Below are 60,045 nucleotides of genomic sequence, written 5' to 3'. Positions count from 1 at the left end.
ATATCATTCAAAATCAACTGTTCTTCAGCCTTAGCTAAAAATCTACAACAACATCATATGGATGGATACCCTTGCAGAAATGTCTGCCTTGTTCTGGTGTAAATCAGTTGCAATATTAGTTATGTATTAGTCTGGGCCAATATGTATAGCTCTTCTGTGTTCCCAATGCTTTTAGAATGATGCATGGATGGGGATGGGGCTCAGTGGTAGAGCACATGCTTAGCATGCAGAACATCCCAAGTGTAGTCTTTTGGCATCCCCAGGTACAGCTGGAAAAAATTCTGCCTGAAACTCTGGCCTGGAGAGCTGCTGCCAGTCAGTGTTGATAATATTGGGCTAGATAGGCCAATGGTCTGACTCTGAATTAGGCAGCTTCCGATGTTCCATGTTCTTTCCCAGTCCTGCCCCTTGGTGGCCCTGAACTCTTAAGGAACAATATTACTGTAAGGAACAACATTGTCAAGTATATCCCAGTATTCCATGAGTAAACCAGTCGAGTTAGGAATCTGGCTGATATTGTGTGCCAAATTTGCATGACTAAATCTGACAGTGATAGCTGCCTAGCAGCCCTCCCTAATGATGCAAAAATGTAGCATCTTGTCTGTTCATAACGCTTAACACATTGGACCTTGTGCTAGTTATCTTTAGCGCTTATTTTCCAATGAATGCAACAACCCAAGGAAGCATGATTGCTGTCTGATTTCTGAATCATGGAATGTGGTCTGAGGACACATCATCATCATCATCATCATCAATCTCTTTTCTCATGGTGCTTTTTTCTAGACAGACATGATGGGCTTTGCCAAGTGATGCTGTCTTTTACTGATTCAGGAATTTCCTTACAATTGAGCATGTTTTAAGTATGACTGCTTTCTGGATGTTTGTGTGGATGTGTTTTGGTAGTCCCAGTTTCTGAAGGTTTTCTGTATAGTTTTTTGATGTGATGCCAGTGACTGATGTGACTAACGAAACAATTGTGACCTTTTCTTGTTGCCATAGTTCTTTAACTTCCATGGCCAGTGGTGTATATTTTTCTCTATTATTATTATTATTATTATTATTATTATTATTATTATTATTTTCAATTTATATCCCACCTATATACAAAATACTCTATGCTTGAGAAGATCTATGGCTGGCACATGGGAAAGAACTCAGATATAATGGCCTTATAATAAAATAAATATAATAGCATGAGTCTAATCTGTAAAAATGTGAGGAACCCTTTAGAAGCAGGCATGTGACGTAAGGCTCAGGTTGAAAAGGGAGAGCAGCAAGCAGCACGGTGGAGAATGGTTTAGACAACCAGATGCTAGTCTACACTATCTTGTTGGAATTGGTTGTGAGAGCTCAGTGTACAATCAAAACATTTCAAAGCTGCATTGAGGCAGCTATTGGAACTATATGCTGTTCCAGTCTATGATTAATTGTTCTGCCTTGCACAGCAATGAACACTCAATCAGTACTTTAATGCATGCTAAGGGGGGAGGGAGGGAAATACTAGCCACCCTACAGCACAGTAGGCAATGTCTGGCATTGACACCCTGATTCTGTTCAATAGCAGCCGTAATGCAAAAAATAATAATAATAATGGCTAGGTTGCCACAGCTAAATCCTGTATCTGGTAAGTGGGCCACAGACCCATCCAGTTTTGTCCAACATGCCAAACAGTCTCACTTCCATTCCCAGCTACCAGAGCAGGGTTGTGCTACCAATTCAGCCCCACTAGATCCCATGCAGTGGAATTATTTCCAGTCCTACATTCTCTAGTACCACCTGAGGGCCCTCGCACATCAATGCTGTGCAGCACCTATGGCACAGAGGAAATTCCTCCCTGGTGCAACAGTTCTAAAGGGTGCTTTTGTGGGTTTTAGAGTACATGGACACGGCTATGCACCATCCATGCAGTGGATCATTTCTGAATGGAAAGGTACATGTTCACAAGCCTGCTAGAAATTGCAGCTTTCCTGCCCCCTAGTGCCTACTCTGCAAGAGTGGGCTATGAATAATAGGGCTCAGTGAAGAGAGCAAGCCATCTGTGCTGCTTGACTGCACTCATTATTACTTCACAGGACTCCGCTCTGGCATGGAAAACAGGAACAGGTCTGTACTCATGAGCCAAAACAATCATGACATGGGAGTTCTGTGATCAGATCCTCCATCTGTAAAACAACAACTCCAAAACAGGCACTGGTGTGTTTGTGTGTGTGTCCAATTTTGATTAACCAGTACACTACATTGGAGAGCCACTATGGTGTAGGAGTAAGTGTGTTAGACTGGGGTTGGGGAGACATAGGTTCAAGTCCCGTCCTGACCAGGACGCTGACTGGGTGTCTTTGGGCCAGGCACTGATTCTCAGCTTTACCTTCTTACAGAGTTGTTGTGAGGGTAAAATGGAGAGGAGGATCATGCACGCCATCTTGGGCTCCTTGGAATAAAGATGGGATATAAATGTAAATGTAACCAATAATATTAGCCCATCTAAAGAAAAAAGCCAATCATAATATAGATACTTGTACTCCACTGCCCCCAGCAGAGCTAATAATTACTCAAGGGACTGAGTAATTTTGATCAAGGAAAGCATAAGAACGTAAGAAGAACCATGCTTGATCGGAGGAAGGGGGCCACACAGTGGCCAACCAGTTGCCCACGGGGAACCCCTGAGTAGAACATGACTGCAAAGGCACCCTCCCGCCCATGTTCCCCAGCAGCTGGTATACATGGGCATACTGCCCCTGATACTGAAGCTTGCAGGTAGCCATCAGGGCTAGTAGCTATTGATAGCCTTCTCCTAGCATGCAGGAAATGGCATGCCAGGTGGTAAGACCACTGCACCTGTCAAAAGTGGAGCCACCAGCACCACCACGGCTGCTTTTTAGTTTGAAAGGAGTCCGGAGATCCCATGATCAAGTCTGTGAAGTGTTTCGGAATGAAACAGCAATGATTTGTAGCTCAGCTTAGGCTTTGCTTATACAAGACATAATAAGCTATATTCGTAAACAGACTTGTTTGAAAGTAAGCCCTATCGAGGGCAAATAGGGCCTGGGTAAGCCGGGAAGCATGTTTACAGTACTAGTCCACAAACAAAAAATTGCATGCCTGCCAACCCATACACATACACATAAATCATTGTGGCATATCAGTGGCATAAAGGGTGGGGGAGTTAGAAACAGCTTTCTTCTAATTTACAAAAATGTCCTTCATTGCTTGCCTGTAGCAAATGCTAACACAAACAATGTAGCAAGTAGGAATTCACATGCTTGATGCAACCAGGTAGCACTTTCTTATTTATTTATTAAAACATTTGTATCCCGCCCTATATCACGGGGATCTCAGGGTGGCATACAGATGAAATCAGGGATGGGGGGAGGATCACAGACTTACCTGCATCTGTGACCCCCCAGCATCCAAACAGCAGCATGACGTCCCAGAAGCAAAGAGGGACGTTTCGGACACCTTTTTTTTTTAACAGGGGAAACGGAACGCAATTGCGCTCCACCCAAAAGTAAGTTTTAAAAAAAGCAATGAACTCACTTTCACCCCCAACCACTATGGGCACAGAGCCTCCCCGTATAGCTCTGTGCCTGTTTTCAAAGCCCCGCTACTCGCGAGGAGGAAAGGAAGAGGCAGGAGTGGCGGCCACACTGCCTGCAACCCGCAAGATGCTCCCGGGACCATGGAAAACATCAGGTACTCCGCGGTACCCAATATCCCGTGGAAAGCCCATCGTGGTCCCTGCTTGCCCCCAGGATTCACTGTGCGTCATATGGACACACAGGGACACACATGAGACCAGCCCGGATTTAATGGCTGGTGTAGACATGCCCAATGATTGTACTACCACAAAATGTAGCGATGGCCACCAACTTAGATGACTTTAAAAGGGGATTAGACAAACCCATGAAGGATAAAGCTATCAATGGCTACTAGTCATGAAGGTTGTTTAAAACCTCCAATATCCGAGGCAGAATGGCTGTGTATGCCGATTGTGGGAGAACGCAAGCAAGACGGGGCTGTTACACTCTTGTCCCATCTGCTTGGCCACTGTGGGAACAGAATGCTGCGCTAAATAGGACTTTAGTATGATTCAGGATGGCTCATCTTATTACATAACCAGCTTGATGTTTTTGTAGGAGCTGAGATCCTTACAGTGATCTTTTGCATCATTAGATCAGAGTGTTCTAAATACAGCCAATTCAAAGAGAGATACATTTTTGCGTGTCCTACCAAATTTCAAAAATCTCTGTATAGGTATGGAGTTTTCTGAAATAATACCTTTGGAAAAAAGTAAATAGATAATCTTGGCTTCCCTGAGGGTTAAATATGGTTTTAAAAACCTGTGCTTAATATATTTGCTGTCCAATGTACTGGCACATGCCCTGAAGCATTTTTCATCTCCTTGTGCTTTAATTGTTGTTTATTCGTTCAGTCGTTTCTGACTCTTCATGACTTCATGGACCAGCCCACGCCAGAGCTTTCTGTTGGCTGTCACCACCCCTAGCTCCCCCAAGGTCAAGTCTGTCACCTCCAGAATATCATCCATCCATCTTGCCCTTGGTCGGCCCCTCTTCCTTTTGCCTTCCACTTTCCCTAGCATCAGCCTCTTCTCCAGGGTATCCTGTCTTCTCATTATGTGGCCAAAGTACTTCAGTTTTGCCTTTAATACCATTCCCTCAAGTGAGCAGTCTGGCTTTATTTCCTGGAGTATGGACTGGTTTGATCTTCTTGCAGTCCACGGCACTCTCAGAATTTTCCTCCAACACCACAGTTCAAAAGCATCTATCTTCCTTCGCTCAGCTTTCCTTATGGTCCAGCTCTCGCAGCCATAGGTTACTACGGGGAATACCATTGCTTTAACTATGCGGACCTTTGTTGTCAGTGTGGTGTCTCTGCTCTTAACTATTTTATCAAGATTTGGCATTGCTCTCCTCCCAAGAAGTAAACGTCTTCTGATTTCCTGGCTGCAGTCAGCGTCTGCAGTAATCTTTGTGCCCAGAAATACAAAGTCTGTCACTGCCTCCACATTTTCTCCCTCTATTTGCCAGTTATCAATCAAGCTGGTTGCCATAATCTTGGTTTTTTTGAGGTTTAACTGCAACCCAGCTTTTGCACTTTCTTCTTTCACCTTTGTCATAAGGCTTTAATAGTAGATGTTATATGGCTGCATCCTGGCAAGGAGTTGAAGCAAGTGGATTAAATGGTGCAGTAATATAGCCTTTTATATACAAAGTGCCAAGATTCGCTCAGGTTTGTATTTAAGGCACCTTGATACCATTTCACAAACTCTACATAAACCTCTCCTGGACCTGTTTACTGAGGCCTAGCAGCTGTATAACTGTAGTCATTCAGATCGCCACCAGAAAACTTGCTGTATTTTTGGAAAGAACGGGAGGCGGGCCTTAGATACGGCAAACAGCCTCAGTAAAACAAACTCTACAGACAGAAAGGTACAGCAAAAGTAAATGGCCAGAATTCAAAGAGTGTTTGACATGCTTTCAGACATCACAAACTTCAATCCTGTTGATTTGGATTTTACTATGAGGCAACTAATGTTTGTTACCTTGGTGCCAATGATGGTTACCTTTCTTTTTCCCCACATGCAAATGAGCACCTTTTGCTTCTCTCCTGCTTGCTGCTCTCCTGCGGGTGCACTCTTCCAACATTTCTTTCCACATGTACGTATAGATGCACACTTATGGCCATTCTAGTCGGGAATGTTGAGAGTTGCAGTCAAACCTATCTGAGGGCACCAGGTTGGGGAAGGCTGCTTTAGCCCCTCGTTCCACAGTAAGCTCTTGTAGAAACATCCGTCCCTGGCACTATTCCCCAATACAAAATCAAATTCAAGGAGAGGATTGGCTCCTGCTTTCTATCGTTGCTCATGCCACCTCCACATTGGCATTATAACTGTCAGCGGTGAGAAAACAAGGCCAGAAGCCTTGATATACCTGCTCTGTATGTAGGCCTCTGTATGTAGTTTGGTTCTTGCAAGTGAACTGCATGATGGGATTTGAATAATGTATGTGCCTGAATGTGCTGTAATGTTATATCAGCAAGGAAATGCCTAACTGGAATTTCTAACTGTCAAGACCTCTTGATGTAATAGCAGACAAATAAGCTAGCATGATAAGGAGGACTGACCATCCAGGTCAATCTGACATTGCCAGAAGAGTTATGGCCCATCTGTTGATAAAATATAATGAAGAAGTTTTCTTTGGTCTGTCTTTGGCCTTAGCTAGACGGGGCGAAATCCCAGGGCAATCCCCGGGATCGTCCCTGTGCATTCACATGATGCACAGGGGATCCCGGGATCAGGGAGGGATGATCCCTTCCTTGCCCCGGGATCTCGCCCTACCCTTTAGGCCTGCTTTTTCTGTGGTCTCGGGCTGAGTCCAAGACGGCGAAACGTGTGTGCGGGCGTTGCGGTTTGTCCCGGTTCCTCTTGATTACTTGCGAGGAACCAGGACCCACCCACGGGGCGCAGAGCTCCTGAGCTCTGAGCCCATCAGAGGTGGGGTGGGGGGAGCGGAGAAAATTATTTTTAAAAAAAAAAACTTCGGTTTTGCACACGAGTCCTCGTGTGCATCTTCTGTTCCTTTTTAAAAAACAAAATGGTGGCGTGACATCTCCTTCCGAGGCTGTCACGTGCCACATGTAAACAGAGGGGGGGTGTCTTGCAATAAAAACATCACAAGATCTTCACCCCTCCGTTGTGCAATAACAGGTAAGTCTAGCTAAGGCCTTTGTTTTGCTTTAGAACTTTGCTAATTGGTTAAGATGCTACTATGTATAAATATACCTGCTTTTCACACTGCCAGTTGAGAAGTTCTTTGTTTTTCCATACAGCTGTATTATGCTCAATAAAACAGAGTTGCCTTACAACCAAAATGGATTTTTATCCTTGACAGGGGTAAAAGAGGAAATGAACACCATCAGCCTTTATGCATCCTAAACGTTCTTTCTGCTGCACGTAGCCACCCGTGTCAGTTCTGCACAAATTCAGTTAACACAGTCGTGAAACAAACATCATCAACAAAAGAGCCCTGTACCATCTTAAAGACAAACAGATTTGTTATGGCAGAAGGTTTCATGGACTAGCAGCCACTTCATCAGATGCATGAAGTGTTATCCTCAGTTGGCAGGCAATGACATGCAAAAATTACAGTCTGTCACAATTTTGTGTAAAGCATATCACTTTACATAGAATGGTCACAGTCTGCTTTGCATTTCATTGCCACTGGGCTCCATTTTTTCTCTCTTTATACCAGGGATGGACAACTTCCAGGGGGTTAGGGAGCCACATTGCCCCTCTGGAGTCCACTGCAGGCCACATCCCACTGCTACCACCACTACATTTGCTGCTGCCATCACTTGCATTTGTGACTGCTCCCGCTACAGCTAAAATGGCAGCAATTTTGCAGGAAAACAAGATGAATGGGGAGCTTCTGGGTGGCTTCTGGGGGCATGTTTCTACTTGGAAACAAGATGAGTACTGTCTGTGCATGCCTTGTTTCCTGTAGAATTGCTGGAAGCTTCTGCCAGAATAAATCTGCTAGTCTTTAAGGTGCCACAAGACACCTTGTTTTTTGCTACAACGGGCTAACTCAGCATTTACTTTTCACAGCCAGCCCATGATTTCGGAATTCAAATGAATATGGGTAAGCGACATCAAATCAAGAGGCAAATACAGAAAGGCAGACTATCATTTCTTCTTAATCCTTCCATAAATAACACCTAAGTAGGATTAAGCTGAAAAACAAACTCCATGTTTTGTTCAATCATCATAAGGCTGCAGTTTGATATTGTGTGATGGTTCACAGCCAACGTTACAGAATATCTCTCTGTCAATAGTACATCTTCCCATTACATATCTGTGGCAAATTGTTTCTGGTGCTTTGGACCCAGATGAATTTATTGTAGTTATTTTACAAAGGGAGTATTAGGGCAACTAATGTAAACACTTTGTTTTAGTTTGTACTTGTTTTTTTACTCTAGCTTTACCCAGTTTCATTAAACAGTTATCACTGTTTTGGAGTAATTCACCTCTCACAAAAGGAAGTTGCAGAGACTTACAGAAGAGACTGTTTCACACTCCACGCTTCTGCAAGTGTAGGAAGTTCCAAATAGCAGCTTTTCACTTAGTCAATTTCTCCTGTAAGCAGAGAGTACTAAAGAGCTCTGGCAATTTGTATAATATTTGCATATTTATACAAACTGAGCAGGGGGGAGCAGGCAAACGCAGACAGAGCTAGACTTTCAAGCAACACTGGCTCTTCTTCCACATGCAAACAACATGCCCGTGGGCCCTTCTACTGCCTAGCTGTAAAAACCTCTAATTTCTGTCTCCTTCACTGAATATTTTTCAACTGCCTATTGTTTTCCTCTACCCTCCATCTAAGCAGGTGGGTTGTGTGGTAGCTAGTAAGCACTAGGCTACGAAAGCTCATTTAAGAAAGTATTTTCTCACCTCCTAAGAAACAACTGTAGCTATTGGCTAAATAAAACCCTATGGATGGTTATTTCTCTACTTGACACACAAGCAGCATTCTTATTACAATACCATCCATCATAGCTAATGTTTTTTTTTGCCTCTGTGATCTGGCCACCTGCTTTGGTTACAGTTGTAGCTCTGTGATGCGTCTTGTCTCTTCTGGAGTAGATCTGCCAGATGTGAAACACCCAGTTAGACAAAATCTATAGAGGACCAGTCTATCAATGTCTATTAGCAATGATAGCTAGCCATACAGAACTCTGTGTTCAGAACAGCATAACTTAGAGCACCATAGACAAAGGTCTCTTGATCATGCGTCAGACATCTTACAAGAGGAATATGTTCCCGGTGGCCCACTGGGTGGAAAGGAAAAGAGAGAGGAAAAAGAGGGTGGCAGAAAGTTCTGTTTTGCATGATCACAGTGGCTTATTTCACCTGCCACACATGCTCGTCCAATGCCAGGGGGATTAGCATAGTGTGATGTAGTGGCTAAGGTGTTGGACTGGGAGTCGGGAGATCCGGGTTCTAGTCCCCACTCGGCCATGGAAACCCACTGGGTGACTTTGGGCCAGTCACATACCCTCAGCCCGACCTACCTCACAGGGTTGTTGTTGTGAGGATAACATGGAGAAGAGGAGGATTATGTACGCTGCCTTGGATTCCTTGGAGGAAAAAAGGCAGGATATAAATGTAATAAATAAATAAATAAATACCCTCAGCAGCATGGCTTGTTGTGTTATGTGAACCCAGTCAGGATGGCTTGTAGCTGTTGGTACCAAACAATCCAGAACCCATGAGCTATTGTAGAGTTTGCATGACACGACAAGCTGTGCTGCCGAAGGTAATTCCCTCCAGCACACTACCAGTACGCACAGGGTGGTTATCAAGCCACTGTGGCTCATTAACTACCCTGCAATCATGCAAACAAGGTCAGGGAGAGGGTGTCTTGGTTTGCATGTAATGAGAAGCTACTGTGGATGAATTTCCCCTTGGGGCTTCATTTGAATATTTGAGCCTTTGGTGGCATGTAAATCTGGTGAGGGTGCGTTGTTGGAATAGTTAACAAGCCACCAAGACCCCATGGGCTGTTTTAGGCTTGTGGTGGCTTGCTAATCACCCCAACAACCCACCCTTGCCGGATTTGCTCTGGCCCCACTCACCACTAGTATGCGCCCCCCAAACAGATCACTCCCAAGGAAATGTGGCCGTTGATAGAATTCTGTTCTAGTCAAACAGCACAAGGATTGGCCATGATTCTGACCTTCAAGGGGCATGACCTGCTTAGGAGCTTCAAGAAGCATCTGTTTGGCTGCTCTTGGAAACAGAATGGAAGACTGTATGTACTGAAACAGACTAGATGGACCTTGATCCAATCCAGTAAAGCAATTCTTACGGTACATTCTTATTTTACGGTAGATACACTTGCTGTGCCAGAGTCCACAGATTTTTGTTTGTTTGTGATGCTCTCAGATATGCAGACAGATGCATGAGGTTTATTTCCATTTAAACCCTTTTCATGAAATGGAAACTTAGGCCTAATCTACACCTGCAGCCCTTTCACAATGGAAGAGGGCTGCTTCCAAACGTCCCCCGCTCCCACGATCAGCACTCACGGGACACACGCGACCAGTGTTCACCGCAATTACAGGAGTGCCATTGCAGGAGCACGTGTGCCCCGTTATGGTGCTTGCGCATGTATATCAGTAGGAGTGGGCAGAGCTACAGAAATGGGTATGGGGCAGAGGTGATTTTTTAAATGACTCATGTGGGAAGTGCACAAGTGCAGATGCACAGCAACACATGCGGGGGATAGGAACTCTTGTCGAACATGCGCACCTGTGCAGAGATATGTTTGTATTAAAAAATAAAACAAGCACACTTGGTGGTAAAACACACCGATACCCATCCAATCCAGAAATGGCGGACAAGTCCACTCCCGCACACCTCCAATACCCATGCACATGCCGCTCACAGCTGATTGGCTGTTCACCAAGCCTGGAACTCGCAGTGAACAGCGAAGGGAAGGCACACCGCACACATTCTTCGGAAGGGACATGAGAGAACTGGAAAAACGGTGACAAAGGCCTTAGCTAGACCTACCAGATAGCCCGCAACGAGGAGGGAAGATCTCGCATTGTATTTAATGCGAGATCCCTTCTTTGTTTACACGTGAGGCACGACAACCTCAGAAGGAGAGGCATAGAGTCTGCCATTTTTTATTTCTTTAAGGGGAAGCAGCGCACGAATGCTCATGCACTAAAGGTAAGTTGTTTTTTAAAATGTAAATTATTTTCCTCGCTCCCCCCACCCTACCCCCGATACCCCGCCCCATGCGTAGCTCCCGGCTCCTCGCAAGGAATCATGCGGAGCCGCTTCAACCCGCAGCACCCAGCCACATGTTCCGCTGTCTTGGGCTCAGCCCGGGACCGTGGAAAAACTGGGGCCAAAGGGTAGGGCGAGATCCCGGGGCAAGGGAGGGATCATCCCTCCCTGATCCCGGGATCCCCTGTGCGTCATGCGGATGCCCAGGGACAATCCTGGGTATCACCCCACAATTTCGCCCTGTCTAGCTAAGGCCAAAATCAGTCAGGGATATTCGGGGACAACTGAGAGGTGGAGCCGAGAGCACTGTGGGAGCAGGTGTTATATGAATGTTATTCATATAACATTCCACCTGTAAGGGAAATGCCAAGATCTTTCACTCTTTGGGTCTAAGCTCTCCTTGGCGACATGCTTCTCACTCCCAAGTTGGGACGTTTTGCTCTACCCTTTGGTCCTGTTCTTTATGTTCTGGCTGATCCCTTCAAAGCCCCCACCCACCCACCCAATCAAACTAGCTGCTTGCCAATAGTAATGCCTCCAGATCCAACTAGCTGCTGAGTGGGTAGATGCTTCACATCCTTTGTAATAAAATGCCATTAATATCCTTTTGTGAAGATGTATATGTATGAAAGACAGCACAACGGAATTGAAAAGCATGCAAAAATGCATAGCCTTGTACGGTGTATGACTTTTATCTCATACACAAAGTGTTGCAATAATTGCCTACCATTGACGTCAGGAGGGAGGCTTTGCTATTCATTTAAACTCACTATAGGTATACTTCAGTTCAGGTACTTGTAACTTTGCTGCCATCTACAGGCCACAGAGCAAAATACACAGGACTGACCTAAGGCAGACTTCCCAGCCTAGCGCCTTCCAGGTGTTTTGGACTTCAGCTCCCAGCAGACAGGTTGGCTGTGGCACAGTGCCTTTGGACTGGTGGTGCTAGGAGCTGTTCAGTTGGGAGCATCCCGATTTCAGTGGAGGCTGGTGGCTCCAGTGTCAGTGCATCTGCTCTGGGTTTCAGTCAGAAACAGTCAGAATTCAAAAGGAGCTCGATTCTGTCTGCTTGGAGTTGAAGTCCAAAAACACGCTACCTCCTTTAGAGTTCTGACTGAAAACGGACTGGATTCACTGCCCTACTGTCATCGGATCCACGAGCCTCCACTGCCTGATTGCAATACTAGCAGGAAATGCATTTGCAATGCAGTCTTATAAATGCTTACTCAGAGGCAAGTCCCACTGTATTCAATGGACCAAGGTGCAATCCCTAACCACACTTGCTTAGCGAGTAAATTCCACTGTACTCAGCATGACTTACTCCTGAGTAAATATGTTTAGGATTGCACTGTATGTACTGAAAGAAACCAAGAACACAAATATCAGATATGATCTCTTTAAGATAGCCTTCCCCAACCTGGTGCTCTCCAGATGCTTTGGACCAACTCCCAGCAGCCTCAGCGAGTACAGCCCATGGTGAGGAATGCTGGAAATTGTGGTCCAAAACATCAAGCACCAGGCTGAGGAGGTCTGCTTCAAGACCATTTTTTTAAAGCAAATTGGATTAAGAGAACACAGGCTGTAATCTTTTTGTTTGCTTGTTTTGAACAAACTACCAGTTATATCTGAGAATGAGATCTTTTAATTTTTTTCTATTCTGTGATAGTATGAAATAGGTGAATTTCAAATGGCCTTTATCTGAGCGTCATGCATGACATGAATTCTGGTTTTGAATTCACTGTACATCTTTCACATTGCTCTGTTTTGTGTGTGGGTGCTTTTACAAACAGCACACGTGTTCAGCCAGACATGATTATCCCAGCTTTTTGGTTGTCCCTGAGGGCATTCAACAAATGTGATTGCGCTTTGCGCTGTTCATTCAGATTTATTGATATCACCAACCAAATCCAGATGGCATTCTGTTGTTGCAGACAGACTGCTCCCAAATATTTATAATATGGAAAAGTCAAAATGGGTGAAGCCGTGTTTTTCCCTTTGTGTGCAGCATGGCAACCCTGCAATAGTATTGACATTTGTATAACTGAAGTTGTTGCTCTGGGGAATCTTTGTGACTCAGTCCAAGACAAAACGCTGCCAGCAAAATTACAAATTTGCATCACTGTGTAAATATGGAAGTATTTCTAAACAAATGCCAGTTGGCTGGTTTCCAAACACTAGTGAAAAATTGCGGTGGGCATGTAATACATTTACAGAACAATGGCGTGAAAATATATCATATTGCGCTAATCCACTATTTCTCCTTTTTAGGAGTGTCAAGGTTATGCATTGTTACAGGCATGGGGAACCTATGGCATGTGGGCCGAATACGGCTTGCGAGGATCCTCCTCGACCCCCATCTGGCCCACCAAGCTTCTTTCTCTGACCCTGGCCATTTCCCATGTCCAAGGGCTGAGAGAAGGGAAAGGGCTTATCTCCAATCTATAGCAAGTTAAGCTCTTTTCCCTCTCTCAGCAGGTGAAAGGGGCACAGCCTACACCTGCTGAAATCCCCTCTTCTAGCCAACTATTAAAGGTGCAGGAGCTCTGTCATCTTTTGCATCGGGCTACCCTCGCCTCAAGCCCATATTAATTGGCTTATGATTAATTTATATCCAGCTTTGTGGTAAAATGGAAGTTAAATGGTCTTTTCCAATTACTTCATAATGTTGAAGCAAAGATATATTTGCCTTCTAGTGGTTTTCTAGCACAGGGGGATAAAAGATAATGTAGTCTGTTGGCATTTTTGTCAGAATGAATAGTACGTGTTTGTAGTTCGTTTTGTTCTGAGGAATGACAAATGATCTCTCTATAAAGCTGCCTTTTCCTGAGAGGTTAGTGGACGCCCACAAAGCACATTGCAATTCAAAGTTCCCTGGAGCTTATAAGTCTTGTCGCTCAAAAACCAAATATCCTTTTGTTGCATAGTGGCTGCAGTGTTGGACAGGGAGTAGTGAGATGAGGGTTCTAGTCTCCATTCAGCCATGGAAGCCCAACCTACCTCACAGGGTTGTTGCTGTGATGTTAAAATGGAGGGGAGAATTATGTATGACACCTTAGGTTCCTTGGAGGAAGAAGGCTGGATATAAATGTAATAAATAAATAAATAAATAAATAAATAAATATGGTTCTTTGACCACCTTTCAACTTCATAACAGCCATGTGACATGGGTTAGGTTGAAAGATAACATGCCCCAAGGTCACCTAGGAAGACTCATAGTCAAGCCGGTATTTGAACCTGGGTGCTCTAACCCAGCCTTTTGCCCCATTCCTAGCCAATATGGGAGTTGTAGTCCAACACATCTGGAGGGTAGCAGGTTGTGGAAGACTACTCTAACCACTATGCCATACTAGCTCTCTATTGTCTGTTCTGAGGCATGTTGTAGTTATGCCATTGTGAGAGAAAAGTATTCCTCTCATGGGCCCAAGGATGATCATTGGGTCCTCGTCTCACATGAAGCCTGCATGTGCTTCCAACTCTTGAATTCTGGTTTCTGGACTAGACTTGAAAGACCTGCCTTCTCCCATATATGAGCCTGCCTGCTTAAGAACTGCTGGAGAGGCACTCCGCCCTTGGGACCCACAGGTGAAGAAAAAAATGTTCTTCACATTTTTGTGAAGAACAAAAATTGGCTTGGACACAGGTCCAAGCCAACGAGGTCACTTTTCTCTGGTTCACTTGCCAGCCCTGGCTGTAATGAAGCTCCAGCACACTTGGTGAAGGGGAGACTTTCAAGGTATGTGGCATCCTGTATGTGGCATCCTGAAAATGTTAAAATGACCCCCCCCCCTTGTCTGTAGAGTTTTCAGGCCCCTTGGCAGTGTTCAGTTCTCCACCTGGAAAGAAATGACTCTGGGTTCATCTACACCAAGCAGGATATTCTACTATGAAAGCGGTATATAAAAGGCAGGAGCCACACTACTGCTTTATAGTGGTATTGAAGTGCACTGATGACTGTTGGGACCCATTGAGCCATACTATATATCGCTTTCATACTCCTGCCTTTTATATACCACTTTCATAGAGGAATATCTTGCTTGGTGTAGATGAGCCCTAAGATGCTAACACAAAACATAAACGTATCTTGCAGGGTAAAATGCTAACAGACAAAGATAGTTATTAAAGACTAATAGCTATATTGGCATTTCTTGGCCTTTTGCTTCCCTTTGTACACTCTCCCCCTCCCCCCTTTCTGAGGAGATGATCTGACAAATTTGGGTCTGGACTACAAATGCTCATGTATCAATATATCTGCAAATCCTAAAGGCTCTTTTTCTTTTTAATACACTAAACTAAATCGTTGTCCATCTGTAATTTATGGTGGACATTTAAAGACTTTTCCCATATCAAAATTATTCAAGTACAGAAAGAGCTGTCATTTGATCTTTTTATGATTCTATGGTTCTATAAGTTACTATTCATCAGAAAAAGTTCTGAAAATTTGCTTCAGAGATAAATAAATTTATTTTCTGTTCTTTTACAAAAGCAGATATGTTACCACCATACAATACTATTTGAATTGCTCTTACTACAAAGCAGTAGCCCAAAGCAAAAAGAAAAACAACTCCTAGCAAATAACTTATTAACAACTTACAGCGCAATCCTATGTATGTCTCATTGAGTTTAATGGGACTTTACTCCCAAGTAAGTATGTATAGGATTGTAGCCTTAAGATGGTTTTAAAAAGCCAACTGTTATTTTAATTAAAATTTTTGAAAACGCTTTACAAATTTGAAACCCAAAAGTATGTTTAAGTAAGGGCTACAATTTAAATGCTAAATGCATACCAACACTTGAAGTGTTATTGATTTTTTGAAATTTAAAAAAACCCAGTAACCTCATGCTTAAAATAGGAAGAAGATGTTCTAAGATTTGCAGTGTACTGAAACAGGAGATACAAAAGTCTATTTCAAAAATCTTAATGTTGGCATTTAAGTGTTTGAATTTATGAAATTTCTTCCCATTTCAAAATTCATCTGAGTGTTTCAAAACTGAAATGGATTTCCCCATCAAAATTTCATTATGCTATGAAATTTCATCCCATTTCTTTTAGCAGCCTTGAATAAAATGCACACTAACCTCACACAAAATGAATTGCAAAATAATAAAATCAGAATAAGATCTTTTTGACAAGTCAGAGAAATAATATAATAAAACTGAAAATTAAACACGTCATGACATTTCCTTCTCTCCTCAGAAAAAAAACATTCTGCTTTGGATTGACTAAGATTACCTATATATTAAACAAAATCCTGGTTGTTTTGGACTCATAATTCTTTCAAATAATATAGCATGAAATTAAGATACCATTGTACGATAAAATAAGAATTCTTTATCCCATTTTATATTCTGTTCGGATGTCTCAATTTCAATTTTGGGGAGAAGGAACAGGTTTAGGGTTAGTCTTCTGGGTTGATTTTCTCTCAATTCACATTTTGGTGATTCAGTATCACAATCCTATACATATTGCTCAAAAGTAAGTCCCACTGAGATGAATGGGGCTTATTCCCAGGAAAATGGGTATAGGATCAGAGTCTAAATGGTATATTTGTGTGATTTTTACAGAAGTCATGTTCGTATGTGAATATTATAGAGAAACACATTTCACTTCTTCTCTAGTAGCCTTAATTTACAGGGATATAAAAGATAGCAGAAACCAATTTGGCTGTGTGTGAAAGAGAGGTGGGGGCATGTCTACACCAGCCCTATATGTCGGGGTAGTCCCTGGATTGTCCCTGTGTGTCCACATGATGCACAGGGGATCCTGGGGGCAACCCAAGATGAGCAAGGACTTTCCCCGGGATATAGGCAACCTCAGAAAACCTGACTTTTCTGCGGTCCCGGGACCATCCCGCAGAGCACGGGCCATGTGGTTGCTGCTTCTGGGTCCTCCTGTCGTCCCCGCATGTCGCTGGAACTGTAAAATTTGCACCGAACTGCATAGGGGCAGTCCGTGCCCATCAGGAGTGGGGAGCAGGGATGTTTTTTTACCTTTTTGCAGAGGAGCGTAACTGCGCTCCTTCTCCCTCATTGGGAAAAAAATGAGGGCCACAACATCATCCTGGATGTCGTGTGGCCATCTAGACGCTTGGGGACGATCCCAGAAATGGGAAAGCCCAGGATCCTCCCCCCACTGTCCAAGATAGCAGGTAGGTGTAGAGATGCCGAAGAGGGAGGGAGGGGAGAGAGAGAGAGAGAGAGAGAGAGAGAGAGAGAGAGAGAGAGAGAGAGAGAGAGAGAGAGGAACTAAACAATAGCTGACTTTTTTTTTTGCGTCATATAATTATTAATAAAAATGCTTGCCTTAAGAAAGATTACATACAGAAATCTAACATTTTAATATGGAGGTTAGAATTTTCCCAGAGTAATTTTGTGTTTGTCCTCTAGAGGTTAGATTCGTTTAGTAACCTTGATCTGTTTGATTGCTCAGAATTTCTGGCTCAACAGCTCAGATCCAGAGGAAGAACAGCAGATAGTACACAGCATGAGTGTGGAATCTTGGGTCTTCCCCACTGAAGATGGTCAACTTCAGCCAAGATTCTATTGGCACGGACTTCGTACCATCCTGGTATTGAGAGGCTGAAGGGGCCGCCAGTTGTCCACCAAAGGGCAGTGGGGCTGCTCTGCAGGATTGCTAGAAAGGCTACGAAGCTTCAACATCTGCAGAGAAGCAAAATACATACAGTCTTGTTAGGACCACCCTAGCAAAACTGCACTAGTGTGAAGCACCAAGCAGATAGAGGAATGACAATGACTTCAGGGGCCAGAGGCTACCCAAGATGGCAGTGGGGGGAGGCAACCCAATAGGAAGGATACAACAAGTATACAACTATACAACTATAGACTCTGAAATTGCCTTATCTACCCACCCCCTCTTTAGAAGGTAATGTGCATTACTTCACTTATTTCAAAATGTGGGAAGCCAGTCCTGCTAGTGACCCATCCATATTGTCTATGTAAGGCACCAGATACATTGATATCACAACAACAACAACAACAACAACAACCAAGCAAGATTTGCTTATCAAAATCTGCCCACCTGTGAGAGTAATGAGGTGGGTGATCACATGGGAGAAGGCCTTCTCTGCAGTGGCCCCACACCTTTGGAACAAACTCCCATCGGAGGGGGTGTTCCGCCATGCACCATCCTTGCAGGATTTTAAGAGGGTCTTGAAAACATTTTATTGCACCGTGGCCTTCTCATGATATCAGTACTGTTGTTGCTGCTATTGCCGTTGTTTGCTTTTGCTCTATTTATTGTTGGCTTTCATTGTTTTTAATTGCTATTTTATTTGGGTTTACGTTTTTATGCTTTTACTGTTTTAACTGTTTTTGTGTATTTTATTGTTGTAAGCTGCCTTGTGAGGGCTTCTGCCTTGAAAGACGGCCAATTAATGTTTTAAATAAATAAATAAATGCGCTATAAATCCTGTCCTAGTAATTCCCACATCTAGACCACTATCACATTAGAACTATTATGCAAAGACAGCTTCGGCTATTGGGCGGTATAGAAATGTAATAAATAAATAAATAAATAAAATAAAGTCTAAAAGGCTGTTTTAGGGCTTCTTGGAGACATCTGCGTGACTTCTTTTGGAAACAGAACATTGGACTACACAGAACAGGGGTATTCAGTCCCAGCCCTGCAGGCCAAATCCATCTCACTTCGCTTCCTAATACAGCACTCTGGGTTCCCAAACAGCCCCACCTCCTTCCCCTGCTGCCACCCTCTTTCCACCAACTTCTAGTCGTTTGCTGGTTTCCCAGGCCAGATTTACACCTTGGCCTAATCTATACCAAGCAGGATATTGCACTATGAAAGCGGTATGAAAGCAGTATATGAGTCCCAACAGTTGTCAGTGCACTTCAATACCACTATAAAGCAGTAGTGTAGCTCCTACTTTTTATATACTGCTTTCATAGTGCAATATCCTGCTTGGTGTAGATTAGGTCCTTGTGTCAAATCATTACAAATGTGGAATAAAAGGCAGGATATATCACTATGAAAGCAGGATATGGTATGTGTAATGTGCCCCAACAGTTATCAGTGCACTTCAATACCGCTATAAAGCAGTGTAAATCTAGCCACAGCTTCTTCTTTTCTTTCTTTTTTGGGTGAAGTTTTCTCCCCATTCTAAAAGGTTGAAATGCCTCTCCGAAGGTTTAGTTCCTGGCAGGAAGAACTTGAAGCTAATACAGGCTGGTATTGTGGGTATTTTGCTCCTGCCACTTCTGCCTTCAATCCCACTCACCCTTGAGAGTTTCTCCAAAATCTTATTCGGGCCTTGGGCTGCTTAAAGAGGTTCACCACCCCTGACCTAGGGTGATGTCTACACCAGCCGTTTATTGCAGGATTGTATCGTAGCTGTCACTAACGGGCCACGTGACGTTCACCTGCTCCCACGGTGATCACAGCTCCACCTCTCAGTTTCCCCAGAATATCGCTGACTGTTTTTGTCACATTTTTTCTGGCTCTCTCGTGTCCATTACGAGGAATGTTTGTGGTGTGGGGCCCCCTTTATGAGGTCGTTGCTGTTCAAGTTGCAGGATAAGTGAACAGCCAATTACCTGTGAGGGGCGTGTGTACTGTGTATGGTGTTGTTTTTGTTTTTTAAAAAACACAAACATATCTCTGCACAGGAGCGCATATTCGTCAGAGTTCCCATCCCTCCCATGTGTTGCTGTGTATCTCGTGAGTATCCCTCACGAGTAATTTTTAAAAAATCCTGTGCCCCGTACCCATCTTCCTAGCCCCGCCCACTTCTACCGATACACATGGGGAACCACCATAACAGGGCACACGTGCTCCTGCAATGGCACTCCTGTCATTGCGGGGAACTTCGCTTGCGTGTGCCCCGTGATTGCCTATCGCAGAAGCGGGAAAACTCACCATCACCCCTCCTCTGTTGCGAAAGGGCTGTAGGTGTAGATTGGGCCCTAGACCCTTGGTCCTCTCTCTTCAGTTGAAGCACACTCATTCACTGATTTATCAGGATGCAGTTCTAGGTAGATTCAGTAGGAATACATCCTACTGAATTTTGTGAAATGTGTTTCAAAATAACTCAAAGTACATTTGGAAAAAAGCATCCTCACATAATATTGGTTTGATTACACATATGGCTCTTTCCTGATGGATTTCTGAAACTGCTCTTCTGAACATTTCCACTTTTGCTTCTTAGTACTGGACACACTATTCACGTCCTTGTCAAAGTGTACTGATTGCTGGGGTTCAGAAGAATGGGAATCATATGCGAGCAGGTTTCTGATTATCACAACTAATCAACAAGTCTGCACTTAGCTGTGCATTCTAAATTACTTTCTCACCATTATAAATACATTACATAGTGAGGAGACTGGGGAAATTTGATGGGTGATGCATTGATGCATTTTCATTTTAGCTTGCTCACATCAACAGCTCTGGCTCAGTTCTAAATAAAGCATGCACGCAACACAGCATTCTGTGTGTGCTGCAAAGAAGCAAGCAGGTACATTTTGCCCAACGTAGTGCTAGGCTGCTGAAAATTCTGAAGTATCCTCGACTGCAAATTTTCCAGTCTAACATGGATTTTGCAAATGTGCCAGATCACAGGTTTTGTGCTGATAGATCTTTATGACCTCTGGATTGTAGCCTTTTTGGAAGTGGATTCCATCAAAGCCAGAAGAACATCTTTACAGGTAAATAGGCACAGGGGGGGCACAGTAAACAGGCACAGGCTTCAAGAAGGTTTATGTTGCACAGTTAGGCAACCCTGCCAAAGCTAAGCTGCATTTTGCATTCTAAGGAAACGTTAAACTAAGACAAAAACTAGGACCTTATCCAGGAAGCAAACATTTGTCATCAGCCTAAATTTGTTGAGATTTTCCAAATCCAGGGAGAATTCCTTCAGGAGTGGTCTCACCACCTGCCTCTTTCAGGCAGCCCGGGACATTTCCTTCTCACAAAGAGGCATTAATCACCTCTCCGGCCCAGTCGGCTGTTTCCTCACTGCCAGTTTTTCTAAGCCAAGAGGGGCAAGGATCCAATATGAAAATGGTTGCATGAACCTGTCCAAGCACCTCGTCAACATCCTCAAAATGAAACAACTGAAACTCATCCAACAAAACCAGACAAGATCCAGATACCTTACCTGATTTACCTGCTATAACAGTGGTGTCAAAGGCCTAAACTACACCAAGCAGGATATTGCACTATGAAAGCGGTATATAAGAGGCAGGAGCCACACTACTGCTTTACAGTGGTACTGAAGAGCACTGACAACTGTTGGGGCCCACTGACACATACGTTATAATTATTTCATACCGCTATATCCTGCTTGGTGTGGCTCCAGCCTTTTATATGCCGCTTTCATAAGGCTTTCGTAGTGCAATATCCTGCTTGGTGTAGATGAACCCTAAGTCCCAGCAGATGTAAGACATTTTATCTTGGAAGTGCAATCGGGTATTTGATGGATCCACAGCATCCTTATGGTGAGCATGTAATAAGCCCAGACAACCCTGAAAAGCTCTGCGGGGCAACACATAGGAGATTTGATAGAGGCAGAGAAATACTGCCCCTGAATATACCTGTGCAGAGGCACACACCAGTGTTTGATTGCATCCACCAGGAGTTTTTCTCCATCTGTACTCTCCTAAAGCCATCTCTTAAAATGTCTCTGCATTTCTCATGCATGTATCAGCACCGAATCATGCATATAGTTTCTGATTAACGGAACAAGGTCTTCGGCAAACTGTATGTGTATGTATAGTTCACACAAAATGCATAGATAAGGAAACAAAGACAACTGCGTTCATTGCTAAGGTTTACCTGGTCCTCACTGACAACCATAGGCTCTTTCAGAAGAATCCAGGTAACACACTCTTCACAAGGAGGTGTAGTAAAGGACCCTTGGTAGGTAAAGTAGCTCCGATTTTGAGGGAAAAGAATGGATGGATCAAAGTTTTGAAAAGGAACCTCTTTTCCCTTAAAGAAATAAGAAAAGAAATGCCGCCATTAAATCCATCTGAAGAGAAAAGATCTAGTTGATGCTATGGATGGGCACAATAAATACTACTATTACCTCCAGCAGCCATTTTAAGTGAAAGGGTTCACACACAAATCCAGTTTTTTGTGACTATAGTTTTCTACAAGAGAGTGTGGAGGATACAATGTTAATCATATTCTCCTCCCCTAGGACCCCAAAATTCTAAATCTGGGAGGAAGACATCCTCTACCCACCAAATTTAAAAATGCTCAGGCTCATCTAATATTGGCATCCTTTGTCTTTTCCTACTACTTTCCCCAGGTCTGGCTATGCTGCTCCAAGTTTCTGGAATAATCACAGTGACCTGGTTCGCATGATCAAAATAAGCCACTATTGCTTAAATAAGCCACAGTGACTAGTTTTAATCCACAGCACATCCTGTTCCCCAATTACCCATCCAGGCTTTGTGATCCAAACCTGGGCAGCATGGCTTGTTTTAGGGGGAAACCGCCCTCAAATAACCCCACAACATTTCTTGTCTGCCTTGCTGGCTGTCATAAATTATTTTAATGTAGTGAACTGCTGAGAGATTCTCTTATATTCAGCAGTTTATAAATGTTACAAATAAATAAATAAATGTATAAATGTTACAAATAAATAAATAAATAAATAAATAAATCCCATCCACGATCTAAGCTTACTGGTTCCTCTTAATACAAAGAAAACGTGTTAGAAATCTGGTTGTTGGTCTAAAATTCATCTAGTTACCTTCGTCTTAATGGAGTCTATTTCTTCAAGAATTCTTTTCATCTCTGGCTTGAGATTTTTCCCTACCTGTCAGGCAGAAAACAGAAGCTGAGTAGCTGTGGAAGCAGATTTTCTTTCACCAAGTTATAAATCATGACAACTTCGCAGAATTGATCTTTAATCATCCCATCTGTCCCTTCAATTATCAACATTTTGAGAACATCTTGCACAGGAAAGAAAGAAAAAAACACCAAGAAAAATAATGCCTGCTGGGTTTAAAAACAAGAGGAAAATAACATTACAAATTCAGAATTTGCCTGATTGTTCATTTTATTTGGTTTGCTGTCACTTCATTACACTCCAGTTAACATGAAGGCAGCAACTAGTTCTGAACTCTGACTGCATTGGAATTCTAAATGCATGTTGGGGGTGTAGACAGACATGGTGCTGCTAAAAGAGAAAGCAATAGGATGATCCAGACAGGCTGCTGGATCATGTTTGCTCTAGGTCAGCCTTCCCCAACCTGGAACCATTGAAATGTGTTGGACTGTAACTCCCATAATTCTCAGCCAGCATGACCAATGGTCAGGGACAATGGGAATCATGGCCCAAGATATCTGGAGGCTGCTATAGACAATGGTCACGCTGGTTGGGAATTATGGGAACAGCAATCCAACGTATCTGAAAGGCAGCATGTTGGGGAAGGCTGCTCCATGCCTTACAGTCCAACGTCCCACCATCTGAGGAAGCGGAGTAAACTGTGCATTACATATTCTGACACATTCTGACAGAATTTCCTAAAAAAAAAAAAAAAAAAAAAGGCAAGGATATTGTACCTTGTTCCTGGGCTGTAACCACAATTCTTCAGTTATTGTCCAAAGTGGTAGTAAAATACCAAATAATAATAATAACTGTAGGCTCATCTCTTGTAGGAATGTCTCTTCTAATATGGCACCTCCTGCTCAGGGGATTTTTAAGTTCTTGTAATAAAAATTATTACTCGTTTTGGATTGAAAATTGTTCTCTGATTAATTGGGGTACCTTTAGTCCTTCAAAAAATTTAGGCTGCAATCCTATACACCAGACTTCCCCAACCTGGCTTCATCCCCACCCAAATATGTTTGGACTACGACTCCCATCTGCCCCAACCAGCACGGCCAATGATCAGGGATGATGGGAGTTGTATCCTAAGACATCTGGAGGACATTAGGCTTGGGAAGGTTTGCTGTATGCACGTACACAGTGGTTAACCACATGCCCATGGGAAGTCCACAAGTAGGACATGAATTCAATAGCATTCTCCCATTTGTGTTCCCCAGCAACTGTTATACAGAAGCATACTACTTCTAATACAGGAGGTAATATATAGCTATAAGGACTAGTAGCCATTGATAGCTTTATCCTCCATAAATTTGCCTAATCCCATTTTAAACCCTCCAAGAGGGCAATCCTATGGTCCCCAGACAATGAGTTTCTCTACATGAGCAATTTATTGTATGATTGGCCACTCACGGGAGTCTGCTGGTCATTTACATGATGTCATCAACCTCCAGGATGTTTCCCACCCCTTCCCCCTCAAATCTCATTTTAAAAAAACACATGAGGATAATTGATTTTTCAAAATAATCTCACGATTAATTTCACCACTAGATGTCACTCTTTCATTTAACTTTATGGAACATTGGCTAGAGGAGCAGTTGTCAATTATAAATCATGTGGTCGCTGTTGCTCACCGTCTAAAGAAGCCCAAAGTGAATGCGAAAAGACCCAAGAAAAAACCTTGGTAAGTGTGTGGTTTTCTTCCCCTTAATGTAGAGATACACATTGTCTGAGGAGTCATAGGATACTGGGAAATACCCCCCACCCAGAGGTCAGAGACAGCTTTCTAATCTCAGAAGAGGGAGTTGGCGATCTGACCATACTCCAAAAACCCCTCATAGCCAGCACAGAAAGAACCACACCGATTGTCCTTCAAGATCGGAAAAGCAACCTCAGAGAGGGGGAAAAGGGGGTGTTTTGGTGGATGGGGAGGAGACAAGAGAGGTCAGAATATGAGCTATCCTGAGTCTCTTCTAGGCTCCTTTCCTGTCCCTCTGAAGCATTGTTGTTCGACAGGCAAAAAGAAAGAAAGCCCATTTAGCAAAATATCCTATGTGGGAAGACAGAGAGGTGAAGGTTGCTTCCAGGGCTTCTGATCATCAAGTTGGTAGCCACCACTATATCTTGTGGTAGTAAAGTATTATCTGGTTGTACCAGGTTTGTGAATTCCTACTTGCCACATTGCTTGTGTAAACATTGCCTACAGGTAACCCATGAAGGAAGCTTTTGTAAATTGAAAGAAAGCTGCTTTTAGTTTAACTATGTGCTGTGTGAGAAAGTTCTTCTTTTTATCCATCTTGAATCTCTCACCATTTGGCTTCATAGGAGGACCCCGGGTTTTAGTATTATAAGAGGTGGGGAGATTAACTAAGCAATCAGTTTTAATCAATTTTATCAGTTGCATAAATAATCAATAATGTTACTTTCAGTAATGTCAAAACAGTGTGACTTTAACTCTTATTTGGTAACAAGAATAACACACTGAGTAGGAATTCTGGGTTGTTGTTTGACAGATCTGCAGTTTTATCTGTTCATTGCAAGGTATCTACTCCATATCTACTCCACAATAAGTTCCATTGAGCTGAATAGAATTTATGCCCAAGTAAAATGGATGTAGGAATGGAGCCTTAACTGTGTTTTCTTGGTGTGATTCAGATCTCACATTTTGATTACATTAATGTAATACAGGGAAAGTATTAATACTACTACAAGGTTACATGTTTAAATAAGTTAAATGAATTAGGCAGAAAGAAGTAAGAAAACTAAGTATGATAATACATGTAAGAAAAGAGAGATCGGAGCTTACTTGTAGAAGAATGGCTAAAATAGCCACACCATCAGTTTTTCTCAGGGCATCGTTATAATTACTGTACTTTGAATACCAGTGGATTAAGTGAATCTGAAAACAAAGAAGACATTACAAATGCCATATGACAGAGAGGCACAAATCCAAACTTCTTGCAAGTCACTGGAGAATTCATTCGATTTTTCTCACTATCCAATGTCCTTATAATTCTTACCACCAAGTGATCCACATGATAATTAGGAGAAAACAGGATAACCTTATAGACCTTCTATTCATTTAAAAGGTACAACAGATTTAAAAGGTATAGGCACTGACAAATTTATTTGAAATGGATTATGCATTAAATATACACTGAAAACCCACTTACCTCCACCGCGTTTTCAGAATAAAAGGGAAAAGGGAGCAAGGATCCTAATTAACTGTGTATTCTACATCTGTGCCCACATCACATATACATGCATATGTCAATTGTTATGGTTGTTTAGGGCTCGCTAAAGTGTTGATGCATTCTACTCTATTCCAGAGGTGATGAGGAAGGGTGTTCAGACTACATATAATAGTGCAGGATTCAGCTTTAGAGATCTCTATGACCTCCCATTTCTGAAGTTTTCTATGTGCAAACTTCAGATAGTTTAAATATTAAATTTCTCAAATTCTGTCCTGTATCTTTGCATAGAGTTGAGGTTAAGTTCAAATCCTGAGTCGAACTACTTTCACCCAGAAAAGTGAACAGTGTTCATTCGTACAAGGAAGTTCCAGCAACGCACACTAACATTTTGAACAAAGCCTTCTCAAAAGACAAAAAAGATGTCATACATCATCATTCAGCTAATTGGAGTATCTATGCAAAATATAACAACCAGGAACCAATAATCTATCTTACAATAATAAACAACAGTATTTACTTACAACGTTAGTGCAGTTGTCTGCAGAAGCTGCTAGGCTATATTTTGCATAGATACTACAATGAGCTGGATTATGATGTATTACTTTTTGTTTGCAATTTGTATGTCTCGTTATGCATATTGTTTTAAAGTTTTTCTAACTAGATATTATATAAAAAAATTAAGGTACAAATACTTGGAAAATGCCTCTAATTGTAAATATTATGATATAAAGGATTTCTTTGTTTTTTAGATAAAGCCCTGAGGAAGAACGCAACCGCGTTTGAAACGCGTAGGCACCTGGCACGTTAATAAAACTTTTACTAATAATATTATTGTTGAAGATTACTTGGTTCCACCCTTGCCTTTGGCTATTTTTTACTCCCCTATGGGGTTTTCCTTGCTTTCACACTCTAAGTTTGACAACATATGTTCCAACTCTCCTTGTTTATTCATGACCCTCCTACTTTCTGGTACTGCCCCCTAGTAGTTCACAGTCCATATTTTTGTCTTTTGAGAAGGCTTTGTTCAAAATGTTAGTGTGCGTTGCTGGAACTTCCTTGTACGAATGAACACTGTTCACTTTTCTGGGTGAAAGTAGTTCGACTCAGGATTTGAACTTAACCTCAACTCTATGCAAAGATACAGGACAGAATTTGAGAAATTTAATATTTAAACTATCTGAAGTTTGCACATTGTCCTCAGAAAACTTCAGAAGTGGGAGGGCATAGAGATCTCCTCAAACTTAGAGACCAACATTCTGGTCCCTAGACATTGTCTTGTGGGGCCATAGAATAGTTCAGACTCCTGGATCCGAACTCAGAGGCAGTGATCTGACCTAGGACTCAGGAGTCCAAGCTGCCCGCCCCTTCCCAGCCAGGGTGGAGAGGACCATGCTGGCTGCCTCTATGCAAGCTCAAAAAGGAGGGAAAGGGGGCAGTTTTGTGGGTGTGGAGGAAAGGAGACTGGGCCGGTTGGCTTATGAAAAATCCTCGGTCCACCCCAGCCTCCTTCCCTCCCACTCCCTGATATCTCAGCTAGATGGGCAAAAATGCCAAAAATCTACCTAAAATCCAGAGTGTGTGGGGAGGGGGGGAGATTGGAGGCAATGATTGCCTCGCCCTCCTCCTGCTATGCTTAGGTTGCCCATCAGCAAGTTTGGAGGCTGATGGGCATCCAGATAGGATTGTGCCCTTCAAGGAGGTGCAGCCCTCCGGATGTTGGACTACAACTCCCAGAAACCCTGACATAGGCCATGCTGGCTGGGGTGATGGAATTTGGAATCCAACAAAAGCAATAATAACCACAGCAATCGGTTGTTTCTGTGTGCTGAAGAAGTGATAAAAAGCCACCATGAAGCTTTGTTCCCAAGTAGCAGCCTTGCCATCCCATAATAAGATATTATCACTGAGACCTTGTTTGTTGATAGTCCTATCATATAAAACCATTGACCTCCTCACAATTGTTTCAGAAGTGTCAGGGGGAGTGGAAATAATTTAAATAACTGAAAGCTTGGTTTCCTACTGAAGTTTTTATTTATTTTATTATTTAGTAGCAAAAAAGCCCGTCATACGACAGATGTAGAGGAGCAGTCTGGTGAGGAGGTTAGTGGGTTTTGGCCCCTCTGCTAGGCCGGAAACTTCTGGCAGTTATCTTTCTTCGGAACTTGGAACTTCCATAGAAGGCCGCAGTTCCGAGAAATATCACTAGATGGCGACAGAGGGCAAAAACTATAACTGCCTTGGAGGAGGAGTCTGGGCTTTTATATATATTCAATAAACAAAAAATCTACGGTTTACAAAACAACGTTAAGGATGTACAGTTTACAAGCAAGCACCAAAAAGCAGGGAAATTGGGAGTTAAGGCTCACAAGGAGGCAGAAAGTACCAGTGAAATTCTCATTCTCCCAAAGCAGATAAACCATGAGGACAGGATGGAGAATAGGATATGCAGAGGTGACTGTGGGGTTGTGGAAAACTGAAGACGAACAACTTAGATGAACAACCCACAGTCACCTACGCATATACTATTCTCCATCTTGTCCTCATGGTTTATCTGCTTTGGGAGAATGAGAATTTCACTGGTACTTTCTGCCTCCTTAGGGAGGATGTGGAGTTAAGGCTTGTGAGCCTTAACTCTCAATTTCCCTGCTTTTTGTAAACTGTACATCCTTAATGTTGTTTTGAAAACCGTAGGTTTTTTGTTTGTTGAATTTCATGGCTTTGTGTAACGGATGACCAGATATCTTTTAAATCTCAGATGTGCTCATTACATATGACTTGGAAGTCACATGTAATAGCCACATCAGAGATTTAAATGAATTTTAAAATACTGCTTTCAAAAACTGCATTTGCCTTTTATGCTGCAACCTTACACTGTTAGCTCACATTGAGAAATCCATCCAAAAGGTTACTTCCTTTCCACCTGGCTATCCCAAAGCACATATCCCATATGACTTGGGTGTACTTTGGGATAGGCAGGTGGAAAGAAGTTAACCTTTCGGATGGATTTCTCAATGTGAGCTAACAGTGTAAGGTTGCAGCATAAAAGGCAAATTCAGTTTTTGGAAGCAGTATTTTAAAATTCATTTAAATCTCTGATGTGGCTATTATATGTGACTTCCAAGTCATATGTAATAGGCATGTCTGAGATTTAAAAGGCCCTCCCACACCACTTAATGCCCCCTCCCACACCACTTACCTTGTCCTTCGCGGCCAGGCGGTGGCTTTACTAGAGCCTCTGGCTCAACCCGGAAGTAGGGCTGCAGGTGCAGAAGCAAGCACCTGCGGCCTTGCTTCCGGGTTGACCAGGGGGCTCGATTCAAGCCCGCGCCCAGCCGCGACAGAGCAGATTAGAACCCCCCTCCCCCGGGCTGTCCCCTTACCTGGCTCTGCCACCGCCGCACACTGCGGCAGCGGCAGATCCAGGCAAGTCCCCCCCCCCCACTTACCTGCTCCGTCACAGCCGGGGCTGGGCTTGAACTGAGCGCCCTGGGTCTACCGGGAAGCAAGGCTGCAGGTGTGGCCTTGCTTCCGGGTGGACCAGGGTGCTCAGTTGAAGCCCGGCCCCAGTGACGATGGAGCAGGTAAGACACCCCCTCCCGCCTGGCCACTTACCTGGCAAGCTCCCCCCCCAGGCAAGCCCCCCCACTTGCCCGGTTTCTCGCAGCTGGGTGCGGGCCGCGCTCTCCCTTCTTCTCCCCCTTCCCTCCAGGGAATCTGAGGTGCATGCACTGCCTTATCAGATTCCCCATAGGGAAACATTGGATTTTTAAAAAAATAATTAAAAATTGAAGGAATGGACTTTCGAAAAAAGAAAGTCCATTCCATCAATGAGGAGGACAGGGCAACACAATCCTACTACTGGATTGCATGGTAAGGCTCCCAATTTGGAGCTTTTAGTGCGCAAAAAAAATGGTCGCCACCCGGAAGCATTTCTGAGTCAGTTTGAAACAGAGAGGCTTTTGTCATTTGAAGTGCCATCCTGCCCTCAATATTTCACCAATCTTCTTGAAACGTGCAGGGTATGTAAAACCAGCATTTCTTTCTGGCAGGACTCCAGAAAGATTGGTGAAACATTTTCCATTTTAGGATGTTAGAATGACCCCCCCCCCCCAATAACGGCTTTTAACATGGTGGAATGCTGTTTGTACTCTTCATCCTTAACACACTGCACACAGCTGTGTGCAGTTTAATAGATTACTGCATTTATAGCCTGCCATTTTTCCTCCAAGGAACCCAAGGCAGGGTACATAATCCTCCTCCTCTCCTATTTTATTTTATCTTCTGTACAAATATACTCACCTCTCCTGCGTACCTTGTGGCATCCACAACATGCTCTGAGCCTTTGTCATCTGTAGAACCCCAGTGGATTTGTAGCTGACGCAGCCTGTAAATTCCTTGGAGTGGTCCTCCCCTCAGCACTGTAAGGAATAGTAGAGATTAACAGATGGCTTTGCTGTGTACAGCCATGCAGTGTGAAGGCATTTCATCTAAGGGTGATGAGCATCTCTAACAGGTGTGGTTGATGTCAGAGAGAGCATCTTATCTTCCACCACCTTTCTAAATGAAGCGTCCACTAGAACTGGTGTCCACCTCTGGCATCCTTGGGCAGTTGCCAGGGTCCCAGCACCCTGCTAGGATATACTGCTAACACCTGCCTCAGTTCCTCTTTCACCCCCCCCCCCCCACTTTTTATTTATTTATTTATTTATCGCATTTCTATACCGCCCAATAGCCGAAGTTCTCTGGGCGGTTTACAAAATTAATCTGGGCGGTTTACAAAATTTGGCCCACTACTCCAAGCACGGCTTGGTTGCAGGGTCTAGCCTCCATTTAAATCTCCTATAAAACCCTAGACCAATGCTATAGGAGGAACATTGTGAAATTGAAACATGGTGGCTAGACCAAGTCGCCATCAAATGGGACTACCAGAAAGCCCTTTGCCTAGGAGGCCCTCAAACAGGAGACAACCTTGGTGTCCACAGCAATGTTATTATGACTACTCCTTTTCCTACAGCCTTCCCAAGGTGGCTGCTCTCCAGATGTTTTGGCCAACTCTCATCAATTCCCACAATGCTGGGAATTGTGGCCAAAAACATCTGGAGGGCCCCAGGTGTGCATTGGCTGTATTGCTAGATCAGTGATAGAAGTGAATGGCAGTTGAAGAAATGATCAGCTTGGTCATCCAGGCTACCAGTATAACTAAAGGGGACATAATGAGGGAATAACAGATTGGACTCTGCTGGTGATGATCAGAAGAGATTGCAAAGAGGCATTTCTGTCATGAGATCCTTCCCCACCCAGACCCAAGTTGAAATAGAGGGAGTGATGGCAATTCTTCAGAAATCAGGAGCTGCTCCCAACATGGTCCACACTGCAAGATCAGTAAGAACCTAAGAAGAGTTCTGCTTTGATCAAACCAAAGGCCAACTAAGGAAGACCACAAGCAGGACATGAAGACAAGAGCACTCTCCTACTCGTGTTATAGGAGACAATATATAGCCATAGTGACAAGAAGCCATTGATAGCCTTGTCCTCCATGAATTTTCTAATCCCCTTTTAAAGCTGTCCCAATTGCAACCATCAGTTGGTGGAGCGACTTCCCTCATAGATACGTTTTTCCTTCTTTCCTTCCATAATTCAAGGGGCTAATTTATAATCCACCTTGAAGTTACCTTCTCTTAACTTGAATTGTCTTGGAAATACAGCATCAAAAAAGGAAGGAGCACAGCCTGATTAACAGCATTTGCCTTTGATGTGTTCCTTTCCTACACGTAAGGATCAAGTATAGGCTATTTTAAAACAGCCCTAAGGCATTGAACACATAAGCAGAATACATAAAGCTCCAGAGATGCATACCTCTCTCCCTTTCCTAAATTCAAAGCCAGCCTACATATTTCGTGAGGGAATGGGACTAAACCACTGAAAAATGCCATCATGCTTCTTCATGTAAAAAACCCAAAAAAACTCCCTACACATTGGAAAGCTAACATATCAGGAAGATCACTAGGACCATTTCTATACCTGCCTTTTTTCCTGGGATCGTCCCAGGATCATCCCTGTGCATGCAAATGACACACAGGGGATCCTGGGAGTAGGCAGGGATGATCCCTCCATTTTCCTGGGATAATCCTTAGGTGTAGAAAGGGCCTAGGTTAAGCTAGCACCCTTCTCCCTGACATACTAGCTTTCCAATGGCAGCAGGGCTATTTTTAAATATGGAAGGACTATATTGTGATCCCCATCTCTATTTGAAAATGGTCGTCCCAAAAGTATTGTACCAATTGGACCTCCAAAAGGTTTGATGATGGTGATTTGCCTGCTTTAGGAACTAAAACCATAAGAAGAGCCTTGCTGAATCAGACTCAAGGTGTATTTAGCCCACCATTCCATTCCCACAGTTGCCAACCAGATGCCTACTGAAAGCCAACGATAAAACATGAGCACAATAGCCCTCTCCCATCATTATTCCCCAGCAACTGGTATTCAGAATCATGCTGTGACCTCTCATAAAGGTAGCATATAGTCACCATGTCTAGTAGCCATTGATAGCCTAACAGTAGCACTGTAGAATGACAATTACAAACCGGCAATCTTGTTTGAGAACAAGAATAGTCAACTCACTTGTCACTTGTGAGTTAATTAGATGTCACTTTGTAGGCATCAAGTGAAGCTGGACCTTTGCCCAAAATTTACCCTCTTATTCTCTATAAATAGAGCATGCCTTCTAACGTAATGAAGAACCAGATATAATTACAAGAAAGGCACCTGAAAAACTTACATAGACCTTTCAAATCACAGTTTTCAACTTACAAAATTTTTTCTTTTGTTTCCCAATACTAACATTCAAAGCAATTTCAATACTTCAACAACACATATAAAGTTGCTAGATCAAATAACCAGAACCTATTCCAATAATTTATAAATGGTATCCAACTTTTTTTTGCGGGGGGGGGGGGGGAGTCTGGATGGAGTTCATTCTTCCCTCTCATAACAACTTAAAACTTGTCATTTTATTGCAATTTTTCCCATGTATGTTGTTTGCCAAACTTTTGCTAAGAGGATCATTGCAACTATTGACACATAATTCACCACTAAATCCCTAGGATCTGATTTTTAATATTACCCAGGAGTATAGTTGTTGGGATTAATTGCCATTCATAGACTGTAATTTCTCTGATGCCATTTATTTTCTTGTTCCAATATTCCTTAACCAGATTACAATGGTTCTATATATCGGCAAAAGTCCCCCTACTCTAGCACATATCTATTACTGTTGGAAACAACCTAGACAACCCAGCTGTTATATAGTATTTATATGGTATATAAACTTATATATTACTATATAACATTATATACTATATAAATAATATACACCAGCCAGGGTTTTAGAGAAATTCTAAAGAAAACCTCATATAGATAGATAGATAGATAGATAGATAGATAGATAGATAGATAGAGTTTTCTCTAGTATTCACATCTAGTACATTTCTACAATTTTTTCAACACATATAATTCCATTGCTCTTCTGAGATTATGTTTAATTCTCTTTCCCATCTTTGTTTAATTATCTCTGTTTCATTATCACATGCACACACACTTTGAGCAATAATCCTTTCTGCCATGTTCAAGCTCAAAAACTTATCAAAAGCAGTAGAAACCCTGGCCATGTCTATTCCCCTAATTCCTTCTTGAATATAACTTCTAATTTGCAAGTACTGAAAAGGGGAAAGGCGCAAGTTCAAATTTCTATCTACCAGCTGAGGCATATGAAAGAATAACTCCCTGGGAAATATAAACTTTAGCATTTTCTGAGCTGTTTGCAAACCACACAGAGCGTTCCCTCAGTCCTTGCTGTCTGGAACCCAAAATTATTAATTACTGGAGCAAGGGGGGAAATACCTGATGCTATTTCGCCCACCCACCCTAGATTTTGAGAATTACATCTCTAATTATGTAATTCTTATGTCATCCCCTGCCCAACTTTCTCCTGTTGAATATACCACATCCAGTTTCCGGGGGGGGGGGGGAGAGGGAGGGAGAGGGAGAGAGAGAGAGAGAGAGAGAGAGAGAGAGAGAGAGAGAGAGGGAGATGCCTTCTTCTGAACTTGGTAATAATATATAATATTAGGGACTGAAAATACTCTTCTAGCTCTCTCCTGCTGCAATATTTGTGATCCCACCTTTGCCTTTTTATAGTTCCATATATACTAATTACTTTACACTGTATTCTGAAGTTGTTCTTTTTGAAGACTCTTACTACATCACGACAGTCTCAACAACTACTCCTTTCTCTCTAATCCTTATAAAACTGCTTATCACACCCACTATGGCAATGTTCCCTTTCACAAACGAATGTAAATAACTTCAGAGGGAAAGCAACTGATTCTCAAACGCATCAGGAAGTGCTGGGAAGTATTTTGTGCTTCAAACACAAGCGGAGAAGAGTTGTAAGGTGTGGCATGGTGTGGTGTGGAATGGGATGGGATGACCCAGTGCAGAGTGAAGGCTCCTTCTCACCAGGGCCAGCAGCAAGGGTAGGCATGGCTGGACACCGGCCAAGGACCCATACTCCTCTGTGGCATCACCAACCTCAGTGACGACGAGTATCAAACCTCTCTTTTGCTGCCACAACCCTATTCTTTATTTTCTGAAAGGATGAAGGAATAATAAACCTTTTATGTGTGAGTGTGCATGTGCATTGTCTATCTGAAGTAACGCAAATGACCTAGCAGACATGGTTGTTAAACAAAATAAGAACAAAGTTTATTTATATAGAAAAAGATTTTAAATGACACTTTAAGATTATTCTTTTTTTATATGTAATATTTTTATTTTTCAATACTTAAACATACATCAATACAATTAAAAGAAAACAACATAATACATTAATGTTGATCACATTAATATCATATATTCTCGCTTAATCTTTTTAACATAATCATACTTAACCTAAACGTGCACCCCCCACCTCGGGATCTACATTATCCACATTCATCTACCTCCCTCAACCTCCCAGGGAATACTAACCACCTCCAGATCCTTTAATTCCACTTTCCTAATACTAACTTGAAACAAGCCTCAACTAAACTTCACTCCCTCCTACCCTCACTTAATCTCCTTAACCCTGACTCCTCCTAAGGCCATGGCTAGACCAGGAGATATCCTGGGGATCACCCCAGGATCATCCCTGTGCATTCACATGGTGCACAGGGGATCCCAGGGGCAGGGAGGGATGATCCCACCCTTGTCCTGGGATCTCGCCCTACCCTTTTAGCCTGCTTTTTCCATAGTCTCGGGATCACAGAACATGTGGCTAGGCATCGCATGTTGTCCCGGCTCCTCATGAGTAACCGCGAGGAGCCGGGCATGGGGCAAGGATCCAATTTGAAAATGGTTGCATGAACCTGTCCAAGCACTTTGTCAACAACCTCAAAGTGAATCAACCAAAACTCATCCAACAAAACCAGACAAGATCCAGATACCTTACCTGATTTACCTGCTATAACAGTGGTATTGAAGGCCTAATCTACACCAAGCAGGATATTGCACTATGAATGTGGTATGAAAGCAGTATATAAAAGGCAGGAGCCGCACTACTGCTTTATAGTGGTACTGAAGTGCACTGACAATTAGTGGGACCCATGACACGTCTACACCAAGCAGGATATAACACTGGCCATAGCTAGACAGGGCGAAATCCCGGGGCGATCCCCGGGATGGTCCCAGTGTGTTCACATGATGCACAGGGGATCCCGGGATCAGGGAGGGATGATCCCTCCCTTGTCCTGGGATCTCGCCCTACCCTTTGAGCCCATTTTTTCCATGGTTCTGGGCTGATCCCGAGACTGTGGAATGTGTGGCTGGGCATCCGGTTCCTCACGAGGAGCTGGGACCGCACACGAGGCACAGAGCTCCTCAGGAGCTCTGCCCACTTCGGGGGCGGGGTTGGGGGAACAGGGGATTTTTTTAAAAAAAAAACCCACTTATCTTTTGCGCACAAGCACTCGTTCGCGTCTTCTGTGACTTTTAAAAAAGATGAAATGGCGGGTGCGACGTCCTCTCCTTCCGAGGCCGTTGTGTGCTGCGTGTAAACAGAGGGGGGATCTTGCGATAAAAACATTGCGAGATCTTCACCCCTCCGTCACGCAATAACAGGTAGGTCTGACTAAGACCACTATATAAGTGGTATGAAAGCAGTATATGGTATGTGTCAATGGGCCCCAACAGTTGTCAGTGCACTTCAATACTGCTATAAAGCAGTAGTGCGGCTCCTGCCTTTTATATACTGCTTTCATACCACTTTCATAGTGGAATATCTTGCTTGGTGTAGATGAGCCCTTAGTCTTACCCTTCCTACTCTACTCCTTCTAACTCCCACTAACTAGATATAGCTTCATCAGTCCCTAAGGACCTCTCTGTCTGAATAACTGTCTGCTCTCCCCTTATATAAACTCGGTCTCCTCATAAACACACACACACACACACACACACACACACACACACACACACACAGAAGCCCCTCCCACCTTTCCCTCAGTCTCTACTAAATAATTAATCCTGACTTACCTGGGTTCTATCTAACAGAGCAAACACATATAAGCATTAATACAAACTCAACATGGCCATCATTGTGATTTTGTCACATCATTCTCTTGCTATTACGCCTCAAACTGACACTTCTCAGTATCATCTCCCATTTCACCACTTCACCAAGTCCCAATGAAGTTGAAAATGGGAGTTATTGGCTCCCCGCCATTGGGGTGGGTGTAATTACTGCTGGTGCAAGGGAGGCAGAGTCAAGAGAAGATGCTCCGTTTTACTGCCCTGCAGTGAGATTTGCACAAGTGTCTCCTCCGTTTACCACCCAGCCATTAAATTTGTGCAAATCTCCCTAACCGGTTTTTTTTTAAACTGTGTGTGATGGAACAAATTGGGCACCTGCACCAGCAGTACTCACACCCACTGACTCACCCCAATGGTGCCCCATTCTCTCCATCCCATGCATCTACCTTCTAAGGGTTTTTATTTTGAATTGTTGGAGGAATTTGTACAAATTCACTAAAGCGCAATAATCCCAGCACCACCGGTTCCAAAAAAGAACTGCAATGTATGTGGGGGGGGGGGGGAGCCAAAAAATCCCTTTTGTTGACTTCACACAAACCAGTTTTTTTGTGTATGGAAAGATCTGTTGGTATTGAAATGATGCTGGAGACAGATGGTAGCTCGTTCAGAATGAATGCTCTTGCAGTGCGAATGTAAAAAAACAAGGCAACCAGACTCTGCAGTTGGAGGTTTGCAATATCCAGTAAAATCAATAAAAGAGCATCGTCTCCAGAAAATATCTACCCAGTAAGCTGCAATTGTAAGGACAATTAATTCTTGCCTAGGACTGATGCCATTGAGAGTCAGGTAAAAACAAAATTTATCAGGCAAAGAATGTTTGCCCTGTTTATATATAGTCATAGGGAGACCGAGTCCCATTGACGCGACGTCTCACCTGTTGCCAGATTTACAGTGACAGGTGACAATCCACAAGCGAAAATAATGAGGCTCACTCTTCCCCGGGATATAAACAATGGCTTTGCAGTGTTGTTTTATGATAAAAACAAAGTAACAGTCTAGCACAGTTGGCTGTGTCAATAAAGATGCATTAACGGGTCCAGGAATAAATAAACATTTGCTGGGCAGACAATTTTGGCACGTTCTTTGTCATTATGGTCAATCAAGTCAGCTATGCGTGTTTGTCAATATGTAATTATACTGGCTTGCATTTCAAGAAGGAAATTTTCCGTCGAAAGCAATGCTCCTTTTCATCCGTGGAAACAAGCGTCGCTAGAGGCTTTCCTAGTGCGAGAGTTCGGCACGCAGACTTAACAGCCTCCACAAAGAGGGCTGGAGGTGCTGAGAAACGTTCTGGCATGGCGCACTGCAAGTGGACCTCGTTCCTGACCTATAATGCCACCCTCCCACTGTTCTAACCCTAAGCCCCTTGAGATATTGAACTCGTCTTTATTTGTAGCCTAAAAAGGGAAAGGAACCCATGTCTCCAGGGGCAGAAAGCTGATAACCCAATGTACTGTGGCAGTCCCGGAAGGCCTTTGTTTGAACAACGTTCAAGTTCTTTGACCTCCAGCAAGAGCATGGAATTTCAAAGTTAATGCTACCGCGGATCTTAAATCCTTTTGTGTCAGAGCTCGGATGGTCTCATGTCAGTGACTGATATCCTATGTGCTGGAATACCCAAGGATAGAAGATGTGTTAAGCACAGGGCGATAGGCTTAGCTTTGACTTTTCTTTCTTTTGTTGGCACGGGGATGCCTGCTTGCACAATGGATGGCTTCCCTTCCTTTCAGCTGTGTAATTCTTCTCAGATGCACCCATACAAAAATAAATCACCACCCACAAAATGCAGTTATGTAAAGGTCTTGGAGACAGACCAATCTCAAGTCTGGATCAATTCTGCCATGGCCATATGACAGATGAGGACGCAAAGAGGCAGCAAGACAAAGGGCACACGTCCTGGCTCCATGATCAAATCAATCACACACCCATAGGGTGACTTCTGCATGCTAACAGCCCGGTTCCTGAGATTTGCTGCTCCAGCACATGTGTGAAGTATAGGGCATAACAACTGTTACACTCGTACCACATCACAAAACATGAACATTATATTAGTGCTGCAGCAACATCGCAAAAACACTGCAAGCAGATATGATGTTACAAGTTTTTAAGATCAGTATGTGAAGTTCTAATCCTTCAGTTTCTAAAATAGTTTTAGGAAGGCTCACTGAAAGCTATTACCCAAAGCATCCCCGGATTAAAACCAACCAACCACTTAATTTACTCTAGGCTATGGCTCTAAGGACTCCCAACAATTTTTTTTAATTGAAAAACCTCTGAAGGATATGTCTGCTCAAAATTCCAGTCCCACAGCTACCTCCCATTCATAGGGAGTGGGGTGAAAGCCACAGGGAGAAAATCAGCTAGAAGGAAAATCCCATCGAATATTTATTTTCAGAATTATCATCCCAGACCTTGGAAGTACACCAGATGATGGGTAAGACATCACCAGATGATGGGTAGGACATCATCTGAATTGGTTTGTGAACTGCAAACTGAGAGCTGAAAGTATGATGGTGAGCAATGAATCAGAGTCTTTCCCCATGCAACTTGCAAGCGCAGCTGCTTACTCCAGATTGGGTCCATAAGGGGTTAAAAGGGCCAAAGTACCCCAACCCGCCACGTTAGGAATCTGATCTAGATTGGACAGCACCTACCATGCTACCTAATTCTGAAAGAAAAATCATACACTCAAGAGCAAACCATGTAATTAATATAGTTTGGGCCCCAGCTATATAAACGCATTTATTCCTTGCCAACTTTGGTGGAAAATTAGGAAAAACTAAGTGCATTTGGGTTCATTTCTCATACAAAAGTTGGCAGAGTTTGCAGTGCTTCTAGAGTGCATAGTTTTTTTCTACCTCTGGACCATCCCACCACTTCTGTGTATTCATCATCCTCATGAAATGGAAAAGAGGGGCAGTCCAGGGAATGGGCCACCAGAGAGCCAGATGATGCTGAAGGGTCCATGAGATTAGGCCAATGGGTAGATGTGGCCATTGGGCCATCTGAAATTTAGCCTGTACTATACAATATAATTTATCCCCCACAATTGTAAAGTACATGTTGCAGTCGATGGAAGTTAGTGTGAGCAAAACTGGAATGAAACCTTTATAATAATTTTGAAATTTGCATCATCGTCATCATCATGCTGTTGTCATCATCATCATCATCCATCTATCCATAACACGTCAATACTGATCTAGCCAAAAAATAGAATCTTAGGGTGCAATCTTATGCATTTTTAGACAGAAAAAAAGTCTTGCAAAGCCCAGCATTCCCCAGCTAGCTATGTTGGCTGGAGAAGACTGAAGCTCTCCTTTCTCGACTTGGCAGTTCATCCACCCCAGAAATTTCATATGGACCATACTGGTTAACTACAAACATTTACAAAACAGCAAACTAAAATTTACCTGAACGATCGAACGTGTCATCGAATGCAATCCGGCAAGATTTTCCAGTGTTCTTCAAGGACTTAGCTGCACCGGGATCATAACCAGTAAACCAAGGCAGTAGAACAGGATCTTTGAAGACATTCTTGGTAAGGATTGCAACAGGTGATTGATTATTCCCTTTGGCGAATGGGTAAGATTCATGCCAACGATCGGGCCCTAGGAAAAAAGAAGCGGGGACAAGACTGTGTCATGTTCTGAAGAAGAAGCCACAAGGTTTGCAAAGATTGCATGATACCTGCTTTCAAGTTTGTTTAGATTTGGGCAATGCAAACTTGGGAATTAAAAGCTGACCTTGCAATTTAGTATCTTGTTCAGCTGCACAGCATTACCATCCCTTATTAGGAATGAAGAGGGCTTTAATTTAAAAGTCAAAGGCTGCAATCCAATACAGTGTCTAGTATTACACTTACCTAGGAGTAAGTCTCATTGAACTCAATGAGATATATTTTAGAATAAATATGTACAAGATTGTGCAGGAAGAAAATGAGAATGGATGTGCAGTTTCCCATTGTCATAATGGATTTTGATAAACGTCACCCATGATGTTATTTATTTTATTTATTTATTTATTACATTTTTATACCGCCCAATAGCCGAAGCTCTCTGGGCGGTTCACAAAAATTAAAACCACAGTAAAACACCCAACAGTTTAAAACACAATTACGAAATACAGTATAAAAAGCGCAACCAGGATAAAACCACACAGCAAAGTTGATATAGGATTAAAATACAGAGTTAAAACAGTAAAATTTAAATTTAAGTTAAAATTAAGTGTTAAAATACTGAGTGAATAAAAAGGTTATTCTGCATACACTTTTGATCACTAGAAGAAAAGTATGTGAGGCTGATATACAAGCCATCAAGCATTTCTACAACTTCATTCGTTTAAAGGGAAATTGTGAAGACTGTATGGAAGTCCCCCTGTTTAAGAAAAATGGAAGTGGAAAAGTTAGCTTAATAAAATATATTTCTTACAATGCAATCCTGTACATGTTTATCCTATCATATTCTTATGCATGTCTACTCAGAAGAAGGCCCTGTTATGTTTAACGTAGCTTACTTTATTTTAAGTCATGAATAAGATTTCAGGAATGTATAGGATCGTACAGTTAGTGAGCTATTTACAAAAAGCGGAGCAAATATATAGCACACAGTCTAATGATAGTGTGTTTGATCCAGCTCAAGTGAAGTATTTATTGTCTCATAGACTTTAAGAAACAGATTTCAAGATGTGTAGCGCTTATGGGTCCTACTGAATTATGTGAGGTTTAAAAGTGATTAAACATGTCTGTATTGTGCCATGCGGGTTACGCATATCTTAAGTATCTTACCTGAAAATAAGTTCTTCACACAAATTGAATCTCCTATACAAAAGTCATGAATCTTCTCCGGATCGGTACAGAGTGGCTGTGGCTCAATGGCAGAGCAGCTACTTTGTGTGCAGAAGGTCTCAGGTTCAATCCCCAGCATCTCCAGGGCAGGACTAAATATTTTTGCCTGAAACCTTGGAGAGCCACTGCCAGTAACTGTTGACAATTCTGGGTTCAATGGTCCAGGAGTCTGATTCAATGATCAGATTTGCATGATACTTAGCTCTAACATCTCTTATTCTAAAAGGTAATCATTGGATTGGATCCAGGATCTACCCTCCATGGAATTTAAGTCATGGTGGGTTGAGGCACATACTGTCGGCATTTTGAATATTCAGCCCTTGGTAGGGGGTGGCCATGATTTGCCGTTATCATCCAAACTTGAGCAGCAGGGGTTGTTGGAGGGGAAAACAACCCCATGGGTTAATTGATGGTTGTTTCCCCCTCAAACAAACCCTATCACCTGGGTTCAGATATAACACGAAGTAAGCCACTGTGGCTTAAAGAAGCCACGGTGGGCTGCAGTGATCATGTGAACCAGTTCAGCATAATGCAGCTTCCTATGTTCTTCCTAAGAATATTTAGGATTTCCTTTTTGTTAGGGTCCTTTTTGTCAGTCTTTGATTCCAAAATCAGGTAGAGGACTTTAATAAAATCTAAGTGCTTCCTCTTGATTTAAGCATCGCAAAACCAGCAATATTGTTTACCCAAATGAGAAAATATCCACAAGAAATGTTTTTACAACCTCTGCCTCCACACTCCTGTAAACAGCCCAAAACAGAAGTGATTCAATGAATATAGCATAAATGGGTTGAGTCAATCAAGTGAGCTGGTGGAACTGGACTTCCTGCCCCCTTCCTCCAAAGGCAGAGCTCTGGGGGCGGGGCGGGGATCCCTGAAATCAGGCGGTGGACCCATCCATCCATGGAAGGAAAATCCTGGTTTCAACCCAGTGATTAGTTTCTAGTATAAGACTTGTTAGAGCTCAAGACATTTGTCTAAGTCCAGGAAATCCCAAATGCAGGGATCTGGCTATTTTTACTCCATGGAGAGACATTTCATCTATTACATTTTTATCCCACTCTGTCTAGAATGAGGTTAGGATGGCACACATGGTTCTCTCCTGACACATTTTGTCTCCAAAATAACCCTGTGAGGCAGGTTAGGCTGAGCAAGAATTTGAACCTAGGTCTCTTCAGTCCTAAACTAATACACCACACTGGCACTCCGCATATGATCTGAGGCATGCTTCGTTCATGCTACATCACGTATACCAAGGTCAGGATCTGGAAGTGAAAGCAAGTTCTGGAACAAGAGCCTTAGATCTAGACTGAACGGAGACATGAATTGTGCATGTTGCATGGGAGGCCCCATCCATTAGCCAGTGAAGATGAAGCTGCCCCAGTGCTCTTCCACCCCATGCCTTGGCCCTTTTGAACTGTGGTTGTGAGCCTGCGGGCAGGGCCTGTGGCTTTTCTTGTACTAGCTGGACAGCCCTTTGAAACTCTTTAGGCACTTTGCAACAAGAGCAGCAACACCACATGCAAATGGCATATGCATGCTCGGATGGCACATAATGAAGCAACGGGGTTGAAATTAAGCAGGTCTAAGTTTGATCAGTGCCTAGATATGAGACTGCCTCTGCACACTGATGGCTGAGGAAAAAAGATGGGCTAAAATCGTCGATAGTTTAAAAGAGGAAGCTGTCACTGTTCTATCACCCACAAAATTAGCCAGAAAAATACAGAAGCAACCAACAAAAGCTCTGTAATAACGCACAGACTTGGCATGCAGAAGGTCCCAGCTCTAAGTCCCTGGCATATCCAGTTAAAAGGAAAGATCATGGAGCACAAGGGAGGACAACCAGATGTTTCAGATCACCCCTGAGGGAGCTAATGATGGGAGAACCTCTACCTGAGATTCAGAAAAGCCATGGCCAGTCGGAGACTTTGCCAACCTAGCTGGAGTGCAACTCCCATCATCCTCAGCCTTGCTGGCTGTGGATAGTGGGAGTTGTAGTCCCAAAAAATTGGAGGTTGCCAAGTTGGGGAAGGCTCTGTCTGAAAATCGCCTGGCTTAATTCAACTTCCTGCATATTGATTCTGTCTTGAGTAAACACGTGTTAGCCTTTAAAGTACCAGTTGAGATATGAGCTTTCCCTAACTTGGTGCAGAACATGGTAAAGTGCAAACCATCCGGAGGGCACAAGGTTAGGGAAGGCTGGTCTGGACGATGGGGCTGCTCAGCTCTCCCCCATGTTCCTAAAGAAAACAAAAAGTCAGTCGACATAACCAAGAAGTGGGCCCCGGCAGCGATGTGGTCCCATGAAGTGGACTCTAGCCCAGGAAAGCTAATGCCAGGATCAGGGTTTTCGTCTAGAAGGGGCCACCGGTGGGCTCATCTACACATTAGGAGTGTGGAATAAAAAGCAGGATATAACACTATGATAGCGGAATGTGGATTGTGTCCCAACAGGTACCAATGCAATACCGTTGTCTTGGCACTGCCTTTGGGATGAGGGCGCTCTGGTGGGTTCCACTACCCGAGCCTCGGATCTCAGATGGGATGCTCGCAAGCTCCCCGCGGAGGATTCCCTTAACGCCCCCCACTCACCGTTTTCCCTGGAATATCCCCACTGGGGCTGGGTCATGGTCTCTGCTGGGATGAACCGGGCGGGGGCGTAGCTCGGCTTCTCCTCCCGGCCGCTTCGGCACCAGGGTAGCCGCGGGCATTCCACGCCAGGGCCATTTATAGGGCTCGGCGGACTCCAGTCCGCGGTGGGGGGTGGGGGGGAGAGCGCGAGCGAGCGCCCGGCGAAGGGAGGAGGAGGAGGAGAGGCGAGAAGAGGGCGAGGATCCCCGCAGGCGGTGGAGGGTGGAGCAACCACGCAGAGAGGGAGAGGGGGAGGGGGAGGAAGTCCCTCCAAGTCCGGGATGCTACTTCCCTCGCTCTGCCTCTCTTCCGCAGGGCTCCAGCCCCGCGGATGCGCACGACCCCTTCCCACCCCCTTCCGCTCCCACTCTCCCCGGCACAGATCTGCTCGTGTTTGGGGAAACGTTTGACAAATCATTGGGAGCGGGGGTAGGACAGCGCTGTCTTCCAGTCCCGCTTCCTCTTGTTTTCACCAGCCTCGATTCAGAAATAGTTGGGATTATTTGGACACTGGGAAGAAACGGAGTGGGCTGGTTTTCTTTCTCTCCCTTTCTCAGCTTAAGGTACTTCTTGGCGTTTGCATTGACACTTGTGTACTTTTTAGATATTTGGTATCATCAGGCAAGGCTGGAGCCGTTTGAAATCGAACCTGCATTCAAATCAAAGCAGGTTTTACGTTTTAATTACAAATGTGGGACGTGCGAAAGAACACCAACACCACAACAAAAGGAAGGAAGGAAGGAAGGAAGGAAGGAAGGAAGGAAGGAAGGAAGGAAGGAAGAAAGAAAGAAAGAAAGAAAGAAAGAAAGAAAGAAAGAGAGGGTTTAGGACCCAGACCTCTGAAAATAGCTGACGCTGATACTGTAATTTGAACTATATGGTTTCCTCGTTTTAGTCCAAATTTAGAATCTGAAAGTAAATTCTAGGTAGCAAATGACACCTTTAAAGTCTGAACAGAATGGATCGGATGGTATAAAGCAAAAGACTGAAATGATATCAAGGCAAGCATATTGTAGTACATTGTGTGATCAACGAAACTGTCAATATACAGAGATCTGATGTTAGTCAACTTGGCAACTTAAAGAAACTAATTAAGGACCACAAAGTTGGTTGACAGCCTTAATAGGAGATGATGATAATTTTTATCACCTTTACAACTGAGGCAACTTATTTAAGTTCTCTGGGCTGTTCACATAATAAATCTTATAAAATGCAATATAAATAAAACATAATAAAATATAATATTAAACTTTTAAAAGTTTAAAACAACAGAATAAAACAAAAGTAGAAACCAGCAGTAGTGCAAGAACTAAAAATCATTAACACTTTGCTTGGTGTTTTGTTTTAAATGAACTAAGAAGAAAATGGGTTTTACCTAACATCAAAAACACAATGTGGGTGCCAAGCGAGCCTCTCCTGGGAGGGCATGCCACCACTGAAAAAACCCTCTCCTTTGTGGCCGCCCACCTCACCTCATTTGGCAGGGACACTTGGGGGAGAGCCTCTGAAGATGATCTTAAATCAAATCTTTATTGTTTTGGTCAACAGACCATCAGACATGATCTTAGGGTCTAAGGCCTAATAAATATGGGAGGAGACAATAGGTAGGATCCAATTGGTAGGGCAATAAGTAGGATCCCTTGCATGCGCAGGCAGCCCCACATGTGCCCCCTACTGCGCACAGCTACAGTGTAGTGCTTCCAGGTGCAAGCCCTGAAATGGCTGCAAAAGACCCAACTGGATACAATGCAATCATTCAGGTAGCCTGGGCTCCAGCCGTTTAGGATATTTGAATGTTAATACCAGCATTTTGAACTGGACCTAGAAACAGACTGGAAGCCAGTGTAGATTACAAAACACTGGCATAATCTAATTGTATAGGCAAGTCCCCATTAACAATATATATGGATTTCTGTGATCATGTGAGTGAATGTGAGTGAATCTGGTATCTTGTGGGTTAAAACTATATAACACCCTGCCAAGAATTTATGCTTTGAGCCAATTATGCATCTCATGTGCCAATTATGCAACTGTATGATTAAAAGGTGAGGTGACATGTGTGGGAAAGTCAGATGGTGACAGCTGATCTCAGCACTTTTCTTGGGTAAAGGAGTCCTTTTCAGGCATTCATTTGAGTATAAATACATTCTGGAGGTATCTGATTAAGGTCATGTCAGCTAGCCTGACATCCATGTGTTCAAGTGTGCCATATGCATGAAGCTGAGCTGCATACCATCAAATACACATAGGCTCTTGTACTTGCGTTCTGGGGCACTAAAACATCAATGCTCCAGGAGCATGCTTACAGGAGACTATGCATATCTGGTGCATTGTAGTTTCTGTGGATATGTGGCATGCCTGAGCATGTAGAGCCTGAAAGTTCGACCTTTGGGGACAAATCGACAACAATCAGCTTATTCATGCAGGAATTTGTATCCAAAGAGATGCCTGCTTAGAGCTATAGAGGCTATTCAGACAACACACTAAACCACAGTGGTTAAGCATTTTGAGCTAAACATTGCGGCTTAGCATGTGATGTGAACCATCACTTAGCATGTCATGTGAACCATTCCTAACGATGGTGGCTACATAACCATGGTTTTAACTCACTAACCATTTGCTGCAAAAGGGTTAGCAGCCTAACCATGGCTTAGTATGTTGTCTGAACAGGCCCATAGAGAGTTGTCTTCACCACTCCTTCGGGTTGGTGGTTCACAGCACATTGCACAATTGTAGATGTCAAGGATCACACTGGAGAAAAATTCTTTGAAGGAAAAGGTAATAAAATAAATGGACAAAGAAGAAATCAACAAAAAATTGCGGCAGGAGAACATGAGAACGCATCCCCAGACTTCTGCATGCCACTCATTTCTGTACAATTAAAAATATCTGTTGCCTATAATCTCATAAATATATCCATCGGCATCCATAATTCATCTGATATTAGGAATTTTCTTGTCATGTTTATATTCCAGCTTTTCTTCAAGGTCTTCACAACAACCTGTTAGAAAGTTTAGGCTGAATAATCCTAGAAAATCCAGCTGAAGTTACATGCTAGTGGATCCCATAAATTTTGGTGGAACCGTGTGATTAGGCTGCAGTTCTAAACACAATACTATAGAACAAGGCCTGTTGCCAGTCACCCCTCCATTCTGCTATTTCGGAAAGAAGTAGCCTGAGTCTGGAAAGAGGCTGTATTCCAGCTTGGAGAAAGGCATGATGAATGGCCTCTATTAAGACAATTTAGGTCCTGTACAATCCACGCAGAAGTGCCTACACAACACTTTGCAAACACTTTTCTGGTGAGTCCATTGTGTCCTACGGTGGCATTTATGAATCAGCAAAACAGAGGAAACGCATCACCAAAAAAAGAGGACAACTGTTTTATACAGTTTGCATAAAACTTTGCATATATGCAAATTCAGAAATAATTATTATAATTTAAATAGAAATATAGTACATTTTACCATAGTTTGGATGATGGTGACCACTTGACCTGTGTGTGCTAGTAATAGGCAACCTCAAGGCCCAGCTCTTCCTTTGGAACCAGACTTGGGCTGCACAGCCCTTCAAACAGAGGATGGCTTCATAACAGAAGACAGTCCTCTGGTGGCCCTTCAAAGAGAGGACTGCCCTCTGTAAAGGAGGGGACACACACACACACACACATGGTCCCCCTACCATTTTTGCTAACACTTGCAAATTGCAGGTCGTCTTGCCTCAACGCAACACTCACAGAAGAGCCTATCAATAAATATTTATGATGGTTTTTAGCTTTCTAATTTAAGCCAGATGGAAGGAAAATTATTAGCCAGTTTTAATGTATTCAGCCTTTTAACTGAGGACAGGGACTATCTTATTATTAATCTTTTTTAAACCACTCTGGGAGCCTTTTTTGGCTGAAGAATAAGGTAAAATGCTTTTAAAACATTGGAAACCCCAATGGGTCAGAACTACTTGGAAGGAAAGAAGGGGAAATGCACCTTTTGTTTCAGAAGAGAAACAAAGACAAAAATCTGCCATGCCAAAGTTTACCTCATTGATTTTGTCACCTCAGTGAGACCCTTCGTTTAAGGCAATTACCTAGATCTTCATCTCTTCGCCTGGATCTGTGGTGATCCAAAATGTTAATGCAAAAGACCCATTTACTCCCCCCACAGATACACCTCACATTAGGAAGGAGGGGGTGGAAAGACATTTTCTTTTTTCCTTCTGTCTTCCCTTCTTGTTCCAGAAGGAGATCAACACAACTTCCATGCTCATACATACTATTTCCCTTTTAATTGGTCCATAACCCAATTCACCCCTTTTCTCTCTGCTTTTCCTAATATTCTTCCCCATAGCCAACTCCAAAAACCCTTGGGGGTGCACTCTGTTGCTGTTTTATGTCTCTCCATACTTTCTTCATAAACCACTGCATCTTTTTTACTCTCCTGTCAAACGCTTTCTCAATTCCCCCCCAAATCTCTTTCTTTCCGCTTCAAATAATCCCAGGCTGAAACCTCTTTCCTTCCGCTAATTTTTACCCCACCCCTTTTCCATAAATAGTCACACACACATTATCTATCTATCTATCTATCTATCTATCTATCTATCTATCTATCTGTATCTCTATCTATCTATCATCTATCTATCTATCTATCTTTTAATCTTCTTCATATTGATGACTTTTGAATGTGCGATTCTAATTCCCTTGATGTGTGATTTAAATTTAAACAATTGATTTCAAGGACGTTTTTTCTGATTCACTCAGCTGTTGGGGTATCCAGTTTTCCTTGAGAGCCCAGAGTTCAGCACCTAAAGATCCCTTATATGTGTGATTGGGTTGCATGTATGTAATGTGTACACATCCATGTAAATTAGAGGATACATTGTAACAGCTCACTGAACACAATGGAACTTACTTCTGAACAGGCAATAATCATTGCACTGTGGTTTCTCTTCTTGAGAGTCTTGCAATATCCTGCTCTAAACTGCTTTACTATGAAGTTAGTCCTACTCAGTTCAATGGGACTTACTCTGTACTAAATTTGATTTAGGATTATAGCCTTAAATGTTATTAACTTTAGCTGGATTGTGCCCATAGTGATTTGCACTAGACAAGCCTTCCCAAACCAGGTTGTCCTCCAGATGTGTTGGATGGAAACTCCCATCATACCAAAAACAGCCATGTTGGCCATAAGAAACAATTCACAATCCATATAGTATAATACCTATACTAGTATAATACCTATATTAGGCCAGCACAAAGACTTATAGTGATCTTTGAGTTGGCCTAATAAAAGTATTACATTGTATTGATTTTGAGATCTTTGGAAGCTTTTCTATGAACGCTCCTGGCAAGTGAGGTGTGTAGTAGATGGCAATGGAAGACAGGGCCTTTCCAGTGCTGGTGCCCCGGATGTGAAATGCCCTTCCTAGAGAAGCTTGCCTGGCACTTGTTGTCATTTCGACACTAAAGATCTTTTTATTCTCTCAGGCCTTTTAGCTTTCACATATATATTTTTTTACTTTCTGTGAGTTGTGTTTTTGTGTTGTATCATACATTCTTTGTTCTTTTTATGGCTACTGAATTTTAAATTCTTTTTTTCCTTGTTGTGACCTGGCCTGAGGACTTTACGTAGGAACGTAGGAAGCTGCCTTATACTGAGTCAGATCATTGATCCATCTAACCGAGTATTGTCAACACTGACGGACAGTGACTTCCCAAGGTTTCAGGCAGAAGTTTTTCCTGTCCTACCTGGAGATGCTGGGGATTGAACCTGGGACCTTCTGCATGCAAAGCAGATGCTCTACTACTGAGCTATGGCCCCTCCCCACTTTGTCATGGGGTGGCCTGTAAATAATATTAATGAACAAACAAATAAGTTTCTTTTCATACACATTCAAATGATGGCCTGTTTTGTATCTGTGTATTAGTTTAGGCTGAATATTTCGATGGAGTGAAGCCATCTAGCTCTATTGTAGTATGTGGATCAGGTTGAAACCTGTGACTTTAAAATAGACCAATTGCAGAGAATGCGGGAGTCTATGTCAGGAGGTACTAAACTTGGCACTTGGAGTGACTTTAGGGGGAAAGTGTAGGGAAGAATTTGAGATGGAACCTTCCCCTGTGCCCACTTTCCTGACCGTACATGGTTAAGAAATTCAGTCAGAGTGGAAGAACACATCCCTCAGAACTCCTGCATAAAAGCTAAAGTATTTTATCGGCAAATGAGCTGAAACCTTTCTGATAATAGTGGAAGGATGCTTGTTGGGTTGTTTTATTATTATTTGAGTTTGCGAGGAAGCATTCTTTGATCGCTCATTTCCACACTCAAATCAAAGGATCGGGCATCTATAGCAACATTATGACGGTGCCCTCAATGACATCTAATGTCACGGCTGCAAAGTGGCAAGAGTTCTTTGATCAGGCTGCAACATGACGTCGGCCATCATCAAGAGCCACTGACACATCATGCCCCCCTGCCCCCCCCCCCCCCCCGGTCTCTGGACTACTTGACGTCCGCAGAGTGGCAGCTGCTTGTTAACAACATCTCTGCCTTGCTCACAAAGAGGAGGGTGCTGCTCCTGGTATTGTCCCATGCTTGGCGACAGCTGTTCTTTCCATTTGTCTTGCGGTCGCAGGAGACAGACGGAGGCAGACAATGTGGAGGTAGCTTGAAACATGGCACTGCCAGTCATCTGAAATGCCTTTATACTCATGCAAAGTGCGTGGGAGGGCAAGAATGCTCAGCTCAGCTACATGCAGGGAAATGTGATTAACAGCCCAGTCCTATATATATTTACTTGAGAGAGTGTGTCCTCTTTTGCTCAATGAGGCTTATTCCTAGGTAAGTAGGTATAGGGTTACAACCTTAATGGAAGCAGGAAAGAACACAAGAGACTTGGGCCATTTCTACACCTAAGGCTTATCCCAGGAAAATGGAGGGATCGTCCCTGCCTGCTCCCAGGATCCCCTGTGTGGCATTTGGATGTACAGGGATGATCCCGGGATATAGGGCTGGTATAGACATGCCCTAGGTGGGATAATGTTATGTTGTAGGGAGTTGCTGTATAATTCTGCACACTACATGATCACTTGTACACATAGGCTGGGTTCACACAACACGCTAAGCCGTGATGGTTTATTTTCTGGTGGAACCCCTGATGGGTTTGTGTGTCATCTGTGAGATGTTTCCACCACAGGCTGGGTCTACACAACATGCTAAGCCATGATGGTTTATTTTCTGGTGTAACCCATGAGAAAATTTGTTTGTCATCTGTGGGATGTTTGCACCACCCATGATGGGTTAATCCACCCAAACACCCCACTCTGAGAATCCATGCTCTGCAGAATGGGCATAGTCGGCTGGTAATGTAATCTATGATGCATACTGGTTAGTAAACCATCATGGCTTAGTATTATGTGTGAACCCAGCCACAGGTTGTATTCCTAGGTATAGAAGCATGCACATTAAAAATACATAATGGGTGAAAAGAACCCAAGACTGAACACAGGAGTTTTTGTGTAGCAGGCAGAATGTTTCAGCACACTTGACACCCATAAGATAGTTTGGGTTGTATCCAATGTTAGACTAACTTAAGTCCCGTTCATTTCATTGGGTCTACTCTATGTAGAGTTAATAGTGGTTACAACTGATAGGGACTATACTAAACTCTGTGATAATCTCTGCTGGTACAAACAATTTCATATTTTAAACTGGCAGGATTGCCAGCAGCAGCAAAATCTGAAAGCGTGATTGTTGTGTAAAACCTCTGTCTGGTGCCTTTCAGGGCCATATCACAACATAACCCAACAACAACACAGACAGGATTATCACCAAGTATACATTCAGCAGGAATACACAACCAACCCAAGCTCTCATGACAGGTGTACTGGTGTGATATAAGCATTTTCAAACATGTATTCATCACTTTCATTCTTTATATTTTTATACAAATTAAAGGAGTATACTTTTTTTTTTTAAAAAAAGCAGTGTGCAGAGGGCCCAGTCTAGGAATTAATGTTTATAATGCAAGGCACTTGTCACTACAGAATTAAAAATGCATTTATGCACTTCACAACATTACATTCAATGAAACCACCATACACGCAAGGCACACATAATTGTTTCACCCACTACATGGCTTTTGTTGTAAGAGTTCAGTTGCACAGGAGACGCAGATAAGTCTAAAACCTGTTTCAAGAACAAAAGACTGAGCTGTACGATCTGCTTTTATGAAGTCTGGCATGGTCCAGCTCAGAATAATCCAGGAATGAAAATCTGACCTAAGCTGTTTGCTTTTATAAACTCAAGGCGTGTCTGTTCTGAAATTCCTGGAGATTGACAACTCATTCCTGCCATCATACAACCTTCTGCCTCTGCTGACCTTGAACCATATAGTCTAAGGTGAATGAAGATTGGATCCAGCCACCAGGGGAGGTGCAGAAGACCTTCCGTGGCAGTGTAAAGGGCCACTTCACAGAGAGAAGCTGCTTTGCTACAGTAGTAGATCAGAAAGAGTTTCTTCCTAATATTGCCACGTTTCCTGTAAGGGTAGGGTCATGGCTTAGGGGCAGAGCGTATGTTTTGCATGCAAGAGTTGCCAGGTTCAATCCCTGGCATACCCAGAGAAAAGCTGCTGTCTAATTCCTCGGAGAGCCACTGTCAGGAAGTGTAGACCCGTTTTCTTCACTGCAAGGCCCAAGGAGCCACTGGTGGCTCCCAGTCACCTCAAGTGCAGCCATCTACCTCTCTCTCTCTCTCTCTCTCTCTCTCTCTCTCTCTCTCTCTCTCTCTCTCTCTCTCTCTCCAGAAGCTGCTCACTCCCAGCAGGGATTCCCTGGCTCTACCTGGTTTCCTGTAGTGCTGGGCTGATTGCTGTGATCTGGGCTACCAGAGGAGGCTTCAGGGGTGGAGAGTCAGGACACCTGTAAGGTATCTTGAAGGTGGGAAGAGGAGAACTCAGAAGCAATCAAGCAATTATCTCTGGTAGAGGAGGATCCCAAGAGGCAAAGAGCAATGTGGTTGGCTAGATGCTGCAGTGCACAATGTATGTGTTGTAGGTGGAGAGGAAATGGAATGTCTGGGAGAGAGAGAGGGCGCAATGTGGACTTGTGCTGGAGATTTGTAGTAATGAATAGAGCAGGGCACTCTCTCAGTGATGAGACAAAGATCCATCCCAATCCAAGGACCAAGAATTAGCCTGTCAAAAATTTGTCTGCTTGGTGACTGGCTGAGGAGGCCTTGCTTGGATGATGTGGTGGAAATGGGGAGGAGGGTTCCAAAAAGGCCTTCAGCTAGCTGAGGTGCACAGGATTAACCCTTGACCAGGTATGGGGAGAAGAGAGGGCCACCACAGTCCAGAAAAGGTCCCTGTGGTTTCAGTGGTGAGCCCTGGAAGTGAGCTTATCAAATGCATGCTATTTATTTATGCCTTCTCTCTTCGGTTATAATTAAACCATAAATGAATAGACAATTTCCCTGATATTCAAAAGACAAGATGTCTGTCTGAAGAAGCTTACATCAACTTTATACAAATTCCTATTTACGAACAATGGCAACAGAATAAGAGAAAAGAATGCTATTGGCAAGCACATCAAAGCAGGAAGCCTGCATTGCCTTTGGACACATATAATGGACATGGTGCTTAAATCTAAGCGTCGTTATTAGATATGCTTCTCGCATTACTAATGACAGTTCCAAAGAGAGGTGTGTGCTCAACAAAGAAATGGCAGGAAAGGTAACCTAAGGTTGGTCAACTAGAAATATGTGCTCAATACAGCAATACCCTTTGCTCAATACAGCAATACCCTTCCTACAGTCCTTTTGTGTCCAAAGGAGTCCATCTACTGAGCCTTGTGTCAAATCAGTATGATCCCATCATGGTAACGCTATATCCCTCTTGCACATTTACACCTCGTAGGACATACAATGGCTAGGAGCTCCATCAGATGGAGGGTGGAATCACGCTTGCCTACTGTCGCTTCTCCGCCCACACTTTTGTTGCTTGTTACTCCCTCTTTCTCTCAGGGAGAGGAAAGAGGAAGTAAAAATGTGCACATGGCCCATTCAGGGGGTGTCTTTATTGTGTCACTTCTCCTGCAGACAGCAGGAGGTAACGGCAACTTTCACCTTTAAAAATACTCTGGATTTAACGGGCTTTTTTGTCATGCAAAGAAGGCTAGAAGGGGTGGGAGGTGCACGGGAGGCAGACAATATTGTGAGAGGGATCCACGAAAATTCATGAGTGCCTAGCAATGAGCGTGCAATAAAACGCTTGTCTGATGACACCCTTGATGTCCACCTTGTGTCAAATCATTACAATAAAAAACAAAAGTAGGTGAGCATCCAAGATGCAAATAATTTATTTTCACGAAGCTCGATGCATTTCGGCCTGTATTTTATTCAAAGGCCTTCCTCAGGGGGCTGTAGCATTAATAATACATTAAAATACATTAGGATAACACATAACATTAACATATGTTTTTGTTCTTAAGTTATTTAAGCACACTGCCACAAGGGCCTATGCCCATATGTAAGTTTTAAAACTTTTAACATTGCATGGTGCCACTAGGGCCTATTCACATGTGGTATTAATAAAATCATATAAAACTTTCAGAATCCAGCTACTAAGAAGGGAAACAGAATGGATTTTGAAATTTAAAACTCTGAATCCGAGTGGCCTGAATGAAGATCTGGAACTTTTACCACTCCTGCAACTCAGCAACTATTTGCAGACACTCCCCTACAACAGTATCACGTGTCTCACTATGAGACCTTGGACTTATCACAATTACGTGGAAACACCTGGCAGAGTCCAAAAAAATGAAGAAGAATATAAGGATGGATTTGAATGTTACTCTTCTCAGTCACCATAGATTATCACAGGAGACATTTATTTATTTATTTATTATTTAAAACATTTATATCCCACCCTATATCATTAAGATCTCAGAGCGGCGTATCTTGCTGGAGGAAATTCTGTAGACACTATCTTCTAAGAAGTAAGGATTTGTATATTATGCTTTTGCTGGAAATCAGTTTTTATATGACATAAATTATGTAAATTGCTACGAACCTTCTTATGGAATTATTTGCATAGTTTTCCATATACTTGGGGTAGGAGGGAATTCAATCCATTTGTGAATGGATGCTGGAATGAACAACACCACACAGTCCATGAACATCCCTAGTGGAAGGGATCTAGGAGACCCTCCTTTCACCAGGATCTCATGTCCTGAGCCAAGAAAGGGTATCCTCATCCTGGTGGCCACTGCTCTTCTCCCAGTGTCTTGGCAGCACAGCACAAAGAGAGGCAAATAGAACAACCCTTCCCTCAGGTGGATGTCCTCAATAAGGTAAGATGACCATATGGAAAGGAAGACAGGGCTCCTGCATCTTTAACAGTTGTATAGAAAAGGGAATTTCACCAGGTGTCATTTGTATGCATGTTTAATGAATCCTTTCCTCCCATCCTGTTTTCAGCAGCACCAGCATATATGGAACCCTAAATGCTGGTCAGTACAGAAGGGCCTTGGTTTAGCAGGAATAGCCACACAGCACAACATGTCTATAACAGCAGGGGTGCACCAACACAGACATTACTTTAGATCCATATCTTACAGCTACATCCTTCCCCGCCCTCATTTTTACTCTAGAGTAGGTGCAGGATCCCCAGTCCAGATTGGGGCCCTAGTATGTGGGGCTTTAACCCTTTCCCCCAATATGCACCCAATCTGGATCAGGCCCCTAACACCTACTCTAGAGTAAAAAGGATGGGGGAGATGTATCGTTTCTGCTAGATACAGTTGTCAAGCTCCATCACACCATCATTTTATCACACTTTCATCCTGCCTTGTTTACCATTTTGCCCTGCAACCCTCACACGACATCGTCTCTGTCCTACAGTCACCTCACCTCTTCTCCATTTTCTGTGTTTTTCTAGGGTGGGGAAAGTGCGGTATTTTTTCTCCATGCAGGATAAAACCACCCTTCCATTCTGGTGTTTGCTGTGCTCAAGCTTTGTCGCAGAATGTCCCTTCTTGGGTGTGTATGCAATGAAGGGCAGCCTTGCTGATGAAAGAGGATGGCAAGGGCAGTTCTCCGGCATGCCGAGTCAGTCAAACAGACTGTTGCCGCTCCAACCCCACTCTTATCGCTCTATCATTCACCTGTTTCAACTTCCCTCTTTTTTTTCTTCTTTTTTTTTGCCCGCTGTACAAGGCAGTAGTTCCCCCTGAATGTCTGCTGAAGAACTCCTGTATGCTATAAATTAAAATATCCTGGGGTAGGCTCCAGTCTGCAGAATGAATTCCTATGCTGGAAGGCCAGGCTTCTTCATTACTCTATGTAAACTGCAAGTGCATCCTAGAACACAACCAACACCATTCCATGGCTGTCCATTGGAGGGGGAGATCAGTACAAGTGGAAAAGCAATTTGCCAGGGAATCTTGTCTGCCATCATTAATCATCTCATAGGAGAACCCCTGATAAGCTTCCAAGGAACCCCAGACTTCCCTGGAATACAGTTTGAAAACCAAGGATTCAGAAACAAATTACAAAACTGCCGCATAACATCTAAAGGCAGCCTCAACTGCTCATCCAAAAGGGGATTTTGTACAGCTGTCATTTCATTGAAAGATGCAAGAGCAAGAGCCAGCTCTAATTATCAGCGCATAGATGAAAAATGCTTTCTGGTAGGTTTGAAGCCAGGTGAAAGGCTGTCCTGGAGAGATTTGTGTGGGGAAAGCAAGAAGGCGCTTTAACTCTCGCTTGTATTTGCACCTTGCCATATTTAAGCACATGGGGCTACCCAGAAGAGCAAAATAAACACACCCAGCACATATCATCCATATCGCTGTCCCTCCCAATCATGAAATGGTGATGTACCAGGTCAGTCCCCTAGGGTAAATTAGAGTAGAACGCTTTAATCCGGGAGGAAATAAACACCCATTGTAAAAAGTTCCAGAGAGATAACACAGCAGCTGAGTATGGCTGGGATAAAATGCATCGTCCTACTGGACATAAATGTGGCGTCCATATGGCCTGTTTACCCCATCATGGCTGCGCAGCATTGCTGCATTGTTTATAAGATGCAGCCGCCAACTCGCAGCCAGACTTCCCCACCCCCCGAAAGTGCACTTTTTCGCAGTGTAGTTTTGCCACAATTTTTGTTGTTGTTGTTGTTGCTCCGAGGTCACTACGTTGTTTCTCTGTCTGACGGTGGTAGCCTAGGTTCAAGTTAAGCCCAGTGGGTGTTGCTGAGGGCACATCCAAGCCCAACTGTGATTCCCCCCCATCCAGGGTAAGCGTGGGAACAGGGGTCAGGGGTCAGGGGGTGGGCTTGATGAGCCAAATGGCCACTGCATGGCGGCTTTCCAGCCAGATAGCCTGCACTCCCTCCTGCTTCCTATATTTATCAGTTCTGCTTCGTGGCAGCGATGCTGCAGCGGTTTGAAGGGAATCGGCTACACAGCTCATAAGGTATGAGTAGACAGAGTAGCCTTTGAACAAGACTCCGCAACTTGGGGTGCTGAGGACCGGAAGTGATGCTGGCTCAGGGACTGGGGGCTTCACACCCCTGTGCGCATGTACGCATGTGCGCGCACACACACACCCCAACACGCACACTCCAGTGATCCTGATACAGAGAGCTCTTTCCTTGCTGCTAGCAGTGGTGGGAAAGAGTGGTCTGTATCAAGATTGCTGGGGGAAGGGAGGAAGAGGATGCTAGCCCCACTGGGGTAGGGGTACAGTTAAGGCCTTGGGAGGGCTCATGCTGCCCACAGGTTGTGCACCCCTGCCTTAGAGTGATTTAACCAATGAAGTATGGGGCCAGGGGACCTTCCACTAAAGAAGGGAGGAGTTTTTTCACTGGCCAGTAGTATGCTGTATACCAGTGAAGACCCTTTTGGCAAGGTAAGAATAAGGGCCATAGCTCAGTGGTAGAGCACACGTTTTCCAAGTACAAGGTCCCAGGTTCAGTCCCCGACATCTCCAGAAAAATCCCTGCCTGAGAGCCACTGCCATTCAAAGCTCCATCACACCTGGGGTTAACATGCTCCCTACCTTCGTGTTTTTGTTCCTCAGTTACTTCCTTTTTTCAAAAGAGGAAGTACAGAACAAGCACGAGGCCCACTGAGTCCGCTGCACACAGCAGGAGAGAGCAGCGATTCCGAGATTTAAAAAACGTTGGACTTAATGAGAGGTTTTTTCCTCACGCAAGGAAGGCCAGAAGGGCCGGAAGGCGCGCGGGAGGCAGACGACATCATGTGAGGGACCTGAGCAAACTCCGTGAGTGCCCAGTAACCAGCGTGCAATAAAACGCTCATTGGATGGAGCTCTCAGTCTAGAAGACAATGCAGAGCTAGGCGGATCAATGATCGGACACAGTGTAAGGCAGCTCCCTATGATAAAGAGTACAAATTTTAGTTCCACTTGGGGGAAAAGTAATTTTTAGCACTATCCTCTGATTAAAGGAACCTTAATTATGTAATCATATGAACTTCAGCCAAGTAATTAATTGGTTGACTTGCATAAATTTGCAGATGAATAAAACAAGGCAATAATAATAATAATAGGGTGACCATATTTTAGAAACCAAAAAGGAGGACAACATGTCCAGCCTCCAAGGGGTGTGTGCCCACCAACATGCCCAGACCACAAGGGGACGTGCCCACCCAAACATGGCCTTGGTCACAGGTCTGATTTCACAGCACACAAGACAAACCTGTCCTACATAACTTCTTAATGTTAAAATCACTGGAATTAAGAACAGTAAGACACTCAATGTATCTGAAATTAACTTCACTCATTCTCGCTTTTTTAACTTTTGCTGTACTTTGAAGCTTTTGCTATACTCTGTGTGATACAGTCTCCCCTTCCGTCAAATATCTTTTCTGACTGCAAGTCCTTTACTGGATGACCATAGTCTCACCTTTCGTAACATTTAACACTCTTTCCCCATCACCTTTCTCATATCCATACTCACACATTCAGCACACTGCTACCACTGAACAAATGAAGCAGTCGACAAGTACAGAAAAATCTAGTACAACAAACCAGCAACGAAGCATTCAGAAAGAGTACAAACTACTATTCCCCTACAAACATTAGCCATGGAACAAAATGGAGTGCCTCTTAGCTTGTTTCAACTTCAAACAGACATAACAGTCAAAAACAACCAAGAAAAACACACCTACCTCCTTGACATAGCAAAAGCTAATGACAAAAATGTTGCAGAAAAGGAAGAGGACAAGAGAGAAAAATATACACCACTGGCTATGGAAGTTAAAGAACTATGGCAACAGGAAAAAGTTACAATTATTCCATTAGTCACATAAGTCACCAATATCACATCAATTTTTTATTTTTTTTACAGAAAACCTTCAGAAATAGGCCTACCAAAATACATGCATGCCAACATTCAGAAAGCAGTCATACTTAAAACATGTTCAAAAGTCAAGAAATTCTGAATCAGTAAAAGACTTGGCAAAGCCCATCATGTTCATCGAGAAAAACCACCACAAGCAAGAAAAGAGAGATAGATCGATGAAGATGATGATGATGGCAACCCTGTTAATTTTTTAAAAGGTTTTTAAGAAGGATGAACAATTATCAGTCATTGTTACAAAATATATATCATGCCAATTATATCAAACAAATTGGAAAGGAAGGTCTTTGGGTCTAAAATGCATTATTTAATGGGAATATCACCTCCAAATCATCCCCCCAACTCATAGAAAACTACAGCCACACACACACACACTGCAAACATGCACATCCATCCATTCATAGTCAAACAACCAGGCATCCCATTCAGACATCAATACACTCACACTGCCAGCACACGTGTGTGTGTGCACGCACACACAAACACACACATTCAGGATCACCCACTCCAAAACATACGCATGCACACATCCATTCACTCAAACACCCCATTCACCCATTCTCTCTCTCTCTCTTACACACACACACACACAGACCTCAGTCTTACCTCCTATTTGCTGCTGCTGCTGCTGCTGCTCCTCCTCCTCCTCCTGCTTGCTTCTTCTTGCTGCTGCTTCTTCCTTCTTCTTCATCCTTCTTCTCCTCCTCCACCTCCTCGGCTGGTGATCGCACCAGCCCAGGAGAAGAGGGCTAGATTATG

The 60,045-nt window shown here is 43.2% G+C and overlaps 1 protein-coding gene across 1 annotated transcript; it reads right to left on the bottom strand.

Annotated features, from left to right (window-relative positions):
* Nucleotides 1-16,123: 16,123 nt before the first annotated feature.
* On the bottom strand, nt 16,124-43,973 carry LOC134401707 (carbonic anhydrase 3-like). The gene is made up of 7 exons (XM_063130896.1): nt 43,870-43,973; nt 39,845-40,042; nt 30,111-30,229; nt 25,424-25,516; nt 22,540-22,605; nt 21,615-21,770; nt 16,124-17,470 (listed from the first exon to the last, which is right to left on the bottom strand). Exons 1-7 carry the CDS (start codon nt 43,904-43,906, stop codon nt 17,351-17,353), a joined length of 789 nt encoding a protein of 262 aa, XP_062986966.1. The 5' UTR covers nt 43,907-43,973; the 3' UTR covers nt 16,124-17,350.
* Between the last annotated feature and the right edge of the window lie 16,072 nt (nt 43,974-60,045).

This window comes from Elgaria multicarinata, chromosome 7, assembly GCF_023053635.1.
Source record: "Elgaria multicarinata webbii isolate HBS135686 ecotype San Diego chromosome 7, rElgMul1.1.pri, whole genome shotgun sequence".
Classification (NCBI taxonomy): domain Eukaryota; kingdom Metazoa; phylum Chordata; class Lepidosauria; order Squamata; family Anguidae; genus Elgaria; species Elgaria multicarinata.
The sequence above is the reverse complement of the archived record's forward strand: the minus strand, read 5'-3'. Positions and strand labels throughout refer to the sequence as shown.

What these genes read in the sequence shown, in the direction of transcription:
- LOC134401707 (XM_063130896.1), bottom strand. Translation starts at nt 43,906, where the DNA reads ATGACCCAGCCCCAGTGGGGATATTCCAGGGAAAACG. An exon ending in CCACAAGGTACGCAGGAGAG is followed by an intron (nt 25,517 to 30,110) that starts GTGAGTATATTT and finishes CTTTGTTTTCAG; the next exon opens with ATTCACTTAATCCACTGGTA. An exon ending in TAGACTCCATTAAGACGAAG is followed by an intron (nt 21,771 to 22,539) that starts GTAACTAGATGA and finishes TATTTCTTTAAG; the next exon opens with GGAAAAGAGGTTCCTTTTCA.